The following is a 71192-nucleotide window of genomic DNA, read 5'->3' as shown; positions in this document are numbered from 1 at the left end:
AGTTCCATGTCATCCATTTTTCTATAACTTCACAAATCATAATAGAAAAGATCAGTGTCTCTTAATGTTTTTTTTGGTCTGAAGTGTCTCTTAATTTACTCTCTCTAAAAACCAGTTAAACATTTACTGCAATACCAAAAAAAGAAGAAGAAGGAGAAATCAGATGAGTGAATGGGACGTGCTTACAATGCCAGTGCAAGATATATTCAAAAACCTATACGAAACACAAAATATATTATTTAACTCAATCCTAAATAATTAGCTTAAGCTAGGTCACTGGTATACAGGGGCGGAACCGTCATTCGGTCTGACGGGGTCCGGACCCCCCCCCCCCCCCCCAAGCTTTTTCACAGATGGTAAATTAATATGTAAAATATTATAGAATTAGTTGAATAATCTATTATATAGTGAAGTGGACCATTTAGTACCAGCAACTCTTCCGGTAACCATTTAGTACTGGATGGCCTTTTCCATTCACTCCATTTCGAGTTCCATGTCATCCATTTTTCTATAACTTCACAAATCATAATAGAAAAGATCAGTGTCTCTTAATGTTTTTTTTGGTCTGAAGTGTCTCTTAATTTACTCTCTCTGAAAACCAGTTAAACATTTACTGCAATACCAAAAAAAGAAGAAGAAGGAGAAATCAGATGAGTGATCATGGGACGTGCTTACAATGCCAGTGCAAGATATATTCAAAAACCTATACGAAACGCAAAATGTATTATTTAACTCAATCCTAAATAATTAGCTTAAGCTAGGTCACTGGTATACAGGTGCTTACAATGTATTGTTCCGTCCCAAATCTCCACCCACGTGATAGTGTATATGTATGGAAAGAAAATATTAATATAATAAGTGTTATCTCTTTTTTAATCTAAACATTAATAAACAGTATTAAGTACTAATCTGATTTAATTGGTTTAAATAAGTAGTGTAATAAAAGAAACAAAAGTCAAAATAATTAATTTTTATTATCCCAAATAGGCTTTTTCTTTCAACCATTTAGGCAAATCTTTTCTATTTACTCCATTGCGATGGTGAGATGGTTCTCTTAACCCTTATTTTTTTGCAATTGAAGCAAACAAATCTATATAATTTCATTAGAATTTTATTTTTATAGATATAACTATCATAATTTTTCTTGATTATATTTTGGTCTTATTGATCAATGATCGATTAAATTTGTTGGTTAATTTTTGATTTTAGAGTGTGGAGCAGGTACTTTTTTTTTTTTTTTTTTTGACTTTCAAGTCTTGGACCCCCCCCCCCCCCAAGGCTTAGATCCTGGTTCCGCCACTGAGCAAAGTGAATGAAAAAATGAATTTTGTATCTGAGTCGATATTCATTTAATTCTACATTTAAACAAAAAAACATTACTGAAATGGAAGCTAAAACATTTTAAGCTAAATGTTGGTCAGAATTTCTTGGTAAGATTCAAATGTCACAGAAGGTCAGGAAACCAAGTGACTAATTCATGTCAACATTCATGGCTGAGGATGAAATCTATTGCCTAAACCTCAAACTGTCACTGATTAACACTATTGATACTATGTGAACTTAGAAAGAAGCAAGACTTTCATTTATTGTGGTTTTCGTCCGGTTGGTTGTGCAGGAAAACACCCAAAAAAACAAAAAGACAATTTATAATATTAAGGTGAACAACATAAAAGCCTGAGGTTCCTAAACTTGTACAAATGCAAGGTTTCAAATTTTGTTTCGATTTCGGTATTTCAAATTTAAAGATATTTCGGAGAAAGTTTCAATTTCAGTGGAAATTTAGGTTAAAAATAAAGAAATCATATCAATTGCATCTGTAAACTGATATTGTTGAATGAAACTTTCACATAGACTAAATTAATCTATAATAAACCTATTTACAATGTAGCCTCTCTAAAATTATACATTTATAATAGGATTAACTTATGTTTAGTCCCTGTACTATGCCTCCAACATCGTTTCAGTCCCTGACATTTTAATTTCATCCAAAAAGTCCCTGAGGTCACAATTTCCATCCAATAGGTCCTCACCGTTAAGATTCCGTCAAATTGCGCCGTTAAGTTGCTGATGTAAGCATGGTGGCTTGGAGTGCCACATCAGCAAGTTAACGGCCCGAATTGACGGAGTGTACCGATCAGACATAGTACAGGGACTTTTCAGATTAATTGAGAATGTTAGGGACTTTTCAGATTAATTGAGAATGTCAGGGACTGAAACGAAAAAAAGGTCATAGTACAGGGACTAAACATAAGTTAATCCTTTATAATAGAATTGTGATATTTAATACTAGTGATTAACCAATCTAGTGTTTTTATCTACATGTAATTATAATTGTATTATATATTGATAATATGAATGTGATTTACTTTATTTTTGATGGCTGGAACCCAGTGGGAGGCTTGGCCATCATGCATTTTCACTAATAATTAGAAAAATATAACCCTCCCGGGGGGGGGGGGACGTAAAACTAAAACTCCGTGAATGAAAATGAACAAGTACAATAAAAGTACTAAGAATAAGTGTTACTACGATGTTCGATCTATATGGTTGAACTACTTCCATTTATTATCATACAATACTACTCCAAGTACATGAATTTTGGAAAAGAACGAAGGGATCTTGTAGGATTCCCAAGAAATTCTTCGATTTCTTTGGGAAGCAGATGAATAAGCATCTGCTTCTCACGTTCCGTGAATAGCCTGGACATTGAGGAATATCCAGAAAGGCATTTAGGGAATCGGTCTAATTCTATCTCTATTCGTTCCAGGTTTGAAGAAAAGAAGGATCCCAAAGAATCGATCTTTGTTTTAGTTGTTGAATCTCTCTTTGATTGATCAATGTGTGATATTCTGAATCCTCATTACTAATGGAATCGAAACGATCTCTTGATTGATCAGAAGATCCTTTCAATTAGCTAGAATCCATTACTTGAACAAAACTAGATCTTGTGGAATCATATTGAGTATTTGACGATACATTCCGTACCTTGCTAAGCAAAAAGGTACTTTGTTGTATTCAAATTGATTGGAAAAAAAAAAATTCAAAATTTCATATTTTCTCTATGAAAATATGAGTAAAAAACTTCGTTGTCGGCGGCATACAAATTTTTACAGAAATTTAGAAGAAATTTCGGACAAAATTTCGGTGTGAATTTTTAAATATATTTTGTGAGTGTGGATATTTCAGAAATTAAGAATTTTGTGGAAATGTACGGAAACTTTTGAAAAATTTCGGAAAACTCCTGACGGAAATGATATTACATATGAATTTCGTTTCGGTACTTCCAAATTACGAAAATTTCGGTAACTTTGGAGAAATTTGAACCCTTCAGTTTCAAATTTTGATTTCAGTTTCAATTTCGGTATTTCAAATTTTTAAAAATTTCAATTAAAAATAAAGAAATCTTAATTGCATTTATAAAATGATATTTTTGAATAAAACTTTTACATAGACTATATGCAGGTGTTGTCTACTGTTTCTTTTGGAATTTTGGTGGCTGGATACATGGAAATTAGTATGGGTCTTGTTCGATCTATCGCTCTGGAAGAATTTTGGTGCTGCTTGCCTAGCGGTGGAGTGGCGGCTGTGCTTCTTCTCGTCGATATATGGTTGCTAGTGGTGGGGTGGTGGCTCAAGTCTAGGCCAACCTATGTTATTGTTTTCTTTGTTTGTGCCTTTGGGCTTCTGTTGTTTGGGTCTCTGTTGTTAGCTCTTATGGCATGGAGAGTACTTACGGGCCTCTTTGTAATTGCCTAAAAAAAAAAAATATTGGAATATTCTCACTTCTTATTGCATTCTCAAGTTCAATTTACTTTTCGAATCTAATCTAATCCAAAATGCAAGAGACCAGAGACCCTTTACTTTTCGAAATTCAAAATCTCTCTCTCTCTCTGAAACCCACTCCGTGCCCTTGAGAGTCGGTGGCACTGCTCACCCTTTATGGGTGCTTCCCTGAGCTATGTCTCAGTTTCCCTGAGCTATGTCTCAGATCTGGGGCTTTTGCCTCTTGTTTCTTCTCTTTTTTTCTCCTTCAGTCTCCCTCCCTTCTCCTTCCATCTTGCCCCAATTTTCTTTCTGAACTTTAGCCCCAAATTTGATCTAACCCATTCCTCACCACCCATCACTTTCTTTTACCCACCATCTCTCATCTCCAGATCTTGTTTCCTGGATTTCTTCTATTCCATTTCAAATCGGTACCATGGCTTGGTTCTTGCAGTGGTTTCTCTCAAATGCGATTTCTCGCGTCTCAATCGGAAGATAGGTAGAGCTTTGGCTCGGGTGCATGCACCACCTCCTTCTATGTTCTATTTTCGGGGTCTCTTGACTCCTCCTGATCTGGGTTTCGTTTGCCTAGATTTGTTCTCTAAGTTGTGGCTGCAAATCTCATGTTATGGTGCAAATTTGTACTGTGGGGAAGATGATATATCTGTGTTTAGATCCTCTTTTTTCTTCTGTTTTTCCATTTTCAGGGTTATTTTGATCGGGCTTTGGTGTAGGGGTCTCCTTACAAGCTGCAATTTTGGAGTTCCATGTATGAATTCAGCTACGACGGCCATGGTGGACGTTGGTAGTGCAGGATTTGTGGCGGCTGAAGAAGATCTGGGCTTTGTTACTTTATTTCCTTCTTTTTTTCTTCTGCTTTAGGTTTTCAGCTGTTCTTTCTTTTCTTTTTATTTCTCTAGTCTTGCTTGTTCTGGCAGTTGACTATGTGAATCATGCTTTGTAGACTTCGTCTGTATTGGGCTGTGTCCCTTGTACTGTTGTTTGGCCTTGGGCCTTGTTAATTGATGCTACCTTCGACAAAAAAAAAAAAAAGAGTTCAATTAATGAACTCTGATATATTTGAATAGACACATCTATTCCTAAGTACAGAGCATCTCTCTCTAAAAGTTAGAGAGAGAAAACAGATCTGAAACCAGTTCCCCTTCCCCCCTCTCCTACCTAGATCTTGATCTTTCCGAATCCAGATTGAAGGCTTAAGGGTTGGGGCGACCACCTTGTTCGGGCCCTGTCCCTATTTCCTTGTTTCACTTCTTGTTTTGTCTAATGTATCTCTTTCAATCCATCCTCTTCAATCTGATTTTTCCGAACCATGAGGCCAAATTCCTTGTGTTCTCTATCCATAACCATCTCTATATCCCCCTCACTTTTGTTCTTGCTTCCCTCTTTACCTGGTTTCTTGACGGCATCGTCTCCCTTGGAAAATGGCTGCAAATCTCCTCTTATTCCTTCTCAATTAGAAACTCCCCCCCCCCCCCATGGCACTAACGACGTGGAGATCATTCCTCGGTTCGACATCTTGTTGGGAGATCCCCATTTTGGCTTCATTGGGATACCCGATTTATGTTGGTGCAGGTATTGAGATGGACATTTAGATCTGCTAGGTAGAGACCTTTGGAGCTTCGATTCAAATTCGGAATGAATCATCCTCGTAAAGCTTGGCTGCTACTTCTCACTGTTGTTTATGGCGAGTCTCGATGACGTTTGGTTTTCGTGTTGGATTGGTGTGTGTGGGTTGGGCTTGTTTGTTGGCCTACTAGTGTGTTATTTCATGTATTCCAGTGTTATGTTTGATTTTGTAGCTCTTTCTAGAACTTATCCAGTATGCACCCTGTACCCTTCATGGGCTGTTGCGTCTTAATTAATTTTAATGCAACTTTTCTAGTTTTCTACTTGATCAAAAAAAGAAAAAGAAAAAAAAACTCTAACTAGAGACTACGTATTCTAACAAACAAACAATAAAATAAAAATTAATAGACATGAAACTGAGTAAAACCCAATTATAAAGTTACTATTATGTGACAATAAAATAAAAGGAGGTTGCACATCTTATCAAATCATGTCAAGTTTTTTGAGTAATGCCACGGGGGCGGAACAATATATTCATCACAAGTCAGAATAGGCCATTACATACCATTCCACTGTCATTTATAGACAGACAAGAAGCTAGTGGTAGTACCCACAAGTGGTACGTACATATAGTCCTACTCATTGTACATTCAAATAAGTATAGATAACGGATATCCTCCTTCGGTACTACTCTAGAGACGCTAAAGAGACATTAGGTGCATATTTGTGCTTAGGTTCCTAAATACAAGGAATTTATTGTAAAAGACAAGCTAAAAACATAGTAAAGGCCTAGGGCAACAACTCTAGCCCAAAATAGCAGTCCCAAGAAGCATCCAAAGGTATAGTCCAACTCCAGAGCCCACCACGCTGGTCTGGCCCCAGCCCACCATCCTCGACGACATGTCGTCAACATGTCGTACACCACCATCCAAGCGCTCCTGACGACATGTCGTACGCCACAAACCACAGCAGTTGCTTGACCCGCTCTGCCACGACCCATGCCATTTCGATCTACGCCTCCGCGACTTCTCACTGCTTCAGCCCAAACTACATCCGCCACAGGGTAAACTACCGCCTCTCAGGCCCCCGACTGATTCTACCATAGAGGCCGACGATAGACAATAACTCCCCCCCGAACACAGCTTACAACTTTCATCTTACTGTGCTCTCCAAAGAGCAACTCTTCTCAAAATCTAAAAAAAAAAAGGAAAGGTGCTGAGTTGGAATCCCATTCTAACTAAGGATTCTTGTGGTTCCGGAGGATCTAGCTACAGGAGAACCAGGAACGGAGAGCTTTCCCCCCTTTTACACCCGACTCTTTGGTCTTAAGAATGCTAGTTTTAAGAATGAGTGATTGCCCTTCTCCGACCCTGGCCGCCGCGCCACAGGCTGCCACAGCTCACGCCAAATCACGCCGCCATAGCTCACTCGCCCTCACGCTGTTCGAAATCCCGCTGGTGTGGATAAGCACACCACGTCGCCGGTTAAGATGCGGCCAGAAAAAGCCAAACCCAAGCCGTTCGGAAACTATCCGAAGCGCACCACCCATGAATGATCCTCGGGCGAAATTGGAACGAATGCCTGTCCGGCAGCAAACCCCAAGGACGGCGAGGCAGGAGGCCAGCACCGGTTGGGGCGCCGCCAGACAAGATCGAATATTGAAGGGAAAAACCGGACTTTGGGGGTTTTAGGGTTTCTCTCTCAAAAGAAAAAACATAACATGATTCATCAAGGTGCGCTTCAGCTACATTTTTTTTTTCCTGAAAAATATGAGAGGATGAAAATAGATAAATAGAGTTTGTCTATAGGGCCTAACAAGCTAGTGGTTGGTCTTGCTCTAATAGCTGGTCTGTGTTCATAGTTGCTCTAATAGTTGGTCGATCAGGTGGCTGATCGCATATTCGCATTCAATCACTTGCAGAACAAACTGAGTGATTAGTTCTCTTCATTGCCTTTTTAGTGGGGAGGAATATAGTGCGGGAATGGTGAAGGTAGCGAAATTCCATGTGATCTCATAAGTAGCAACACGTACGAGCTAGAGATTAATTACTATTCCCCGGCCTGGCTTAATTTTGGTCTAGCCTACGATTAGTTCTTGCCTCTGTTCCCGCTTGCGCTCTTGACCTAACAGGTACGTACACTTTCTCTAATAGTTGGTCGGAACTATCTGCCTATGTATGTATAGAGTATCAGATAGAGCTTAATCACTATTCCCTCCTAGATATGCAGCTACGTACTTAAGCTTTTGGTCTGGCGGTCTGGCCTATGATTCTATGTTTCAACTTTATACTTCCATTGAATAACCTCTCAAACACCTTCCTAGAAAGCTTGCCAGCTTGTTATTAGATTATGATGAGCACAAAGTGCACATCCTGTATTCCTGTTATTGAACTTCGTTTTTGCTGTCTATCTCAAAATCTACAACTTAAAAATAAAAAAGTTAACTTCATCTACAGCATATTTACCGTAGAACCACATATGGCAATAATGGTCGTCGACATGTTTTTGTATTACCGGCACAAACTCCGGAGAGAGGGAATGCGATCGAATGACATGCTCCAGCCGGTTGACCGGCTCTTTTTATTATTAGCTACAGCATGCAGTAGGTTAATTATTCAATTAGTTAATCAGCCTGTAATGATTTGAAGTTGGATTAACGCTACAGCCACCTTCCAAATCTGCTTTTGCTTTTTGATCTTTTCGGATGAGTTTATGCATTACGTACCAAGACTAATAGTAGTGGTTAATTAATGAATGCTCTCCTTGCTTGTAGAAGATATTTAAACGTTGATTTCTCTATTTATCTTCATCCATCGATCTAACGGTTTTAGTTAGGCACTAAAAGTAGTACTTGTATCATAACTCTTTCTTGCAGCTGGCAGATACTTGATCATGAGTAACATTGCTTATGTCCAAATCTTGCCTTTACTTCGACTAACCTCCACAATAGAATTCTTTACCTGTGCACTTTCTGCTTCTACTGAAAGTTGGAACCAAAAAATTAACTATGATTATTACAGCAAAAAAAAAAAAAAAAAAAAAAAAAGGTCTAAAAGAAACCCAACTTCTGCACAACTCTACGAAAGGAGGGAAAGAATAACCTCTGAACGACATCATGAAGTACACAAGGGATGCTTGAATAGCTAAAAGTAGTTATCCTACAAAGGAAAAAAATCTCAGTCATTTTTCTCGCTTTCTTCAACTTTCTGTAACCTTACATATAAAATAAGTTCTGATTTAGAAAGCCTAGCTAAAACCAGCTATAAGTTTAAATAAAATCACATTAGATCATCTTTAGCAATACTAGCTATTTTTGAGTCAAATTTTAGCCAAAGTAGCTAAAAAGTTATTTTAGCTAGCTACTTTGGAAATACGTTTATATCAGTGCTCTCTAGTTTAGCTAGTTTTGAATTTATATTATTTTTTAAATGAAGATTGAATGGTTTAAATGTATTTATAGGAAAATTCTACAAAATGTTAATGTATGACATGCATACAATTGCCTTAAAAGTGGTAATTTGAGTCCTCAAAATAGTAATATTAGTCCTCAAAGTGGTAACATGAGTCCTTAAAGTGGTAAATTTTCTCAGTTACCACATGAGTCCTCAAAATAGTAATATTAGTCCTCAAAGTGGTAACATAAGTCCTTAAAGTGGTAAATTTTCTTAGTTTACCATATGAGTCCTCAAAATAGTAATATTAGTCCTCAAAGTGGTAACATGAGTCCTTAAAGTGGTAAAAATAGTTGATGTATGAGAAATGTTAACATACCATAGCTTTACCCGTATTTATAAATTACATAAAATAACTAAAAATGAATGTTTTAAATTATAGAGAGCTCATCTCGCTCTCTATGTTTATGAGCGAGATATCTAAAAGTTACAATGGAGAGTCACTTAAGAGTCTGGTGCAGCTGCTATGATAGATAAAAAGCTAAACATGTTCTTCAAAATAACTAAGAAGCAAAAATAAAGAGTGCTAAAGATGCTCTTAGCCCCCTTACTTGTCCTCAGCTAGATTCGTCAAATTAGCTAGTAAATAAGTTGGGTCATCCATCACAAGACATTTCCTAGCTTTGCTTGGTCAGCTATTTCTGCCAGGTGAAAAAAGACTAACAATTAATGTGTTCAGAGTTATAACCACATCCTAATTGGGGTCGTCTAGGGTATCTTGATGTATGCCATACCCTTACTTTTTATATTTTATATTTTTAATAAATTAATATAGTGACCTATTGAACTGGTTAACAGGTTACCCACTTAAATGTTGACATGTGTTATTTTTAAAAATAAAATTTACTATATTAACTACACATTCTTTCTTGATATGTAATATTGTTCATAAACAAGTAATAAATAATGTCAAAATAATAAGTTACACCTAGTAGAACTAAAATTACGACTCATGACCACACTTATTGTGGTTATTGTAATTGAGTGGTCAAAGAATCATAGTTGGACAACTTTTATCAAATGGATAACATTGATTATCAAATGGAGAACCTTCTTACAATACTGAGTACTTACACATCTTTTGCTATAATATTAATTTAACCATATTCACAACACAAATGTTGTTAGAATTGTGAAATGGTTGATAATCTTGTAAATGATATAGTTTTTGAAGTAATTACTACAAAAGTTACCACTTTTACATCAATTGTTGTGGGTTTGTGGTAAAATGTGTAGTCTAGTAATCATTTCATTAATTATAAAAACATAAAGATTTATCACTCTGACAACAAATTGTTGTCACACTTGCTAAATTGTCCACAAACTAGTGCATTAGTTTAGCTGGAGTAATTACTACAAATAGAACAAAAATGACCCTTTTTACATCAATTGCCGTGGATTGTGGTAAAATGCATACTCATTAAAGTAATCATTTCATTAATGATAAAAACATAAAGATTTACCACTATGACAACAAATTTGTGGTCACACTTGTTAAATTGTCCATAAACTAGTAAATAGATTGTAGGTGGAGTAATTACTACAATTAGAACAGAAATTATGGTTTTTACATTAATTGTTGTAGTTTGTGGTAAATTGCGTCGACTGAAAGTAATTACAACTTCGACGATGGAAATTACACAATATATTACTTAAATTACACAAGGGAGAACTTCATTACACTAATGGCACGTTTACTTACTTGGAATGGAAAATAATCATGAATCGGAGACAAGTGGAATGGGAGAAGAAAGGAATCGGTATTGATTCCGGAGGAATGATTCCTAAACCCATCTCCCCCCTTCGTAATCGAATTCCTGAGTATTCAGGAATCGATTCCTGATAAATAGGTGGGACCTACACCAATTCCGATTCCTTCATGTGTTAGTAAACACATGAATTCTTTTACCTGGAATCATTCCGATTCATTTATGTGTTAGTAAACACAGGGGTGTTTTTACTCCGTAATCATTCCATTACATTCCATTCCATTCCAAGTAAGTAAACATGCCCTAAACATACATGCTTTTAGTCAAAATATAATGGTTTACCTATATGATAACATATTGTGGTAACATTTATAAATTAGTTCAAAAAACAGTAATAACAAGTTGTACGTGAAGTAGTTACTACATCTAAAACAAATATTATCTATTTTTACATTAATTGTTGTGGTTGTCGTAAAATACATGTAAAAAGAATTATATTTAATTAAGGAAGCTACTAATGCTATAATTAATTAGTAATAAAAACTATTTAATCAAAACTAATTCCGTGAACTTAGATTAGAAGTCTTTTGTTTTTAATAAGGAAAAAACGTAATTGTCAATAGTATAATTGTTAATTGATAATCAAACATTAATTGGTTAATGATAAATTAATTAGTAATAAATACTATTTAACTAATAGTAATTGACTAAAGGCTAAGCAGGTTACCAAATTTTAAATATTTGAGACCATTAGATATATTACTAATCCAATGGTCCAAAATATTTAACAAACTGAGTGTATGGCAAACACTCGGGTACCTAAGAAAATTCTCATCCTAATGTAATTATGGCAAACTTTGGGGTTCAGGCTCTACGTCCCCCCCTTATATTCTTCAATTTCTTTAATTAAGGCTTGAGGGCAGCCGCACATTTAAAAAAAAAAAAAAAAATTCCCATCCTAATTATCACCACATATAAGTCATTATAATTAAGAAGATTATTTTCAGAAGATGCTGACAACTAACATTTCTTTGCTTCCCCCTAAAGATATTCCTACAAAATAACCTTCCTTCCTTCTGTTACACATTTTCTTTCATCGCTTTTAGATTAAATGTTCTAAAGCACATTTTCCACCGCCCTCCCATGCAATACCTATATATATAGTCCCCTTCTTGATCTTCATATCATAAAGAAGCCAGAAAGTAACCATGACTATTTGTCACAGAACTGTCATCTTTATAGGGATTCTTACTTTGATATCGACTCAAATTACAAGTGGTTCGGTTGTTTCAACAGGAGACTTCAATAAGGATTTCTTTGTGACATGGTCTCCAAGTCATGTAAATACTTCAGCTGATGGCAAGACAAGGAGTTTGAAGCTCGACCAAGAATCCGGTATGTTCAAAATTTGAAAAAAAAAATTACGAGTTCTAACATCATTTGATTCATTTCTGATAATTTGTTTTCTATTAAAACGTCATAGGTTCTGGTTTTGCTTCGAATCAGATGTTCTTGTTTGGACAGATTGACATGCAAATTAAGCTAGTACCAGGTCGTTCAGCAGGCACAGTGTTAGCCTATTATGTAAGGAAAACTATTTTGATTTTGTTATGTTGTCATACTGTCAATTTGGAATGCAGACATTCAAATATGAATCTGGTTAATATTACTCTCTTATGGCAAGGAAAAAATTATACATATGATCAATTGTGATTATCAACGCAGCTGACATCTGATCAACCTAACCGTGATGAGATAGACTTCGAATTCCTTGGCAATGTGGAAGGCAAACCATATATTGTCCAAACAAACATTTTTGCTGATGGATTCGACAACCGTGAAGAGAGGATCAACCTCTGGTTTGATCCAACAAAAGACTTCCACACCTATTCCATATTATGGAACCTTCATCAAATTGTGTAAGTCAACTTCAAAAATTCACTATCTAATCTGGAAAATAAGAACCTTTCTGTTTCAAGAATTTATTACTTCAAAGTGTAGCTTAAAGTCCACGAGCCAAACTCTAAACCCTAACCTTGATTAAATCACGATAATTTGAGTCCTTTCCTAACATTTTTTATTAACATTATTGGTCCATTTTTTGCTGTTGCTATAGGTTTATGGTGGATTGGGTTCCCATCAGAGTATACAGAAACCATGCAGACAAGGGTGTGGGATATCCTAGGTGGCAGCCAATGAGCATCAAAACCAGCCTATGGAACGGCGACAGCTGGGCAACCGGAGGTGGCCGTGACAAAATTGACTGGTCAAAGGGCCCCTTCATAGCTTCATTCAGAAACCACAAGATTGATGCATGTATTTGGAAAGGAAATGCTAGGTTTTGCAGGGCAGAGAGCCCTACAAATTGGTGGCACCAGAAAAGATACAGCACCTTAACAAATACACAGAGAAGGTTGTTCAAATGGGTTAGGAAGTACCACATGATTTATGACTATTGCCAAGACAAACAGAGGTTCCAAGGAAATCTTCCAAAGGAGTGTTCTCTTCCCAAGTATTGATCATAGAAATAGATGATCCTATACACTACCTATATATTCCCTTCGTTTTTTGTTTTTGTTTCCCCCATTTACTTTATTTTTCTTCTCTGGGCTAATTATTCCTTATTGATTATATAGAGGCTATTGAACAGAGGCAACAATTTAAAAGCTCATTGTATTACTTCAAAGTATTCATATGATCCATACTTGGAAGTAAAGTAATCTTTTAGCTAGCCGCTGTCTTCAGATTTGCAATATACCAAAATGCTTCTTCGCTTTTTGGTTTTAATGGGAATGCTATTAGGCTTTGGCCTCCTTATTCTTTATAAGGAATCGAGTAAGGATGTTGGAAAGGGCAAATCTTTTGTATCTTTTGCAGATGGAGTTGAGAACTTCAACATTTGTTTGGTATGACATCGATTCACTTTTTATTCGAATCGGTGTCTAAGAAGAAGTTTGTATCATATCGTAAATATGTAAAATATATTGAATCCATTACCATTAGCCAACTAGCGAAAGTGATTGAGAAAGTAGTCTAAAACTAAAATAGGCCACAGGTCTAACCACTCCCAAGGGCCAAAGGCTTCACACTTCACATTGAAAAATGGTTTTTGTTATATAAAGCAGACGATAAGGATGCACTCATGCACGGTTTGTAATCAATGTATCATTGTGCAGAAAAACGATTATCTTTGAACTCCTTTACGTGGGGCTTGTTACACATTGGAATAAAGTTCAATTGGCTAGAATGGATATGTTAAGTGCTAACTATGAGGATCACAATTGACTTGATTGCGGTTAATTAGATGATGGGGCAGAATTAAAGTTAAAGTATCCTTACAAAGGAAGTTATGTCTCAAGAGGTACAACCTAATGATTACACAATCTCAATTTGAGCATTAATACTATATTACCGTGTTTCTACAACGATACCTAGAGATTTAGGTAGTTATGGATCTACATGAAAGGTTACGTTACATGGCTAGCCCAACCCAAAATCCTTTCAATATAGATGTTACATACTATGAGTGCTGACTTCTCATGTTGTTTTCTTCAGTTGGCAAAGTTACCGTGCTATTTCCTCCCTTAAAGGCAAATCTTTTTGCTTTTCCCCATTTTATTCTCCCTTTTCTTCTTTGGTTACAATATTTTCTATTAGTATTTCTTTTAAATTTCTCCAAAAATATAGTCTTAAATATTCTTAGAAGCATTATCGTCAAAAAAGAAAAAAATTTATATACAAGCTTTAAATTAGCCACCACAATTTTACTTCCTAGATCCGCCACTAGGTTTAACGTGTCACAAACTTTTGTATTCTTAAATCGGGGATACTTTTAGTATAGCTAATTGTACATTCAACCTAATTACAATTTAAAACAAATTTTATGCTCTTTCCATCTCTTCCCTCTTCTAATTTAGGATTAGAAGTGACATAGGATCAAGAAAAAATAAATAAATTTGAGAAATCATGCGTCCGAGTCCATCAAGAATAGGGACGGGTGGGGTTTAAAACAAAAAGATTAAGAAGAGAAAGCCTGCTCCGGTTCAGATCCAGCCCAATCTTTTATTATTTAATTAATTAATTTTTGAGTATAAAGATCTGGAGCGTCGTCTTGGCCGCTAAAACCCTGGAGAGGTGGGTCTGCATTCTCTAAAACCCTAAATCCTTGAAGAGGAAGATGGGAACTCCAAGCAAAGATCTTCTGCAATTGGAGCACAACAAGTCCTCAATTTCACCACTGGGTCTCTTTCTCTCTCTCTCTCTCTCTATATCTGTGCTTAATTGGAGCTCTCAATCTCACCAAGCTCACTCTGTTTGTATCTGCCTGCAGAATCCACACTACTTGTTTGTAAAAATGAATCCCAGCCTGCCCAAACAAAGAAGCCCATCATTGCTCCTCCTCCCAAAAGCCAGTGTGAGTTGATTTGCCTCGTTCCCGTTTCAATTTTGAAATTTCGGTTTTTTTTTTTTTTTTTTTTAATTGTTGCTTCAATCCAGTTTTCTGCTTTTCAATTTCTCTGTTCATGCTTTTGGCCATGTTTTCTTGATTTTCATTTTACTCCGGAAAATCTGTGTTACATCTGAAACCGCTGCATAGGAACAATTACATTGCGTGTGTATTAATGTCTTCCAGTTCCCCTAGTCGGTTAAGGCTTAAAATTGATGAGGAGCTGCTAGTTATGTCCATCAGAAAGGCCGAGGAGCAAAACAGGACAGTGCATCTCTCCTCTTTCCTTATAGACTTTGCAAGAAATTAGTGAGGGTTTTTTTTTTTTCCTGAAACTTCATGAAAACCAGAAGAACACACACAGAGGTTAAAAAAAAAAAAAAAAAAAAAATCTTCTAACCTTCAAATACTGAATAGATGTTGAGCATGGGGTCTCCTTTGGTGTTATCTTTTGTTAGTGAAACTTCCATCTTTCATAGTCCACTGAGTTTCTCTTACAAGCTGGTAAGAGTTTCAGACATGCCCTTGAACAGTTTAATCTGCAGCTTCACAAGTATTTTAGGCTTCACTTAAATGCTTGATGGTTATGGTTGGGGAGAGAAAAAGAAAAAAGAGAGAAGAGAGGGAGGGGGTTTTTATTTATCTTTGAACAGTCTCTCCTCTGTTTCTGTTAGCTGAAACTTGTAGGATGCAGTTTATCATGTTCTTTAGTTGTCTCTGCTATCTGTTGTGTATATTGTGTTAAAATTAGTTTGGAAAATGTTGCTCATTTGTTTGCTTAGCTGGCAGTGTTGGGAAAAATGAGGAACTTCTTGGGAGTCATGTCAGAAGCTAATGAAAAATTGCAGCTTGATGCGAAGGTTAGCATATTCAACTTGCAATCAATGCCAGATTCCTTATCTCTATACAAACATCTCTTTTGAATCACAGCCTGTTTTCTCATTTTCTGAATGTAGGATAATCCAGAAAAATATGACATCGAAGCGCTCACCGGAGATGAGTCTCAAGTCGTTAGTGTGGTCTCTCTCTCTCTCTCTCTCACACACACACACACACACACACACAGACTGTGGTTGTTGATTCTATTGGATATATAACTGATTCCTGGCGCACTCCAATTGGCAGGAATGTATGTTGGGTGTTGTTGATCTTCAAACTCCTGAGGCTGTGGCTGCAGCAGAAGCTGCAGTTTCTGGTTATCAGCCTGTGATACCTGTGGAGGATAGCAGTAGTGGAGAGGAATCAGATGATAGTAGCAGTGATGATGAAGAAGAAAGTAGCGATGAGGATAAGAAAACATCCTCTCCGGACAAAATTAATTCTTTAAGTGAAGGATTTAATAATAAGCGGCCCAAAAAGCGGCCTAAAATTATTGAGCTTTCATAACAATTTTGTGAAAACTAGTTCTCAAGTAGTAGAGAGTGTATGTACCATTGATTTATTATAGCAGTGCGTGATATATGAATGGTTATGGAAGTGTATCATTAGAACACATAATTATGGGAAGGTATAATTTCTGAGTAATTCTATGCTATGTTTGTAGAGGAAGTAATTCAAGTGCTATGTTTGTACTTTGTAGAGAGGTCTTTGAGATCACTCAAAGCAAAAGTTTGAAAGAGAAGGGAACAAATAATGCCCAAACAAGACAACGCAAAACATGCAAGGATATTTATATATACCTGGGAACTAGCTGATAGCCTCAATATAGTGCTGCTCATTCTAAAAATACTGATCTATCTTGTTTTATTTGATTATTACTTATGAATGTATACAAGGTAATGAGGTATGCCATGCTCTACAACTATTGCTGGATCTGTTTTTTTTGAAACTTATTGCCCGCAACAACTAATGTATAGAAATAGTTACAGGAAAGCACAAAAAGCTAGAACACAAACTTCAGGGCATCCAGCAGCTCTTATTTTATCAATGCATGGAATTGATGTTTACTTGTATATCGATCAGACATGACCTTCTGTTATTAAGAATAGTTAATGTCATGTATGTATAATCTTCCCTCTCAAATAGATGAGATACGGATTATATATGACACATACTACAATTGCATGTTGTGCCTAATATGGATGCTCCCCGATGTAGTTGCCTGGTGGATCATAGCTGCATGTAACAAACCACCACAAATTGCTACATTGAAGCCTAGCGCACCCCAACCTAACAGACTCTGCCCACACAACTTGAGTATAGTGCAGGCACTGCTTTCCGCCGGTGCAAGCATTGGAAGTGTAGTTGTAGTAAGGCTTTTCCGCCACCCACAAATTAACCGCAGCAGTGGCCGTGAATGAGCCGCTGCCTTTGGCTAAATTTTCGCCGTAAGGCCCTCCTGAGTGGACGAGATTGCAATCCCCGATCCTTGACTTGGTGTAGTTCAGAGCGTAGGCAGCAACAGTGCTGTCCCACATGATGTTTGCCACTCCGACTTGTGTGTGAGCCGCATTGTGCGCATTGAGGTAGTCTTGTTGTGAGTTCTGGGTATAGGAGGGAGGAACCATTGCCAACCCTATCACATAGAGAAGTAAAAGAACCAGAGCCATATTGTGATGATTGATTTCAATAAAAAAAATATGGAGTTATAAGGCATGAAGGTGTGAGATATGTGACATTGTGATCTCTTAGGGGGCTATTTAAAGGACCAAGTACAAACAGTGTAAGACATTATTTATGATCCAAGTATGGGAATAAAGGATCAGAAGAATGTTATAAAATGATAGGTTTTTTACCACTTTAAGCAACCGAGTCATCAGAACTTCCCCCTTAGATTAATTAGAATGATGAAATTGGCAAGTGGTGCATTGATCACGTTCTTTCTTTTGCTAAAACAAGTAAGTTCAATAGAAAATCAGAAAGAGCTAATTAATGTAATACTTCGAGGTTCATTTTCATTTGAAACTGAAAGAAAAGTAGATTGTGGTACTTTGCATGACGTGGTTAACACATATTAGAAGAACTAGTTTATAGTACTTCAAGTGGAAATTGATAATAATCTTAACTATAAAAAAGAAAATAATAAAGAAGGCAGAAACTCTCCTGAGCATAATTTTACTGTACGCCTTCTCTCTTCCAAGTTCCACCTGGTTGCTTGTCATTTGGAAATTGTGCAGATATAAAAAAGAGAGCTAGTGTTCACTCAACATATATTTTGTTGTTCTTCATTCACTCGATCATATACATTATGTGAATTGCATCTTATATTAGTTTCATTATAATATTTCACTATTTGTACCTTCATTCGATCTAATCCATTTTTTGAAGATAGACATCTATGATTGTTATTAAATATTGAACGAAACCAAAAATTGTTAGAAATGATGAAGGAAGACTTGGGGATAATTTTCAAGGCACACTATGTAAACTCTAGTGAGGCTATATCGAGTTTATGCAATTTGTCAAGTTTTCTGCTTTGTTTGTTAAAGACCAAGTATGCTATCCATCCTGAAACAAAAACCTGATTCTAGTCTAATCTAATTAGAAACAGTAGTCAATATAAGTTTTAGTCAACTCTGCAAGGATGATTTTATTGTTGGAACATATATAATCATCCATAAGACAACCCAACTTCAATCCTACATTTTTATCTTTAAAAGGGAGGGTTATTGACAGCGGGAAATTCTACGGTACCTGTATGTATGTGATATACTCATTTACAAATCTGACAACAATTTTGTTGTCATTGTGGTAAATAGAGTTATTTTTTGGGTAATTTTAGTTCTATTACAGGTAATTACTCCACCTACGATATTTTTACAAGTTTATGAACAAATTGTTGTCGATGTAGTAACTTGGTTCAATTATATGTAAATGTGTAAAACAAATGTGATAACTTTGTTGTTAATGTTGTAAATTTGGTTCAACTAAATTGTAATTTTGGTTCAATTAGATGTAATTGAGTGTATGATAAACATCCAAGTACTCTAAACAATCCCTTGATCAGCAATAAAAGGGAATTAAGTAGAAAATCGGCATACAAGACTAAAGCTAGCCATCGATGGAAGCAGTAGAAAAGAATTTGGAATTAACCGAAGCAGCTGATCGATATACTTCTTATTGATACTAGCATATTCCATTCTCCATGAGCTCGGATTGTTCCTCATGAAGTCGATTATTTCCTTTATGATAAGCTGCTATTTTTGTAGCCAATGTGTACAAAATTGTTGTCATTCCAATCATTTAACTAGTAAGGATATCTGCTGTAGTAGTTGCCGGGTGGATCATAGAGTTGCAGGTGACATACCACCACCCATTGTTGCTTCATTGGACCCCTGAGTATAGTGCAGACACTGTCCACCAACACAAGAATTGGAAGTGTAGTTGTAGTAGGCTTGTCCACAAGCCACAAGTTCACGGCGTCAGCCCTTGTGAATGAGTCGCTGCCGTATGCCAACTTCTCACCGTAAGACCCATGCCAAAAAATGCACGAGATTGCAGTCTCTGATTCTTGAATTGGCATAGCATTGAGCATAGGCCAAAATAGTGTCATCACATGTAAAGTTTGGTACACCAACTCGTAAACGAGCTATGTTGTATCGATTTGGTCTTGCGGTGAGTTTTGAGAATGGGAGGGAGAAGTATTGCAAGAAGGGGAGCTATATTAATGAAGATATTTGGATTATGATCGATCAATTTTGGTAAGTACGTGTTTGTAATAGTGATAGAAGAGCAGTTTGCCATTTTTGTTTTTGTTTTAGTCTGTCATACAGATTACCAAACATTGGCATCCGTGAATCTGATCTCCAAACCTACACTTTTGGTGGCTTCCATTGATCGTTGCATGATATCAATGTTCTGAGGGTAATTGTTTTGTCGGCTTTGTTTCTCCAGTAGTAGTGAAATAGTAAAATATAGTATATAGTGTACTATGGGAGCTAGCCTGGGTTATTTGTCGAACCGGAGGTAATTATATAAGATAAGGATTTTTTTTTTTTTTTTTTGACTCATTACTCAGAATTATGGCTCGCAATGACTAATGTACGTATAGAAATATATAGTTGCCGGAAAATATGAGATGAAACCTAAAGCACAAACTTCCCTCGGTGATTGACTCCAGGGCATCTAGTAGCTCTTATTTATCAATGCATGCATGTGAGGTTTATTTATTTACTTATGTTTTTGGACTTTTGGTAATGGACACAACTTTCATTAAACAAGGAAGAAGATTACTGCGAGAGGGCACTAAATGTCCTCACCAACTAGACCAGAGAGTAGTAAAAGTAATAGAAACAAACAACAACCAAGCCCCTAGACAGCAGCCTTCCCAGATCCAAATTAGCCGGAGATAAGCAACGGTAAGGTAAACGCTCCGAAGAGCAACCGTGATAGTGGTTGTAAACGACAGTGACAGATCGACGGGTTTGACGGAACAAAGGGACATGTTTATAGGAAAAGATGTTTTGGCTAAATTGTTTTAATTGTATTCAATCCTGTAACATATATACAAGGCACCTACTGCATTTCTTGTGGTTCTCCAACAAGTTAGGAGACCAGTAAGGAAAGACAGTTATCACAGTTACAATTGGAATCAAAGACTATACTAACAAATCAAAACTACTTAATACAAATATATTCTTGCATATCAAGACAATCCCAATTCAATGCTGCGAGATATACTTTCCAACACTCCCCCTCAAGTTGGAGAGTGTATATCAATAACTCCCAACTTGCACATGAGCTGTTTGAACTTTTCCTTTCCCAAAGCTTTTGTGAACACATCTGCTAATTGTTGTGAAGAAATCACAAATCGTGTAACAACTTCACCTTTAACAATTTTGTCCCGAATAAAATGACAATCCATTTCAATATGTCTAGTTCTCTCATGAAACACAGGATTCTTAGCAATGTGCAATGCAGCCTGATTATCACAATGTAAGACAGCAGGACTTGGAACAGGCATATGCAAATCGGTCAATAAATAGCGTAGCCAAGTAAGCTCACAACAAGTACCTGCCATTGCTCTATATTCAGCTTCTGCACTTGATAAAGACACAGTCTTTTGCCTCTTGGTCCTCCATGAAATTAAAGAATCTCCTAGGAACACACAATAACCAGTAGTAGAGCGGCGGGTAATAGGACAACCCGCCCAATCAGAGTCACAAAACGCCTTCAGGTTTAAAGAATTATTGGCATGGAGAAGCAAACCTTGGCCAGGAGATGACTTCAAGTAACGAACAACTCGAAGGGCAGCAGTCATATGTTGCAAGCGAGGTTCATGCATAAACCGGCTAAGAATATGTACTGAGTATGTGATGTCGGGTCTAGTAATGGTCAAATAAATCAGCCGACCAACTAGGCGCCGATATGAGGCAGGATCTTTGAGTAATTCCCCTTTGTCTGAAAGCTTTGATTCTTCCATGGGAAACTCAACCGGCTTAGCACCCAAGTAGCCGCTATCTTTGATAATTTCCAAGGCATATTTGCGTTGAGATATGTAAATGCCTTTCTTAGAACGAGCTACCTCAATGCCAAGGAAGAATTTCAGATCACCAAGGTCCTTGATGCGAAAACGAGTATGGAGGAACTGTTTCAGAGCATTAATAGACTCCATATTGTTTCCTGTTATCAGAATGTCATCCACATAGATTAACAATACAGTGAGAGATGTACCATGCTTGCGGACGAACAAGGAATAGTCAGCTTTGGACTGAGAGAAACCAGCAGCAAGAATGGCCTCTGTGAACTTAGAAAACCATTGACGAGAGGCCTGTTTGAGTCCATACAACGACTTGTGAAGGCGACACACTAGATTCTCCCCCTGTCGCCGAAGACCAGGAGGAGGAGACATGTAAATTTCCTCCAATAAATCACCATTCAAAAAAGCATTATTGACATCTAATTGATGTAAGGACCAATTTAGACTAGCAGCAACAGCAAGAAGGCAACGAACAGTGACCATTTTGGCAGTAGGAGAAAAAGTATCGTGATAGTCGATACCTGCGGTCTGAGTAAAACCCCGAGCAACAAGACGAGCCTTATAGCGCTCGACAGAACCGTCAGCCTTGCGCTTGACTCGATACACCCATTTACAGCTGATTGGGCGTTTTCCAGGAGGCAAAGGAACGAGACTCCATGTCCGATTATCAATGAGGGCCTGAAGCTCAGAATTCATAGCTTCCTGCCATTTGGGATCAACTGATGCAACCTCATAAGAAGTCGGCTCCTCATCCCGACTAACATTAGCAATATAACTGAGGTGAGCAGGGGAATACCGATCATATGAAATGTAATGACAGAGTGGATACCGCGTACCTGGTGTGAAACGGGACAAGGCTGAGGACAATTGATGCGGAGGCAGAATCACCTGCGAGCAAACGTAGTCCTTTAGGCGAACGTTGGCTTCTCGAGAGCGCTGAGAACGACGAAGCGGTTCAGCGGGAACAATGGGAAGAGGGTCAGGTTGAATGGCTTCGATTGGGTCGACATCAACTGGGGGCTGTTCGGGTAAATCAACGGAAGAAGTGGAATTAGGAGGAGGAGACGAATGGGTGGGGGCCAAAGAAGAGCCGGACGACTCAGGCGGAGGAGGAGAGGACGGCGTGATCGCCGGTGCTGGGACTGTAGGGCGGCGAACATAGGTTTTGATAGTGGAGGGTGGCGGCGGAATATGTGGTGGAAAGGGCAGTGGATTGGGTGGTGGAGAGGGCGGTGGAGTATGTGGTGGTGGAGATGGCGATGGCATGGTCTCTGAATCGGGGAAAGGAGAAGAACGCGTGTTTGGTGAAGAAGGAGGACTGAAGAAAAGGTCAGAGACTAAAGGGAGAGGAATGGGCTGGGCCGTTGGATTTGTTTCGGTTGGGCTTGTGTTTGGTAAATGGTGGAATTTGTCCTCAAGAAAAATGACATCTCTATTAGTGAAAATTTTTCGGGTCTCAATATCGTAGAGTTTGTAAGCCTTCTGTCCCATGGGATAACCTAGAAAAATGCATTTGGTAGCACGAGGAGAAAATTTTGAAGACGGGTTGGGAATGGTTGCGAAAGCAATACACCCAAATACTCGCATCCGAGAATAATCAGGAAGTTTATGATGAACAATTTCAAAAGGTGTTTTCCGGTGAAGCAGCAAGGTGGGAAGACGATTGATGATATATACGGCAGTGAGGACACATTCTCCCCAAAAATTAATGGGTAGATGTGACTGAAAACGAAGGGCACGAGCGGTTTCAAGGATATGTCGATGTTTCCGCTCAACGACGCCATTTTGCTGCGGTGTATAAACACAAGAATGTTGAAAAAGAACACCCTCTTCAAGAAAGAAATTTTGTAATGAAAGAAATTCAGCCCCATTATCTGAACGAAGTTGTTGAACTTTTGTGTTGAATTGAGTGTTTACATAATTAAAAAAACGACGGAGTAAAGGTTGTGTTTCACTTTTGTGTCGCATTAAGAAAATCCATGTAAATCGGGAAAAATCATCCACAATAGTCAAAAAGTAATGAGCACCAGAAAGAGAAGGAATTTTATGACGTCCCCAAATATCACAATGAATAAGAGAAAAACATTTCGAAGTTGAAATTGAACTGGAAGGAAAAGGTTGGCGAGTTTGTTTCGCCAATGGACAAACGTCACATTTATGATTAGAATCAAAATTAAAATGGAGAGAATTATTAGCTAAAAATTGGAGACGAGCAGAGGAAAGGTGACCCAAACGACGATGCCAAAGATCAGAGGATATGATGAGATTGCAAGCGAAGTGAGAGGAAGGAGAAGTTGAAGCCAACGCCACAAGGTAGTAGAGGTTACCACGTCGCTTACCCACACCAATTATCGTCCTCGTAGCCAAGTCCTGTAAAATACACCAAGATGGGAAAAATGTCACTGAACAAGATAAATCATCGATTGTTTTGCCAATAGACATAAGATCAACTCTAAAACTTGGCACACAGAGGACATCATTTAATTGAAAAGAATCATTAAATTGAATTGATCCAGTCATAGAAATGCCAGCCGTGTCTCCACTAGGTAATGAAACTGGTGCCAAAGAAGGATGCTTGATATTTGTCAATGATGTAGGAGAAGAAGTAATATGATGAGTTGCTCCGCTGTCGAGTATCCAACGATTTGGAGCAACAGGTAACAAACTTGTAGCATATTCAGTTGCAGAAGCAGCATTGGCTTGAGGAATTTGTGGTGTAAAGTAGTTGCCAGTACCAATTCTACTATTGGAAGTTTCAGAGAAAAAATCGTCACCAATTGCCATTGAAAAAAAAGTGCAAGGCTGCTACTTAATAGCAGAAAAAACTGCTTGTAATTGGCAGGAAAAAATTGGAAATTTGGAATTGAGAGACTGCTAGTGGCGGCAGAGAGAAGAAGAAGAGCCAGGAATTATTCCTGCTCTGATACCATATAGGAAAAGATGTTTTGGCTAAATTGTTTTAATTGTATTCAATCCTGTAACATATATACAAGGCACCTACTGCATTTCTTGTGGTTCTCCAACAAGTTAGGAGACCAGTAAGGAAAGACAGTTATCACAGTTACAATTGGAATCAAAGACTATACTAACAAATCAAAACTACTTAATACAAATATATTCTTGCATATCAAGACAATCCCAATTCAATGCTGCGAGATATACTTTCCAACAATGTTTGGATGATGATCAAGGATCAGCAACAGAGAAGGGGTTAAGAGATGGGAGAAGAAACCAAAAGAAGGAAAGCAGACAGAGGAAGAAGCATGGCCGGAGTGGAGACGGGAGGCTAGACGGAGCAGATAGACAATAGCTAATGTCATGTATGTATAATCTTTTCTCTCAAATAGATGAGATGTAGATTATACATAACATGCACATACTATAGTTGCATGTTGTCCCTAATATGGGCGCTGCCCGATGTAGTTGCCTGGTGGATAATAGCTGCATGTAACAAACCACCACGAATTCCTGCATTGAAGCCTAGCACACCCCACCCTAACAGACTTTGCCCACACCACTTGAGTATAGTGCCTGCACTGCTTTCCGCCGGTGCAAGCATTGGAGGTGTAGTTGTAGTAAGGCTTCTCCGCCACCCACATATTGGCCGCAGCCGCGGCCGTAAACGAGCCGCTGCCTTTGGCTAAATTCTCGCCGTAAGGCCCTCCTGAGTGGACGAGATTGCAATCCCCTAGCCTCGACTTGGTGTACTTCAGAGCGTAGGCGGCAACAGTGTTGTCCCACCTAATGTTTGCCACTCCCACTCGTGCTCGAGCCACATTATGTACATTGAGGTAGTCTTGTGGTGAGTCCCGGACATGGGAGGGATCAGGAACCATTACCAACCCTATCACATAGAGAAATAAACGAATCAAAGCCATATTGTGATGACGGATTTCAATCCAAAGGGTATGGAGTTATAGGGTATGAAGGTCTGAGATGTATATCATTATGACTTCTTAGGCGGCTATTTAAAGCCATAAGTCCAAACAGTGTAGCACATTATTTATGATCAAGAATGACATCTTAGGCGGCTATTTAAAGCAATAAGTACAAACAATGTAACCCCTTAATTTATGATCAAGTAGGGGAATAATATGGATAAGACGAATGTTATAAAATGATAGGTATTTTACCACTTTAAGAACTTAGCCATCACAAGTTCAGTACTTCCCCCTTGGATCAATTTTGTAGGGATTAGAACGATGGCAATTGTGCAAGTAGTGCATTTGATGATCACCTTCTTTCTTTTATATAATTAACAATTTCAATTATTTAACAATCTTAATTTGTCACGCACATACTATGTAGGTCTATATATATATATATATATGCTCGTGGGTACCATCAAATAAAAGAGATAAGCTAATTAAGACTAGATCCTATCGTCAAATAAAGTCAATGACTAAGATTAAGCTTTACTTCCCAAAGGTTAGCAGAGCTTCTAATGAACCAAATGATCGAGTCTAATTGTCAACAATCAGGTGAACACAATAATCTGATTATTGAAAATGTGAGCAAATTAATTTTAGATGAGAAAGCTTAATTTGCATTATATATAGTACCCTTAACGTACAGGATGAGAAAACTTCTCTATCTATAGCTAGAGAATTATCTTCATGCTAAATTTTGGACAATGAAGAAGTTTATTGCTTCTCTTATTCCTCTATTGAACAACAACAACAACAAAAAATTTGTCTTCATGCTAAATTGACGTTTGTACGACTTGATTCATTGTTTGAAACGTTTTATTATTAATATACTAGAAATCTTTGGCATGCTAGGCGTGTAAAGAAGACATATTATTTCAGAGAAATAAGTAATTATTAGAAAGAGAGGGTACGTGTAAAAGAAAAATGAAATAGTTTTTATTTTTTTTATTTAGAAATTTATTTGTTGCTACTTACCAACACCTTCTCTGCGGTCCATGTTGGGTGAAGTCTCTTTAGCAGCCCATGTTGGCTTTAATTAGCTTCAATCCCGTGTTAGACCAAATACTATAGTCAAAGACAAAAGCTCGTCCAGTCGCCCCCGAATATTCTTGGTACTTATATCAGGAATCGAAGAGTTACTTATATATGTTGGGACTATTAAGTTATACATCTGAGTACGTTATGATCTATTGGTTAAAACATACTAATGAAATTATATCTAGAGAAAAAAGTATAAAATGGGTAAAGACATTTCTTCTCTTAATAATAATATATATGAAATAATGAAAAGATTGTTAGTGAGCTGTGATCTGTTAGTTAGTTTACTATTGAGTTTATGAGATTACATTTCACTGACGTCAAATGTGTGAGGGGTGGGGACAAGAAATGCAGTATGGATGAAAATATTTTGCATTATGATCGATTTATGTGACTTGTGTCTAGTGCTGATCTTCGGTGGCTATTTATAGGAACAAGTGAACTAGATTTATCTATGATCACTGTTTTCAGGTATGTAGGTTGGAATGAAAAGAATATCAAGTGGTGTATTGATCTTACGACTTCCACGTTCTTTCTTCCTTCTAAGTGAAGTAATGAGCTTCACATGCAGAAAAATAGAGAAGAAAATGTTAATTCATTCCAGTTTCATTCGTATAAATTCAAGTACGTATGCATTCATGTCGATTTGTATATATTCAGGTATTGCTTTAATGAGAAATGTAGGCTCATAATTTCAGTAGAGGAGCACTTGATCCTATCTTTGTCCCCAAACAATTATAAAGAGATTAAGAGAAAAGTTACTCTCACTTCCTTCTTCCCCAGAAACAGCATCTCATTCTCTTGAATAAAAGGAAAAAGGAAGCATAGTGGTGTTCATTTGGTTATTAGTTACATATAACTATATAAGGAATGTGAATAGATTATAAAGGACAATCATATGAAAATGGTTTTTACTTTATCAGTAACTGTGGTAAAAAGGAAAAAAAAAAAAAAAAAACAACCTCCATTGGGTCCAAATCCAACGGTGATTGACTAGAGTATTTGTGGTCAACAATTATGTAAAAACTACTCATTTTAAACGATGCGTCTCTAGCTAGTGCTCTCTATTCTAGAGTCAAACAAACCAGCTAAGCAGAGCAAATTTATTACATCCGTTTGTAACAAACTCCAACTGGTGTTATAAATAACTGAATCTTGTTATATAGGTTTGATTTGTAGTGACTAGTGATATTTGGACTTCTCTACTAGTCACATGCATGGTGATCAATCGGCCGGTGAGGTTAGGTCACCAATATTATATATTTGCTTATGCAATTAAATAGTCTCCCGGTGCATACCCATAATTTAGTTTTTTTTTTGTTTGCGATGGAAGGATATTTCTTTTATTCAACAAGACAACAGTAAACAAACTAGACTACAGACAAAGGCCCAAAACAGGGCAAAAAAAACAAAAATCAAAGAAGCCCAGCAGGCTTGACAAGCCCCAGCCCAGTTGCAAATTCAGCAGGGAGTTGCGTCGGCGTCGCTGTTTCACCCCGAAATTGAACGTGACACAGAGACGTCACGAAATCTGCCGGAAAAAGCTTGGAAGCCAGCCAAATCAATCCTACGCAAGAACGCCTGAACAGAACCCATCCAAACAAACACAAGATCTCCACGAACCAAATTTAGTTGAAGGCCCAACGGCAAGAGCAGAGCTGTACAAACTAATCTTGTATTCCCAGCCCAAGATCAGTTTGTAGGGCTCCCGTGTTCCTATATACTGCTCTGTTGGTACCAGAAGTAGTGAATCTTTTGGGAGCAACTCCTGGTAATGGGATTTGAGTTTGATAAATATGTGTGGTGTAGAAAATAGATAAATCGAATTGGCCGTAACTTGTTAATTAATATAAAAATTAAACTTAGCATCTCCAACAGTAGAAATTATTTTTTAGTTAAATTTAGCTAAAATTGTGAAATATAGCTATTGATTTAGCAATGTTACTCCAGCAATAGTAGCTATTTGTAAATAATAACTATATTTTACCAAATCGTAAACTGACATGTGGACGAAAGAAGAGAGAGAAATATAACTTTTGCTTTAGCTATGTAGGATACTCTAGCTAAATATAGCTAACCATTTTAGTTATAGTTAAATTTAACTTACCTATAGCTAGTCTGTTGGAGTTGAATTTTGCATTAGAAATAATTATATATAGCTAAAAATTGAGTTTAGCTACTCTGTTGGAGATGCCCTAACTCTCCTAACTTCTTCTGTTGCTACAAGGGACACTACTACAATAATGACCAAAGGCCACGATTTGCTTAGCCACACATTGATTGATAGGTGGATATGTTGGGCAAACTTGTAATATGGGTGGTAGAATGCCACATTTATCACTTGTGTCGGTGTGTATCTAATTTTTTAACATTTTATTCATCATTGTGGTCCACTCTTGTACCCCACTCCGATTAGATAATGAATTTTTACTTATCAGTCACTCTCCTACGATATAATATATAAAATATAAAATAAAAACAAAAACACTCGCTCTCATCTCTCATCTCTCATCTCTCATCTCTCTCTCACTCTGTCTGCCTCTTCTCAATTGTCGCCCACATCGCTCTCTCTCCTCTCTTTTGTTCTTTCTGGGCAATTCTCAGGTTTGGCTCTCTTTTCTTCCCCTCTCATAGATCAATTTAATTTCTTCAGTAATAGCTAAGTTTTCCCTATCACTATTGAGTATTTTAATTTGAAGTGCTCAAGTTTCTTCATTTTGTTCCCATATCTGATTAGGGTTTGGGGTTTGATTTATTGTTTCCGATTTTGAATTTAGGAGGGCTTGATTAGGATTGGTTCCTTTTTTCTCTTCTCAATCTATTATTTTTGTTGTAGGATTGGTCCATCTTCCGATGATGGGTGGGTTTCGATCATTTCCGTCGTTCAAAGATTCATTCTTTCTTTTCACTGGTTGTTATCTCAGTACTTAATCTATTCTTTTAGCTTTGTTTTATCTCAATTTCATATTGTTCCCTTGTCTATATGCATTTGTTGATGTGTATATTGCTCAATTTCACAGCTTTTGCATGTCCTGTGTGATTTTGGACTCTGATTTTCATATGGTTTTTGGGTGTGCACATAAGTTTCAATTGATTTGTTATATGCTTTACAGAATTAGATGTTCTTATCTAGCATTTTTTTGGTAGTGTGGCTCTACTGGTTTTGTTGTAGATCTTATATGTCATATCTAGTTTTTTTTTCTTTTCTACTTTTGTAACAATATAAGTAATTTAACACCAATTTTGATATCCTTATAGCTCAAAAATTGGGCACTTAATTTTCTAATAAGAAACATGGCTGTTCTTATCTAGCTCTATTCTTTTGGCAGTGGAAAACTAGTTCACAAGGTCCAATGACTAGCTAGGCATAAATTGACGTAAGATTTTTTTGATAGATAAGCATTATTGTACCTCACTAATTCGATGATATTAATTCCAGCATACGTTTGATTTTTATTAATTTGTGCACTTAGTTTATGTGTTATAGAAATATTTCGTCTGACAGTTTGAACTTTGTACTTTCAGTATGCTAGGAATCCAATCAGATGATGAACCACAGTTTACTTAGGTAAATATTTGTCTTTTATATATGTTAACCAGGCTAATCATTTGTTTTTTGCACAATAAGATGGCCAAAGGGTAAGTTGGAGTTCTCTAAGGACTGGAAAGCCAAATCTGATTGCCACCTTGGAGAGAATTAAGCGCAATTATAATGAGTGGTTGGAAACTATCAACTGTAATGAAGCTCAAATTGATGATCGAACTGGGAATGAGCCACCCTCTCATGCCAGTCAGCATAATTGGCAACCCCCTCCCCACCCATTTGTGAAAATCAATGTCGATGGTGCCTGGGATGAAACCAACCATACAAGTGGGGTGGGAGTAATCATTAGAAATCATAGAGGTTTCTCTATTGCAGGTGCAAGTCTACATGGGAACCACAACTCTTCCATAGAAGTGGAAGCGGATGCAGTGGTAAAAGGTCTTCAGTTTGCAGCCCATTTGAAGCTTAAAAATATCATTATGGAAGGTGACTGTCTTGAGATCATCAGGGCCTTGGAGAATCAAGCCAACCATCACAGTTGGAAGATCTCTCCCATAGGGTTTACCTTCGTTCACTGGAATCAGATGGAGCTGGATCCCCAGAGAAGCTAACCGTGTTGCGGATGCAGCGGCTAAGCTTGCTAAAATGAGGTTGTGCTCACAGGATTGGGCTAATAGGCCCCCAACCTTCCTCCTGTCTATTTTGAGAAGTGATGGTCTTCCTGGCCCTCCCTAACTATCCATCAGTTTGCTACAGTTTGTTTCTGTTTTGTTAGTAGGTTCTAGTTGTAGGTTCCATCTTATATGTTTGTCTCCTTTCTTTCCCTGTAAGTCTTGCCTTTCTGGCCTTTGCAATGAATTTTTCTTCAGACAAGAAAAAAAAGGGGGTAAGTTGGAGTTCATAGATGTACAAGTACAACTTTGCTTAACTTAGCTGAGTCAGATGCATTTTGTTGCCGACTTGCCTTTTTATGATGACTCGTTTAGTGTTATTGTGTGCTTCAACTTAGACTAATTATACTCGAGTTACTGAAGTTGGAAACTTTATAATTAAAGTCTGTGCTTGTGAATTCCATTTGTTTCTACAATTACTTCATATCATGTGGCATATGATCCATTTCCTGCCTTACAGGTTTGACTAGGAGTTTAACAATGAAGTTGCAACTCAAGTAATCTAGCTATTTGCAAGATTTGTAAGTACATGACTTGGTATATTTTCATGTGTGATATTTTATACAATACTTTTCAAATGTTATATGCTTGTTTTTGCTTTGGACGACTTCATCTGATTAGCTTTCTTATATTGCCATTATAAGAGCTTTGTATCTCTTACTGTATTACTTATTAACAGAGAATTAAGGTATATTTTCATACTAAAAATGTGTAATATTCATATAGGGAATTAACCTAGTGGAAAAGTTTGAAGTTGAAGGTGGTGTTATATTCATGGCAGCTCCAGTCGATCTGTTGCAACTGGATTTCAGGTCAGCTCATATGTTTCACTGTAATTGCTATTTTATATTTTAGTAACAACTTTTTGTGTAGATATCATATTTATAACTTCCATTTATATACAGAATTTTCAAAAGTTGAAGTTGTCACCGGAGCTTAACCAGAAGTTGAAGTCGTCACCGGATCTTAACCAGAAGTTGAAGTCATTTAGTAGAAGTTGGTTTATAGAGGTAGAGAAGTTGAAGTTATTTAGTAGAAGTTGGTTTATAGAGGTAGAAATGCTCTAGTCATGATAACGAGGCCATCATATATTCCTTGGTGAAATATTTCTTTACTTGTTCCAGTGTGTAAGTCTTTGGATTGCTGGTTTGATGAACTTTGTTGGAGTTATTTTGCTATGTATTGCTGTTTGGTATGCATTCCTTTGTGGCAGTTGATGGAAATATCAAATATGTAGTTTGCAGCTATGAAAAAAAAATATATTGTTCAACAATTTTTTTTAATATATTTGTTTATGAAGACACGAACAGAAAGCACATGTGGCTTGTACGAATAAAATAAAAGAAGTCAGCCACTTGCATCAGTTGCGGGACCCATCATGTCACGTTTGAAGAGTTTGTGTGTGTTTTGGCAATAGATACGGCTCTACAGGGCACTGACCACAAAGAAAGTGGCTGCACAGTTGCTGTACTCTATAGACACGCATAACCGTGGCCTTTGACCCTCATACCCACCAATCATGAACGTGGCTGTTGCTAAGAATTGTAGTAGTGGGATTGTCCACCCTATTCTTAAACTTGATAGTAATATCATCTACAAAAGATGGTTACCAATCTATCCATTCCCAAGTAAAGCATTCTATCGACCAATTTTTGTACCAAAGTTCCAATTAATATTAACTAAAGTTATATCACTTTCCTTTCTTCAAAAAATTTTCGACCAATGATGAAGCGCTAAAATTTAACGCTTCTTTTAAACTTTGGTAATTGAGATCATTTGGTGTGTGCATTTCACTGAAACTGTTAAAATGAAGTATCAACAAGCAATTAATCAAACATTCAAAGACAACATTAGTTAAAAAACTTAAAATAACTCCAAATTCTGAATGCATTCAAGAAAAGTACATATGTATTATGATAACCAAAAGGAAAAATTCAACCAATATATACACATAGAACATTCAAGATCTTGTATTTAGTTATGACATAAAGTCAAAGATTATAAGCATATAATTTGAGAGAATGATTTTTTGATTTATGTTATTCTCACAAGAAGGACAATTATATAGTTATATACATTATACAGATACAATCCGTGTACCATAAGATAAGTAATAATCATAATTAAAGTCTAATTAGCATAGATTAGAGGCTTAGAGCATATACAAGAATATCCAAATATACAAGGTAAATAGCATGACTCATATACAGGAACATCCTAAATATACAAGGTAAATAGCATGACTCATGCATGCCAACACATAATGTCACGCCCCGAATTTTGAATAACAAATTCAAATCCGAAACATGAATTTAACAACTTAATCAAATAAACGTTCTGAATTTTTTTTTTCTCAGAACAAACACACCACTCGCCACTCAAATATAAAATCTCGAAGACCTCGAGTTTATTATTACAAATTCACTCTCACAAGTAAAATTGTAAAGCTCTAAATGAGCATAACAAACCTCACAATAGAAAATCAGAATAACACACTTGCAGCTACTCTACGCAGCTCGATCACCTTCCTGATTTTCCTGACCTGTAGTAGTACCCGCTACACAATTAGAATAATGTACCGGGATTGCAACAACACAAAACCCGGTAAGCTTTTGACAGCTCGTATGAGTAAACAAGAATGAACTGTTGATTTAATAAAATACATTTCCTTTAACTCAAGTATAGAAATGTAGAAACATCACAATTACAATGATCACCACAAAACCACTTCACTTTCTCACTCTCATATATATATAAATATATATATATATAAATATTATACACTTATGAGTCACTCCCCATTACCCTCATAAGGTCACTCAACATTTGGCAGACAGACTAGAGCTCTAACTGATCGTTTCCACCTACCCGGCGCGAGGGCGTGGTTCACGATTTAATGCTATTAGTTTCCACCTACCCGGTACAAGGGCGTGGTTCACTAATAGATGCCATGGTCACCCCCGTGACCTATTGATCTCCACAGATCAATATATCTCAACAAATCAACAATTTATTGTTTCTCAACAATAAATTTAATACCTCTCACAATATTGTTGCTTTTCAACAATAAACTCAACACAACCATAACAGTACATAATATCTCACAATTTCAACAATACATATTATTTCACATAAATAATATATATATAGATAGACATTCACACAGGAATGCCCATTAATACCAACTATAGTTCACACAATGACGACAAAAAATAAATTAATTAAAAGTACTCGGTTCGTAATATGAACCACGTGAGGTTTACTCACCTCGATAATCCCGCTGCGTCTTCAATTCCGCTCAAAATACGATCCACAATCGTCCACTAACTCAAACCGTCAATCACCTAGTCAGATACGATCTTAACTTAGCAATCATTCATAAACCACACATATACGGAAATCCAACGGTCGGATTCTAATTTAATGATGATCCAACGGCCAGATCGAATTTATATGATGATCCAACGGTCGGATCCTCACGGATCGCCCTTAGGATCATCCTCCAAAATTATCACGAAGATCCAACGGTCAGATCTTCTTGAATCACTCTAACAAACATCTCCTCAAAATTATACGAAAATCCGACGGTCAGATTCTCACGAATCGCCTTCCGAATCACTATTTCACAATTATACGAAGATCCAATGGTGGGATCTTCGCCCGTGACCACACAAAGTCATCGGGACAGTCATACGATCAACATATTCAAATTTGAAGTAAATCTGACGGTCGGATCTTAGCGGATCGTAAACCGAAGATAAAACGTAAAAACGTTAAATAGTAACGTCAAAACATAAATCCACTATTTATCAACGTTTTCTAAAATGACCTTGTAATATATCAAAACGCTCGTAAGGATGCGTAGATCATCACCTAGATAATAAAAACTCGAAATATGGTCGAATACGCCGCCACAAGCGGCGGTCAGTGGGTGGTCAACGCGGCGGTCAACGACGGTCAACCACCTCCGATGCAAAAGTTGTCAACTACAAACTTGTTCAAAATGACGAGTTGATCCACTTTCATAACTAGCATGAAGTCTGAAAACGAAAGGAAGTAGTCGGAAATTACCTAGAACAGTCGAGGTGACTGGAAAATTTCCAGAATCCGGCGAGAAACTGCAGAAAACGGCGAGCTCCAATTCGACGTAAAAACGTCAATTTAAGGCTTCGATTCCTTCTGAAGAGTTGTTAAGAAACTCAAGAAGAACACACTGGTTCAAGAATCACAGAAATATATGGTCTGTAGCTCGAGATATACCGATCGAAAGCTTCGGTGGTCGGAAAAATTCCAGAATTTTGCAGAATCCGGCAAGGCTCGATTTCGACGTCAAAACTTCAATTTAAGGCTTCGATTCCTTCTGAAGAGTTGTTAAGAAACTCAAGAAGAACTCACTGGTTCAAGAATCACTCAAAACGACGTCCTGTAGCTCAAGATATTTGGATCGATAGTTCCGGTCTCGTTCTTGGCGGGGTTGACTTGTAGTTGCTGCTACGGGATGCGCCGCCATGCAAGGCTGCTTCTGGGGGCTTCAGGAGGTTGAGGCGAGCTCGTGGATGGAGTTTTGCGAGGAGTGGTGACCGGTAGCTTGAGATATCAAGCTTGGAACCAAATCGGGGCTGGACGAACCCGGTCTCTTCGCCGCTGCTTCCGGCTGTGCCGTGACCCAAGACCGCAGCAGGTAGCTTCGCAAGGCTGAGACGAAGCCACTGAAGGTTGTCCGGCGTCGATTGATGGCAGGTGGAGGAAGGAAAAGAACGGAGAGCGTTTGCTCTGTTTTTGTGTTTTTCGGACGAGAGAGAGAGAGAATGATTTCGGACAAGAGAGAGAGAGAATGATTTCGGACAAGAGAGAGTTATGTTCTGTTTCTTCAATTATGCTCTGGTGTGGTCAATGACAGAAGCTGGGGCATAACGAATTATGGGTAATCATGAAAGCTAAAGCATTACAATCATGAAAAGTAAAGCACCGGTAATCATGTTTTGCTTTGATTAAAAATCACGGTTATTACAATCTACCCCCCTTAAAGGAATTTCGTCCCGAAATTCAAGTACCCAATTCCACAAAGAGCTGTGGATACTTCACTCTCATGTCAGACTCTAACTCCCATGATGCATCACCCTCGTCATGATGACTCCACAGCACCTTCACAAGATTAACCTCCTTCCTACGAAGCTTCTTCGTAGACCTATCTAAGATACGAACAGGTTCAACCACAAAGGTTACATCCGTGTTTACCTCAATCGTACCATGATCAATTACGTGGGACTCATCTCGGACGTACTTCCTGAGCATAGACACATGAAAGACATTGTGTACACCAGACATGCTAACAGGTAAGGCAAGACGATATGCTAATTCACCGACCCTTTCCAGAATCTCAAAAGGTCCCACGTATCTTGGTGCTAGCTTCCCCTTCTTTCCAAATCTCATCACACCTTTCATAGGTGAGACTTTCAAGAAAACGTGGCCACCTACTTCGAACTCAACTGGTCTTCTCTTCAAATCAGCATAACTCTTCTGCCTACTCTGTGCTGTTCGGATCCTGTCCCGAATAACAGTGACCTTCTCTGTAGTCTCCTGTACAATCTCAGGACCGAAGAGCCCTTTATCCCCTGCTTCAGCCCAACAGATAGGAGTCCTACATGGCCTACCATAAAGAGCCTCATATGGTGCCATACCGATACTGGAGTGATAGCTGTTGTTGTAGGCAAACTCTACCAATGGCAGATGATCCGCCCAACTTCCCTTGAAGTCCAGTACACAAGCTCTAAGCATGTCCTCCATCACCTGATTCACTCTCTCGGTTTGCCCATCTGTCTGTGGATGAAATGCAGTGCTCATAGCTAAAGATGTGCCAACTGTCTTATGGAACCTACGCCAGAATTCAGAAGTGAAACGAGCATCCCGATCCGAAACAATTGTTACGGGCACACCATGAAGCTTTACTATCTCATTCAGATACAACTTACACAATGCATCGATTGAGTAAGTCTTTGCCACGGGAAGAAAGTGTGCTGACTTTGTCAATCGGTCAACAATCACCCAAATCGAGTCATAACTTTGTCTGGACCTAGGCAATCCAGTCACAAAGTCCATGGAGATATCTTCCCATTTCCAAACAGGAATTGGTAAGGGTTTCAGCATCCCCGCGGGCCTCTGATGCTCAGCCTTCACTTGCTGACATGTAAGACACTTCGACACATGTTCTGCCACATCCCTCTTCATTCCATACCACCAAAACTGTCTTCGTAGATCCATATACATTTTGGTACCCCCTGGATGTACAGTGTATCTAGATCTATGTGCTTCCCGCATGATCTCCTCCTTGAGGTTATCAACACTTGGGACATACAATCTTCCACGAAATCTCAACCCTCCATCTGTCCTAATAGCCCACTCAGAAGGGCCCTCCACATTTGGATCAACATTCATCTCAGCAATCCTCGTCTGAGCAAACTCATCAAGTGTCTGACCCTGAATGATCCTGGAATTCAAGGTGGACTGTAAGGTGATACTTCCGAGAAACATTTCATGTCCAACTTCTGCGGGCATAAGATCAAACTCAGATGCAGCTTCCAACATGAGCCACTCCTGCACCATGAGTGATGCCATGATTATTCGGGGCTTCCTACTCAAAGCATCTGCCACTACGTTGGCCTTTCCAGGATGATACTCCAAAGTAAAATCATAGTCTTTGATGAGCTCCATCCATCTCCTCTGCCTCATGTTCAACTCCTTTTGGGAGAATAGATATTTCAGACTCTTATGATCAGAAAAGAGTTCGAACTTCTCACCATACAGATAGTGTCTCCAAATCTTCAAGGCAAACACCACTGCAGCTAGCTCTAGATCATGAGTGGGGTAATTCTGCTCATGAACCTTCAGTTGTCTAGAGCCATAAGCAACAACACAACCATTCTGCATCAACACACACCCCAAACCCTGATGAGATGCATCACTGTAGATAACTAAACCACCACCGCTAGTAGGAATAGTCAACACTGGTGCTGTAGTCAACCTGGTCTTCAGCTCGTTGAAAGCCTTCTCACACTCATCCATCCATAAAAACTGAGTGTCCTTCCTTGTCAATTTGGTCAAAGCCGAAGCAATACCAGAAAACCCCTCAATGAATCGCCTGTAATACCCTGCCAATCCAAGGAAGCTACGGATTTCAGTAACAGTGGTAGGGCGAATCCAACTCATCACCGCTTCAACCTTCGAAGGATCCACCGAAACTCCATCCTTCGAAACTACATAACCAAGGAACTTGACTTCCTTCTGCCAAAAGTCGCACTTCTCAAGCTTGGCAAACAATTTCTTCTCTCTCAGCGTCTGTAGTACAATCCGCAAATGCTCCTCATGCTCATCAGACGACCTTGAATAAATCAAGATGTCGTCCACGAACACTACAACAAATTGATCCAAGTAAGGACTGAACGTGCGGTTCATCAAGTCCATGAATGCTGCTGGTGCATTAGTCAGACCAAAAGGCATGACAAGGAACTCAAAATGTCCATACCTGGTCCTGAACGCCGTCTTTGGAATATCCTCATCCTTCACCCTTAACTGGTGATATCCAGATCTCAAATCAATCTTTGAGAACACAGTAGCCTCTCTAAGCTGATCGAACAAGTCATCAATCCTAGGTAAAGGGTACCTGTTCTTGATGGTCACCTTGTTCAGCTGCCGATAATCCACACATAATCGAAGTGAATTATCCTTCTTCTTCACAAACAACACTGGTGCACCCCAAGGAGATACACTAGCCTGTATGAACCCTTGAGTCAGTAATCCATCAATCTGAACCTTCAACTCCTGAAGTTCAGCTGGAGCCATCCGATAGGGTGCTTTTGATACAGGGGCAGTACCTGGTATCACGTCAATGGAGAAGTCCATTACCCTTTTTGGAGGCAACCCTGGTATCTCCTTAAAAACATCAGCATACTCTGAAACTACAAGAATTCCTGAAATCTTAGAAATACTACTCCCTGACTCAATATGAGCCAAAATCCCTGCCCTCATAGCGATGTCAGACTTTAGACAACGGTAATGAAACACTGGTTGCCCAGGAACATGGAAGGACACAATCATCCTAAAGCAATCAATTACTGCATGGTTCGGGCTCAACCAATCCATGCCCAAAATCACATCATATGTGTGATCTGGTATCACAATCAACGATGCAGAGAACTCTCTACCACCTATCTCAATAGGGCAATCATTACAAAACATATCAAGCTCAAGAGATACACCGAGGGGTGACGTAACACATAATGACCCAGTAAGAGGCATGGAAATCAAACCCAATACATCTACTACGGAACTAGATATAAAGGAATGGGAGGCTCCCGTATCAAACAGTACTCTAGCAAGATAGTTATAGATAGATAAGGTACCTTCCACCCCTGTGCCTCTCTGACCAATGGCGAAGACTCTAGCCTGACCTTGAGGCTGTTGTCTCAGCTGGTTTCTTTGGCCCCTATCTTGTTGCTGCGTGCAAACCCGGGAGACATGTCCTGCCTGGCCACAATTAAAGCACACCAAATTCTTTGGTTTCGGGCAGTTTCGCGAAATGTGCCCTAACTCCTGGCAGTTGAAACATTTCAGAGGTGCCACCTGTCTAATAGGCATCACCCTAGCAGGTGTAGCAACCATGGCCCTAGTTGGTGCCTGCTGCTGGTTAGTCCTTTGTCTCTTCCAGATGTTACCTCGTTTGCCTGCTGTATGGCTGTTCTCAGCTACTGCTTTTCCCTTCCTCTGAAAATCTCTCTCAACTGTCTGCTCTTCTAAGAGGATCTGGTTTTCCTGCTCGATGGTTAATGCCTTAGCCACAACGAGTCTTAGTTCCTTTAGTTCCAAAATGGCTACGTCACGCCGAATCGATGGGTTCAGCCCTAATTGAAACTTCATGGCCAAACTCTCAGGATCTAACTGTCTCACAAACTGATACAACCTGTTGAACTCCGCCTCATAATCCCTCACACTCAACTTCCCCTGAGTTAGTGAATGGAATTGTCTCTCCAACTGCTGTCTCACGGTAACTGGGAAGTATTTCTTCCTGAAGAGTTCCACGAAGCCATCCCAGGTTAGAGTGGTCACGTCTATCATCCTCTCAGTGCCACTCCACCACAATCGTGCATCCTCCTGAAGCATAAACGATGCTATCTTCCTCTTCTCCCGTTCATCACAAATCACCATCTGGAAGTAACCTTTCATATTTTCGATCCACTGGTCTGCCAACATATAGTCTGTGCCACCTTTAAATGGAACTGCTCCCAGACTATAAATTTCCTTTGTCAATTTCGACAGACGAGTAGCGTCCACCATATTAATCACTGGTGGAACAGGCAGTTCATACTCTGGTGTCTCCACCTCATCCTCATACATCTCGACTGGAGGGGCCCTGCCCTTACCTCTACCTCTGCCTCTACCTCTGCCTCTGCCTCTACCCCTACCTCGACCCCTACCTCCTCCTCCAACCAAGTCCATTACCTGTGCAGGATGGTAACCTATGATTAATACTTGAATAACTCTCAGAATAAGTATATGTTAATCACGTTAGCCAAAATCATCATTCACTTCAGAGAATTCAATTTCATCCTGACTACCTAATCCGAGTTAATTCAAAGGTTCACTTTCCTTAAAATAAACTAACTCAAGAAGCTATACGAAGTTTCTATACTTCAGTTATCGAGTCTATACCACTCTCGCGACACTAACCCTTCCTACATACCCAATGATTATACCAGTACCGAAGAGTATATGATGGGGATCCGCTGCAGACGGGCCATCACTCGGGGAGTACTGATTATCACCAAATATGTACCTTACGCTCTGATACCAAACTGTCACGCCCCGAATTTTGAATAACAAATTCAAATCCGAAACATGAATTTAACAACTTAATCAAATAAACGTTCTGAATTTTTTTTTTCTCAGAACAAACACACCACTCGCCACTCAAATATAAAATCTCGAAGACCTCGAGTTTATTATTACAAATTCACTCTCACAAGTAAAATTGTAAAGCTCTAAATGAGCATAACAAACCTCACAATAGAAAATCAGAATAACACACTTGCAGCTACTCTACGCAGCTCGATCACCTTCCTGATTTTCCTGACCTGTAGTAGTACCCGCTACACAATTAGAATAATGTACCGGGATTGCAACAACACAAAACCCGGTAAGCTTTTGACAGCTCGTATGAGTAAACAAGAATGAACTGTTGATTTAATAAAATACATTTCCTTTAACTCAAGTATAGAAATGTAGAAACATCACAATTACAATGATCACCACAAAACCACTTCACTTTCTCACTCTCATATATATATAAATATATATATATATAAATATTATACACTTATGAGTCACTCCCCATTACCCTCATAAGGTCACTCAACATTTGGCAGACAGACTAGAGCTCTAACTGATCGTTTCCACCTACCCGGCGCGAGGGCGTGGTTCACGATTTAATGCTATTAGTTTCCACCTACCCGGTACAAGGGCGTGGTTCACTAATAGATGCCATGGTCACCCCCGTGACCTATTGATCTCCACAGATCAATATATCTCAACAAATCAACAATTTATTGTTTCTCAACAATAAATTTAATACCTCTCACAATATTGTTGCTTTTCAACAATAAACTCAACACAACCATAACAGTACATAATATCTCACAATTTCAACAATACATATTATTTCACATAAATAATATATATATAGATAGACATTCACACAGGAATGCCCATTAATACCAACTATAGTTCACACAATGACGACAAAAAATAAATTAATTAAAAGTACTCGGTTCGTAATATGAACCACGTGAGGTTTACTCACCTCGATAATCCCGCTGCGTCTTCAATTCCGCTCAAAATACGATCCACAATCGTCCACTAACTCAAACCGTCAATCACCTAGTCAGATACGATCTTAACTTAGCAATCATTCATAAACCACACATATACGGAAATCCAACGGTCGGATTCTAATTTAATGATGATCCAACGGCCAGATCGAATTTATATGATGATCCAACGGTCGGATCCTCACGGATCGCCCTTAGGATCATCCTCCAAAATTATCACGAAGATCCAACGGTCAGATCTTCTTGAATCACTCTAACAAACATCTCCTCAAAATTATACGAAAATCCGACGGTCAGATTCTCACGAATCGCCTTCCGAATCACTATTTCACAATTATACGAAGATCCAATGGTGGGATCTTCGCCCGTGACCACACAAAGTCATCGGGACAGTCATACGATCAACATATTCAAATTTGAAGTAAATCTGACGGTCGGATCTTAGCGGATCGTAAACCGAAGATAAAACGTAAAAACGTTAAATAGTAACGTCAAAACATAAATCCACTATTTATCAACGTTTTCTAAAATGACCTTGTAATATATCAAAACGCTCGTAAGGATGCGTAGATCATCACCTAGATAATAAAAACTCGAAATATGGTCGAATACGCCGCCACAAGCGGCGGTCAGTGGGTGGTCAACGCGGCGGTCAACGACGGTCAACCACCTCCGATGCAAAAGTTGTCAACTACAAACTTGTTCAAAATGACGAGTTGATCCACTTTCATAACTAGCATGAAGTCTGAAAACGAAAGGAAGTAGTCGGAAATTACCTAGAACAGTCGAGGTGACTGGAAAATTTCCAGAATCCGGCGAGAAACTGCAGAAAACGGCGAGCTCCAATTCGACGTAAAAACGTCAATTTAAGGCTTCGATTCCTTCTGAAGAGTTGTTAAGAAACTCAAGAAGAACACACTGGTTCAAGAATCACAGAAATATATGGTCTGTAGCTCGAGATATACCGATCGAAAGCTTCGGTGGTCGGAAAAATTCCAGAATTTTGCAGAATCCGGCAAGGCTCGATTTCGACGTCAAAACTTCAATTTAAGGCTTCGATTCCTTCTGAAGAGTTGTTAAGAAACTCAAGAAGAACTCACTGGTTCAAGAATCACTCAAAACGACGTCCTGTAGCTCAAGATATTTGGATCGATAGTTCCGGTCTCGTTCTTGGCGGGGTTGACTTGTAGTTGCTGCTACGGGATGCGCCGCCATGCAAGGCTGCTTCTGGGGGCTTCAGGAGGTTGAGGCGAGCTCGTGGATGGAGTTTTGCGAGGAGTGGTGACCGGTAGCTTGAGATATCAAGCTTGGAACCAAATCGGGGCTGGACGAACCCGGTCTCTTCGCCGCTGCTTCCGGCTGTGCCGTGACCCAAGACCGCAGCAGGTAGCTTCGCAAGGCTGAGACGAAGCCACTGAAGGTTGTCCGGCGTCGATTGATGGCAGGTGGAGGAAGGAAAAGAACGGAGAGCGTTTGCTCTGTTTTTGTGTTTTTCGGACGAGAGAGAGAGAGAATGATTTCGGACAAGAGAGAGAGAGAATGATTTCGGACAAGAGAGAGTTATGTTCTGTTTCTTCAATTATGCTCTGGTGTGGTCAATGACAGAAGCTGGGGCATAACGAATTATGGGTAATCATGAAAGCTAAAGCATTACAATCATGAAAAGTAAAGCACCGGTAATCATGTTTTGCTTTGATTAAAAATCACGGTTATTACACATAATATCCATCTGAAAGAGTTGTGCGAGACTCATAAACTTTGTTGATCTCATCAAGCTCTTGGAGACGTGAGATTGTCCTCAAATACGAAACTGCCATCAGATAAAACAAATGACTTTTGACTTAAATTGACATCTTATCATTTCTCCAATATCTCGTAGTTTTCTCCAATACATCGTCATTTTCTCTCAAAATTGAAAAACTCAATCATATAAGTTTTTTCACTCCAATCAGTAATTACTTATAGATAATAAATTAGACGAGAGAACATAGGATCTGAGAATGTAAGTCTGAGAGGAATAACAATCACAAATAGAACTAAGAGTTCTGAGACTCGTTTGAATTTTAAAATCATGCAATTGATCACTTTAATAGGTATAATATGTTCATACTATATGTGTTCTAACAAAGTGCATGTAACGCGCGTTGCCTTCATGGATTCATTGCATATTAATTGCTCTTAATCCTCTTATGCATATCTCTTCGAGGCATTCGACCAAAGAGAACGATCATAGACTTTTAGTCAAATGCACATTGTTGTTTTTACAAAAAAAAAACTAATTAAAACATGCTAGCTAGCCTCGTTAGCAGTATGCATTAACTCATAATGCACATATAATTAGTTTACAAATTATAATCGGTTATTCGATGTTTGCAACAATTGAAAAATTGTATCTTTTCACTTTGTTTATAACATGGTATATTTAGTTCTTAATTCATTTTGTTCATAATAGGGCACACACATATTGCTAACAAAAACTGAAATATTATTAGTAAGGCCTATCCCCACGTGGCGGGGGATTATAAGGCCTATCCCCACTTGGCGGGGGATTATAGTTGCACCCGATCCAAGTACCCCCATTGTTGCACCTTGCTTTGGCACACCCCAGATGAGTCGAGGTGTTCCAAATGACCTGCAAATAATGCCCACATTCGCCACCGACGCAAGAATTCGAGTTGTAATCGTAATTCGGCTTCTCCCCCACCCACATGCTCACAGCATCTAAGCCAAACATCTCACCCCAACTCATGGCAAGGTTTTCACCGTATTTATAACCGGAGTGGACAAGTTGGCAGTCATGAATGTGTTTTTGGGCATAGTCTTGAGCAAAACGCGCTAGTTCATCATCCCAGACCATGGGCCCGTTACCTACCGCCGCTCGAGCAAAGTTGTGGCCGTTCAGGTAGTCTTTGATCGAGTCTTGCGCAAAAATGGAATGGAGCAGGGATAAGGCTACGAGAGAAATCAGGACTGATGAAATCTTACACAATTCCATACTGATGGTTTGTAGAATTTTTGAGGCACTGACTGATGGGTCCATGAGATAATTGGTGTATTTATAGTGAAAAATGTGGACATCTAGCGTAATCTGCATGCCCTAAGTTGCCAATTAAACTCCGGCTTTTTCATTCTCTTGATAATTGGTGTATCAAGAGAATCGAAACCCAGATTCTGGTCATTAATATGAATCAATTGGGTTAAGATATATTGAAGCCAAAAATAAACAAAGAGATTCAGAGAAACTAAAAGCTAGATATGATATTATGATGGATCCTATGCATAATTAAGAGAAACGATACCTAAATTCTGGTCATTAATTTTGAATCAATTGAGTAAAGATATAGAATCAAGATCCTCTCCTTGGCTAGCCCCTATCCTTGGGTATCCTTGACTTTTATTCTTGTCCATTAATTAGATATCCAAAGGCCACCACTTAACCACCTCAGCATTTATTCATTAAATATTCAAAATTACAATTCCCAATACAAACAGCTCCGTTTTCTCATCTATTCCTCTGTTAACAGATCGAGTCAAAAAAGATGGAGGGACTCCTTGACGCCTCGTTTTCCTATTCCAATCGTTCTACAATATCTTCCCGTGCTCTGTTCTCTCTTATCTCTTCTCTGCTTCATTATCTCTTTCATCGACTCTGTTTGTCTGGAGATTTCAATCGCACCATCAACTATCATATTAGCTATGGCGTTAAGAGATGTAAGCTTTCTACCGATCTTGTTCTGAACTCGGTCTCTCTTTTCCTTTTCGTTTTTTTTCCATCTCGCTTTGCTTCCTTCTCTTTCAGTTTTTCGGATCCTCTCTTTGATCTTTTCATTATTATGTTCCGTGAACGATGTTACATATTAGCTAACAGAAATTTGAATGGGAAGTCCAGCTTCCTTGTATACTCTCTTTGTTTTTCAAATTTTTTCAATGTTAGTTTATAGGTGTAGAATTTGATTTCATAAGTTCATAGTATCCATAGAAGACAAATTGCATGGCTTCATAATTTCATTTGTGTTCCATACTACAGATAACAAATATTGTTGGAGAAGCTAGCTTGGATGACATAAGTTGCAAACCAAAATTTGGTATGGAATTTGACTCTGCAGAAGCTGCTTATATATTTTACAACGAGTGGAAGATGGGATTCGGTGTTAGAAAGATATGCTAATTCACATTAAAGCTAGTACGGTTCAGGTTGGACAGATTCAGTTCGTCCATTGGTTTAAGCGAGTTAGATACCTTAACGATCATCAATTTGGCTGAAAATTTACAGAGATGATCTATACATTAGTACCTAAAAACTGAACGGTCGAGATGTGGATATGTGACCGAAAAGTGACCCTAAAGTCTAAATGCGCACTTTATTTTCAAAGTGGAGCTCTGCTCTGAGTAGGATCTGTGTGTTTGTGTGTGTGTGTGTATAATGTACTAATGCAGCTAATTTTGAGTCATATGTGTTTTGTAGGTTTTTTAAGTCTTAGACTTGAACTTATGCGCTGACGAATTTGACAGCTTCATGAATTTTAATTTTTAGTTTATTTTGCAAGCCTGGGAACAACCACAAGAAGTCAGGATATGTGCACCATTTTTGTCGAACCATGCATGCAGGCTTCTAGTACTTTTGGATATATATTAGGTTGTTTTGTGGATGTGATCACTGATGATGTGAGATTTCTTTTGTTGCATGTTTGAAGCATATATTAATTTTATCTTTTGGTGTTATCCTACCTTGGCAATAATGAGGCACTTGTTCAGTATTGTAATAATTCTAATTCCTCCAGATCCTTTGTTCAAAATAGCCATAGATCAAGCAGTAATCCTCAAATAATTCCTCATCATTTTTTCTCTTTAGATGTATCGTTTTTTTCTTTAAAATAAGGTATCCAAGAGTGGGAGGCAATAAAGGACAAGAGTACACACATTCGTTCAATAAAGGCAGGTCTGGACTCAAACATATGCACAAAGAAAATAATTGAACAGCAACATTGTGTATAAATAAAAAGTTCAATAAGACCACTTTGTAGAGAAAACAGACAATTTACAATGTATAAAACAACATGCCTCAATATGAACCTGTTGCCAAACTCTGAACTCAAACATATGCACAAAGAAGAATTTAGTAGCAAAAGATTGGTCATTCAGTACTGCAGTGGATATCTGAATCTACCACACTTATCAGGGAACAAGTAGATTTGTTTTAGACTGAGTTCATAAATCTTATGATTCTTCAGGTCTGGAAACCTTTTCCTCATAGCAATTGTTTCTACTGAAGAATACGGAACGAGACTAAGTGTGGATCATGAGAGGGAGAAAGAGAGAGGGACACAAGCATGTATAGTGGTTCACCTTGCCCTTGAGGCAAGGCTACGTCCACTTAGATATTTTACTATGTAGTGAGGCCAAGTAGCCTTTGATAGTGATACAAGTGAGGGGATCATGGATCCATCCCTTCTAAGAAGGGGAGGACTTCCCTTTATAGCTAAGGGAAGTCCCCATCTATTCTATATTTCCGATGTGGGATACAATGTACATATATTGCTTCTCTTGAAGCCTCCTGGAGAGCATGGGAGGGTGGCCTCCTGACTAGATACCGGCCGACCTCCACCATGGCAACGTAGCTCGGGTGTCGGCCTACCGGATGCATGCCATAGGCGGGGCTAGCCATGCCGCGGGGCCCACCTATGAGGTCGTTGATTATGCTTGGCGGTATGTAATATAAGTGATATCAACAGCAATAAATTAGAAGCTCTCTACAGTAACAAAAAAGCGTAACATCTGCCACTGCACTTTGGTAATTACTAGTGCAGACAATGCTTGAAACCATGTTATATATTATAACAAAAGAGGAACTGAAACAGGGATAACAAAAAGACAGATGAATCTAAATCCTAAAATAAGAAACAATATGCTCGATCAGCATCCTTAGTCGTCTAGCAATTTTGCGGATTAAGTTCTCAAGGTTTTGCTTTCATGCTTCAATACTTTTGCAACAACCTTCTCTCTTTTCGATATAGCTGTTACTATAGCTTTCTTCTTTCGAGCATTCTTGGTTCTCTTCATTTGTCTACCCTTTATCTTTCTGTCACAGGAAAGTTTCACAATTAGGTGGAAGAAAACATAAAACAGATTGATTCAGAAAACAACTGCAAACGAAACAAGAAACGCAAGTAAGAATGGTTAATCACAATGGCATATAGCTAGGTAGCAGTAGTTTGAAAATGAAAATAAAAATGTACAATGACTCACCTGTGTCGCTATGACTGTACAAGTTCCACTTTTGTTCAAGTACAAACTCTTAAAAAAACTGTATCCATAGAAGTAGATGAACTGTGAAATAAAGAACTGCAGGTTCTTTGTCCCAAGGCCCCGGTATAATGAAAGCACCTGACGGGTATAAATTGCTTCCTAGAAAACATCAGAAATTTTCCTGCAAATTTGAGAAATTAAAACTTAGAAGAAGAAAAAAAGAAGAAGGAAAACATGCCCTATGGATCACTAGGAAAGGCAGTTGTCACAACTCACAACAAGATTCTTCAAGCCACGATAATCTGAACTGGATATAAATTTGATTCAAACTTTTTCAGTGACAAAATTGATTCAAACAACGAGTTTAATCACACTAGCAAGTGTATTCTTATTAACATGCTTATCGCATAACAGATCTGTAATATCGTTCATAATAGAGATAATGAAGAGATCAAAGACAAAACGTAAAATAGAAAGAGAAAGGAGCAAAAAAAATAAAATAGAAAACTTACATCTCTTAACGCCATAGTTGAAATGATAGTTGATGGTCGGATTGAAATATCCAGACAAACAGAGTCGAAGAGATAATGAAGTAGAGAGGAGATAAGAGAGAGCAGAACGCTGAAGGATGATAGGAATAGAAAAATGAGGCGTTAAGGAGTCTCACCATCTTTTTTTTTTTTTTTGACTTGATCTGTTAACGGAGGAATGGCTGAGAAAACGGAGCTGTTTGTTTTGGGAATTGTCATTTTGAATATTTTAATGGATAAATGTTGAGGTGGTTAAATTGTGGCCTTTGGATATATAATTAATGGACAAGATTAAAAGTCAAGAATACCTAAGGATAGGAGCCAGCCAAGGAGAGGATCCAAATCCAAAGATATATTGTAGCCAAAAATAAACAAAGAGATCCTGAGAAACTAAAAGCTAGATTGGGCAATGATAGGGGACCTCAATGAGACTTAAGATTTGTGGCATCAAATCCTATGTGTCATGCCATGTAAGTAAATACAAATTTTATATTCAAATGCACATAATATATCTTGCCACGTCATAATCTTGCAACATCAACTTCACCATTTTATATTTCCTTTTAGATTTTTAGGAAGTGAATCAATGACATTAATGAATTTAATTAGGTGACAAAAAAAATATTGCGTGTTAATAGCAACCATTAATTATGTATTAATTTAAGGAAAATGTCTACAATTTTTTCACCAATATTTTTCTTCATTTGATTAATTTTTTTCCTAAAATTGGTCTTTTCAAATAGCACTAATATATTGAATTAGGTGACAGGAAATAGGCATTAAATTTTGTTTTCAAATATTAATTAATTTGGTCAAAAAAATTAATAAATTAAATTTAAAAAAGATGTAATGTCCAAATTAATTTTGTTATATATATATATATATATATATATATATATATATATATATATATATATATACAGATCCTATCCAGAGCGGAGCTCCGCTTTGAAATTAACGTGTGAAGTTCGAGTTTTGGGCCACTTTTCGGTCGCATATCCACATCTCAACCGTTCCGTTTTTAAGTACTAGTGTATAGATCATCTCTTCAAATTTTTAGCCAAATTGATAATCGTTAAGGTATCTAACTCGCTTAAACCAATGGACGGACTGAATCTGTCAACCTGAACCATACTAGCTTTAAGGCAGTTATCAATGCCTTAACGATCATCATTTTTGCTGAAAATTTGCAGAGACGATCTATACACTAGTACCTAAAAACTGAACGGTCGAGATGTGGATATGCGACCGAAAAGTGACCCAAAACTCGAACTTCACACATTAATTTCAAAGCGGAGCTCCGCTCTGGATAAGATCTGTATATATATATATATATATATATATATATATATATATATCGAGATGTGGATATGCGACCGAAAAGTGACCCAAAACTCGAACTTCACACATTAATTTCAAAGCGGAGCTCCGCTCTGGATAAGATCTGTATATATATATTTTGGGTTAAACTAAACTAAACTAAACTAACAAATAAAAAAAAAAGAATAACAAAATCTGAACTAAGCCAAAGAAAACGTCAAACAACAAAAAGAAAAGAAAGAAAGATGGAGGGACAGAGAGGAGGATTGCAGAGGCGTTGCAATCCTGAAACACACTAAACTGGGGGTTTTTGGTTTTTCTACGAAAATAAACAGAAAACAAAGAAAAGAAAAATGATTTTGAGTTTAAGGTTTGAAAGATATGATGAAGATGTTAGGAACTCGGAAATCCACCACCAAAATATGCTTGAGACAAATTTATCATCCTAGTTTCAATTACTAAGTCGTGAAAAAGGTTTCAATCAAGAACAAACCATGAATGCATGCATAAATTCTTATTACTTCCCTAGATTACTTAAGCAAGATGAACGCACCATTACTAAGCCTTTAGAATAAACAATCAAGGTATAGAACGCTATCCTATCAACAATTCATTCTAAGCATTAATCACATGTGGAAGTTTGATCGAAACAAGTATGCAAAACTAGTGTGGAACGCCTACCTAGCATGCAATCCTTTTTATTTGGTTTCACCTATTGTCCTATAGGTTTTACTACCATTGAAACAAGCATTATTAACCGTTTAGGAGATTAAAATACCTATTTCTAGCCCCACTCACATGATCATAATATTTTATGTGCGCATTCATAAAACATAAACATGCAAGAGTTATCTGTAAACCAAAACCAAATTAACAATTTCACCACAAAGCAATCACGAAACTAGGAATCAAAATATTGTCAAAAACATATCTTAGGGGCTTCAAACCTCGCCCCTAACAAAAGTAGATTAGCCACACATCGTCTTAAAATTCACAACTAAAAACATATGAGTTTGATTTACAAGAAAATAAAAACCGTAAAGGGCAGAAGATGAGAGCCACGAATTCACTTTTAGGCAGCCTTGAACGCAAGAACTCCCTTCAAGATGGTACACGGCAAGGCTTGATGAAGAATGGATGATGGTGTGCACGGTTTTTGCTCTTGGAGGACTTGGGAATTTCAAGACTTTGTGTGCTAGGGTTTAGGGCAGAAGATGGCGCTGTAGATGATTGTTTTCAACGTTTGCAGAAGCCCTATGTGTATGAGAAACACCGCCCAAGTTTCCTTTTCCAATTCTGCTTTGAAAGCCTCCCCTAGTTGCTTGAGGATTACTCTAATTGGTGCACAATTAAATGATTTTCAAGCCTTAATAATCTTCTAAAAATCTTGAGGAATCATTATTGGACTCTCCTTCATATTTGCAGCAGCAATAACCTTCCAAAAATGCCCAAGAAATCCGTCCAAAGAAGATATCTGCCAAACTGTCCTGTTTTGACTAGGATTCAATTTCTGACTCTGAAGCTTCCTTCTTGGACAAGAAACGACTTCGTCTTGACAAGTTTCTGGATGGTTCTTGACTCCCACGTGTTCTATGACATCATATCTTCTATATTGATCAACAACCTTCTGGAAAAACTCCAATTAAATCGCCGGTAAAGATCTCCCAAAAAGCTTCGTGAAAAGCTGACAGTTTCTGCCTTATCGGGAACCTTACTTTGAATTTGATTTCCTGCTGCCTCGTTGATGCTTCTAACCAGTTCTTTGGCTCTATTTAAAGTATAACATCATGTATTCAAATATTTCTGGCCCTTTCTGCAAAGTTGCAGCTGGGATGATGCAAGAATTGCTCCTCAAAACCGTTCCCAGAAAGCTGATTCTGAAACTGCAGTTTTCTGCTTTGCAGCAACTGTTTTGCACAACGATTTCCGTGGACTTCCCTTGTAATTTCTGGCTAAAAGGTTGATCAAAATTAGTCCTCTGCATCAGTACTTCATGTTCCATGGCTTTGTTTCTCCCTTTGAGCTCCTATTTCTCTTGAATCACTCCACGAACTACCTAAAAAGAAAACAAAGTTAAAACTGACTTTTTAAAGGAAATAGCTAAGAAAAGTGTAGAGGATTGCACATTATATTTGTCACATTTATGCTCCTATCAGTTTTTTTTTTTTTTTTTTTTTTTTTTTTTTTTTTTTTAGTCTTTAAAAATTTCGGATTCTATATATATTTCATTGTATTTCGTTTTTCTTCTTTGATTGTTAACGTTGCTTTTGTTTTCTCCTTAGGTACTTTAATTCGTGTATGCATACAAGGAGAAATCCAAAAGGCGAGCTTGTTCCTTTGGACCCTGAGTTACAAAAAACAATTCGAATCAACAAGAAGCTTAAGGAAGCAAGCTCGTCTTCACCAAAAGAAGAAGAAGAGGTGTACGACATCTCATCACTCTTCCAAGAGCAACCTTCAACGCCAGCACCTCAACCAATGGCTCTCACCATTAGGCAACTTTCGACATCTGTGATTCCACCAGGTGGCGTCCCCACTTGTATAACCTACCCTGCTGCAGCTGAGGGAGCAACAGCTGACTTTGAGTTGAAGTCTGGGCTACTTCATCGTCTTCCTACATTCCATGGACTCTCTATGGAAGATCCCAATCAACACTTAATGGAGTTTCAGTTCATTTGCACAAGCATGAAGCCACAAGGAGCTGATGAGCAAATTTTGAAGTTGAAAGCCTTCCCATTCTCGTTGGCTGACAAGGCAAAACAATGGCTTTATGAGTTGCCAAGTGGACGCATCACATCTTGGGCAGGCATGATGAAAGCGTTTTTGGAAAAATACTTCCCTACATCTCGTATCATCATGCTTAGGAAGAAGATAAGTGGCATTCAACAAGGGCAAGATGAGTCCTACGCAGAGTACTATGAAAGGTTCAAGACTCTTATCACTCAATGCCCTCAACATGGCATGAAGGAGGAGACCTTGCTCACTTGCTTCTATGATGGTCTCACCAACTTGGAAAGAGATATGCTCGATGCAGCTTCTGGAGGATCATTTGTTGATAAGGAACCTGCAGCTGGAATGATCTTAATTGAGAATAGGGCCTTGAATCAACAACAGTATGGAAGTTCCAAGTCCACCCATACACGTGAAAAGGCCCATGAGGTAAGTACTTTGGTTCAATTGGAAGATAAAATTAACAAGCTTACCTCTATTGTTTCTCAGGGAATGAAAGGACAAGTCATGGTATGTGGAGTGTGCTCAATGCAAGGGCATGCAGCTGATCAATGCCCTCAACTCATGGACAATGAAGGAGTCAACGCCATTGGCTTCCAACAAGGGCAGAATCGTCCTCGTAATGATCCTTTCTCGAACACATATAATGAAGGATGGAGAAATCACCCAAATTTCCGTTGGAGAGACAATGACAACGTCCAAGGAGTTGCCCCAAACGCAAATTACAATCGTGCTCCACCTGGTTTCTACCAAAAACCTCAGGCTCCTCTAAACTCTAGTCCTTTAAATTCTTCATCATCTTCTAATAACTATGATGAGATTATCAAAACTTTAACTGCTTCTACTCAGACTTTGTTGCAGAACCAGAATCAAATGCAAAATCAAACCAACAATTTGATGCAAGGTCAAAATCTCATGCAAAAGAGGATGGAAACAATGGAGAAACAGCTTGGCCAAGTGGTTGATTTCATGACAAAAGGCCCTGAAGGTGGTAAGCTTCCAAGTAATACTATTCCAAATCCAAAGGGAAGTTTTGAATCTGCCCATGCCATTACCACCAGAAGTGGAAAGGTCATCAATGACGTCCCCAAGGCACAAAAGAACACCACCGTGCACATTGATGAAGAAGAGGAGTCGCCAACTTCAAAAAGGAAAGAAAAAAATGGCCCAGCGACGTCCAGGATTGAAACTGACGCTGCAATCCCAGACCCAGCGACGTCCAGGATTGAAACTAACGCTGCAATCCCAGACCCTGCTACGTCCAGGATTGAAAGTTCATTGCAATCCCCAACGAACCCAGAAACAAAAGGTAAAACGTCCAACTCTTCCATTCCGGTTAATACTAATACTTTTCCTTCTTCCATGCCTTTTCCAAGCAGATTTGAAAAATCCAAGAAAGATGAAAGTGAGAAAGCTATCTTGGAAGTCTTTAAGAAAGTACAAATAAACATCCCTCTCCTTGATGCGTTGAAGCAAGTACCAAAATATGCAAAATTTTTGAAAGAGCTTTGCACTACAAGGAGACACATTCGTGAGAAGGAAGTAGTGAAAGTTGGCGCCAATGTTTCTGCCCTTATTGATCGAAAACTTCCTCCTAAATGCAAGGATCCCGGAAGCTTCACTGTTCCATGTGTGATTGGTAACATTAGATTTGACAATGCTATGCTAGACTTAGGTGCATCCATAAATGTTATGCCATATTCTGTTTATACATCTCTAGGCCTAGGTAAGCTTAAAAAGGATAATGTTATCATTCAATTAGCAAACCGATCTAATGCATATCCAAAAGGTCTTTTGGAAGATGTTCTTGTGCAGGTTGACAAGCTAATTTTTCCCGCGGATTTTTATGTTTTGGAGATGGAAGAGTCCCCTTTGACTCCAACGCCAGTTTTGTTGGGACGTCCTTTTATGAGAACCGCAAGGACTAAGATTGATGTCTACGCAGGCTCATTGACCATGGAATTTGATGGCGAAGTGATTGGCTTCAATATTTTTGAAGCCATGAGGTATCCTTTACATGAAATTAATTCTTGCTTTTCTATTGATGTTTTTGATACACTTGCGCAGGAATTCTTAAGAGCAATGAATGAGGACATGTTGGAAACCACCATTGAGCAAGGGATCGGATTCACATGCAATGGCACCCCAATTTCTACAAAGAAGCTCAAAGAAACGTTGGATGATGACATGATCAAAACCGTAGCCTCCCTTGAGACACTACCACGTCATGAAGGGTATACTCCTCCTATGTCAATTCAATTATCTACTAATAAACTTCTTCCTTCTGTGGTTCAGGCTCCATCACTTGAACTTAAACCTTTACCGGATCACTTGAAGTATGTTTATTTGGGAGATAATGTAACTTTGCCTGTGATCATCTCCTCCAAACTCACGGTTACACAAGAGGAACAACTCGTGGAAGTTCTCAAGGCACACAAGACTGCAATTGGATGGACTTTGGCTGACATCAAAGGAATAAGCCCTACTACTTGTGTGCATCGAATCCTTCTTGAGGAGGGGTCAAAACCAGCAAGGGAAGCTCAAAGACGTCTCAACCCTCCTATGATGGAAGTGGTGAAGAAGGAGGTTATCAAACTCCTTGACTGTGGCGTTATCTACCCTATTTCGGACTCCAAATGGGTTTCACCGGTTCAAGTAGTTCCTAAGAAGTCTGGAATAACGGTAGTGAAGAATGAGGAGAATGAGCTTGTGCCCCAAAGAACCGTCACTGGCCATAGAGTCTGCATCGATTATAGAAAGCTCAATGCCACCACAAGAAAAGATCACTTTCCTTTGCCCTTCATCGATCAAATGCTTGAGAGGTTAGCTGGTCATTCTTTTTATTGTTTTCTTGATGGTTATTCTGGTTATAATCAAATATGCATAGCTCAAGAGGATCAAGAGAAAACCACTTTCACTTGTCCTTTTGGCACCTTTGCTTACCGTCGAATGCCATTTGGACTTTGCAATGCCCCAGGTACGTTTCAAAGATGCATGCTTAGCATTTTTTCTGATTATATTGAGAAAATAATTGAAGTTTTCATGGATGATTTTAGTGTTTTTGGAGATAGTTTCGAAAATTGCTTAGGGAACCTAGAATTAATCTTGAAACGTTGCATTGAAACAAACCTTGTTCTAAATTGGGAAAAATGTCACTTCATGGTTACTCAAGGTATTGTTCTAGGGCATATTGTTTCTTCTAGGGGAATAGAAGTAGATAAAGCTAAGGTTGATCTTGTTCGCTACTTACCCTCTCCCACTTCTGTGAGAGAGGTTCGTTCTTTTCTTGGACATGCAGGATTTTACAGACGCTTTATCAAGGACTTCTCTCAAATTGCAAGGCCCCTATGTCAACTATTGCAGAAAGATGTGGCGTTTGAATGGTCTAAGGAATGCCAGGTGGCGTTTGAAAAATTGAAGGAACTTCTGACCTCTGCTCCTATCATGCTTCCTCCGGATTGGTCCTTGCCCTTTGAGCTCATGTGTGATGCTTCAGATTATGCAGTAGGCGCAGTTCTTGGTCAAAGAAAAGACAAAAAGCCATATGCCATCTACTACGCCTCTCGAACTTTGAATGATGCTCAATTGAATTATTCAACTACTGAAAAAGAATTATTAGCTGTTGTTTTTGCTCTTGAAAAATTTAGATCTTATTTACTTCAAACTAAGGTTGTTATTTACACTGATCATGCAGCTTTGAAGTATTTATTCTCAAAGAAGGAGGCAAAACCAAGGCTAATTCGATGGATTCTACTTCTCCAAGAATTTGATGTCGAAATAAAAGACAAAAAGGGAAGTGAGAACGTGGTTGCAGACCATTTGAGCCGCATAGTACATGATGAGGACACCATTCCTATGGTTGAGACGTTCCCAGATGAGCAACTTTTCGGACTTGAGGTAAGTGTTCCTTGGTATGCAGATATTGTGAATTATTTAGTTACAAAGAAATTGCCTAGCACTTTATCGCATGCTAGGAAAGATAAACTTAAAAGAGATGCAAATCAGTTTGTTTGGGATGAGTCCCTTTAGGTTGGTGTACGGAAAAGCCTGCCATTTACCTGTGGAACTTGAGCATAAAGCTTTTTGGGCCGTGAAGGAGTTCAATATGAGCATTGACGAGGCCGGACTTCATAGAAAGCTACAGCTGAATGAGTTGGAAGAGATGAGGAACGATGCATATGAAAGTGCAAGGATTTACAAAGAGAAAACAAAGGCTTTTCACGATAAGATGATTCGTGGAAAAACCTTTGTTGTGGGTCAGAAAGTTCTTTTATTTCATTCTCGTCTTAAACTCTTTCCTGGTAAGCTTAAATCTCGTTGGGTTGGTCCTTTCATTGTTACTAATGTGTTTCCTCATGGTACAATTCAGATTAAGAGTGAGAAGAGTGGGAACGAATTCAAGGTGAATGGCCACCGCTTGAAGCCTTACTATGAGGCCTTTATGGAGCATAGTGTAGAGGAGGAGAATCTCCATGATACACCACCTCCCATGGACTAAAAGAATAACTCCGTCTGGCTGCAGGACGTTAAACTCAAGCGCTTCTTGGGAGGCAACCCAAAGGATGTTTTCTTCGCTTCCTTTGTTTTATATTTAGTCCCTTTTGATATGTTTTGTGTTTGTGCAGGGTCATAAGGTTGTAAAAAAAAAGATGAAACAGTGTCACTTTTTGTGCACAACAGAGTCCAGACGTGCAGATCAGTCTACTTTGACTGGCCGCCGTTTTCAGCTCTCCTGGAGTTAGGAGGATTGCCATATATGGATCCACAGCTCTATGAGTCTGGTATCTAACGGTGTCAACAGATCCAGATTCGGAGTTCATATGCGTTCCCAGTTCCAGTTTGAATGCAGCAAGGTCAGCTCAGGAAAACAGAAAACTGTGCAGTTGTGTCACAGAAAAGGAAAAACTGGGAATATTTCCGTGGTCCAAATGAGGAGTTCTTTACATGTAATCAAAGCTCTATCTGTGTACTACGTTCAGGCTCAAAAATCGCTTCCATTGGACCAGGGATGCTCCCTGTATACAGATTTGAATGGGTAAAGGTCACTCTGTCAGATTTTCTGTTCGTTTTCCTGCTCTTTCTCTAACTTCACAGGGCTATAACTTTCAAACCACTTGGAGTTAGAAGGTGTTCCACATATGCACAGAAAGCTAGAAACGTCAACTTTCACTTACAAGTGGTCTCTCAGTCATCTGACGCTGCATCAAAAAGTTATGGGATCTGGAACATGGGCTGCCGAGAAAAAAACTTGTGGTTTCCAAAGATGCAACACGATGATTTCTTCTCTTTTTGCTCTCACTTACTTCTTCCTTGGAGTCAATTTAGCCTGGAGCTTACGTTAGGAAGTCAAGGCCTTATGGTCTTGAGGTTGGGGTCTTTGTTGTCATCTCCAAAGGTCGTGAGCATGGGAGGTCTACAAGGGGGAGATTTTCTCTACACTTTTTCATTTTTCTTCCTTTGCATCTTGTGATTTCCTTTCTTGACACTTCGATTATGCATTGTTTGATTTAATTTTCCATACATTGAGGGCAATGTATGATTCAAGTGTGGGGGAAGGGAATTTGTCAAATTTGAGTCTTATAAAAAAAAAAAAAAATAGCGTTAGTTATTTTCTTTCTTTTGTAGTCTTTAGTTCTTGTTTTCAGTTTTTGTTTTGTTGTTCGAGTCTTAGGTTGCCTCTCAACTGTCTAGGATGAACTTAATCTCTGAAATTATGGATAAAAGAGGATCACAATATTGAGATGATGTTAAAATAATTCTTTGGTTAATTACGATATATGTAAAGCATATGATTGTGTAGTAGATGTGGTTTTTGTTGACCTTGGTACAGAATTATGAGCATGTTGATGATGAGTTTTGATTCATAATATCCCTTGTGAGAATTTGAGCCTATTTGCCATTCTTTGTGAGTGTTTATTGAAAAATATATTCTTATTTTCTTGGCGATGGTTAGTGATCTCATTATCTTTCTCTTTGATTGACTGCTTGCCACAGATTAAGTTTAACGGACTCTAGAGATTACTAGAACTTGCTCTTGTGCTGGTCGAGACTTTTATCAATACATGTCCCTGATTCTGGAAAGGATAAAGGCACCTAGGAACTTCCACCAAAGCAAAAAAAAAAAAAATAGCCTGTGTCCCCATTTGTGTACACAAGATGTACAGCCCCCTAGTTTAACCCCTTTGAGCCTACATTTAAACCTTTTTCTTTCATCACCATCAAAATCCTAACCTTTAAACCTTAGTATAGTTATATCCCTACCCTTGTTCTAAGGATTTAGTGGAGCTAATTCATGAGACAAACAAGATTTTGAAGGCACTACAGAAGAGAAGATGGAAGGAAGCAAGTGTGGGGGAATCAAGTCATACATCTTGAGTTGAAAAAGTGTAAAAGCCTTGCCATAAGAAAAAAAAAATATTGTTATATGCCGTAAAAAAAAAAAAACAGAAAAGAAAAAAAAAGAGATTGGACGGCAAAGAAAGAAAAAGAAAAAAAAAAAAAAAGTGAAAATATGGCTAAGGCATGAGATGGATTGATGTATGTACTTGGATCTCTAGTCGTGACTACAAGAAGAGGTTAGAATGAATTAAGGGCCCAACACAATGACATCCGGCCCTCAATAAAGACACACATGAAGTTCAACGTTGCAAGATGCCTTGGTGACTAAAAGATGACGTCTCAATGCTTCAATGAAAGCTCCACTAGGTTTTTAGAACACTTTGTGATTTTTCCTTACCCTTTCGTTTCTTTAAACCCCTAAACCTTGGCCCCATTACAACCTTGAAGTAAGACCTCTTTGATCCTTAAGATGGGCAGCCTTTGATCTGTGGAGATTGGTTACAAGAGTTGAGCATATGGTTGGTCCGTTCGGCAAGTAGTTGGTATCCTTCATGAGATCGTAAAAAAAAAAAAAAAATGCATATATTTCGACATAGCCTTTTCTTTCTTTATATATGTGAGCTTTTTGTTTGTCGAAAATATTATCATCTCTCACATATATTTGAGTGAAAAAACTTTTAAGCATTAGCCTTGATCGGAGAGAAGAAAGAGTGGTGAATCCTGTGAGGTTGAATCATACTTGTTTGATACATGCTGAGCTCCACCCATCACCATTGTCACCCCCGTGTCTTACATGCTTATATGTGGAATATATGTTTTAATTAACTCTCGAATTACTCATGATTGATTCTTGGTTGCGTGCTAATCTTGATGCTATGAAAGTAAGAGGTTTCTGAGACAACAATGTTGAAGGCATAGTTTGTTTTGAGTCTTTTGAGTCCTTGTTTTATTTTCTTTGTTTTGATTTTGCTAAGGGACTAGCAAAAGATAAGTGTGGGGGAATTTGATAGGAGCATAAATGTGACAAATATAATGTGCAATCCTCTACACTTTTCTTAGCTATTTCCTTTAAAAAGTCAGTTTTAACTTTGTTTTCTTTTTAGGTAGTTCGTGGAGTGATTCAAGAGAAATAGGAGCTCAAAGGGAGAAACAAAGCCATGGAACATGAAGTACTGATGCAGAGGACTAATTTTGATCAACCTTTTAGCCAGAAATTACAAGGGAAGTCCACGGAAATCGTTGTGCAAAACAGTTGCTGCAAAGCAGAAAACTGCAGTTTCAGAATCAGCTTTCTGGGAACGGTTTTGAGGAGCAATTCTTGCATCATCCCAGCTGCAACTTTGCAGAAAGGGCCAGAAATATTTGAATACATGATGTTATACTTTAAATAGAGCCAAAGAACTGGTTAGAAGCATCAACGAGGCAGCAGGAAATCAAATTCAAAGTAAGGTTCCCGATAAGGCAGAAACTGTCAGCTTTTCACGAAGCTTTTTGGGAGATCTTTACCGGCGATTTAATTGGAGTTTTTCCAGAAGGTTGTTGATCAATATAGAAGATATGATGTCATAGAACACGTGGGAGTCAAGAACCATCCAGAAACTTGTCAAGACGAAGTCGTTTCTTGTCCAAGAAGGAAGCTTCAGAGTCAGAAATTGAATCCTAGTCAAAACAGGACAGTTTGGCAGATATCTTCTTTGGACGGATTTCTTGGGCATTTTTGGAAGGTTATTGCTGCTGCAAATATGAAGGAGAGTCCAATAATGATTCCTCAAGATTTTTAGAAGATTATTAAGGCTTGAAAATCATTTAATTGTGCACCAATTAGAGTAATCCTCAAGCAACTAGGGGAGGCTTTCAAAGCAGAATTGGAAAAGGAAACTTGGGCGGTGTTTCTCATACACATAGGGCTTCTGCAAACGTTGAAAACAATCATCTACAGCGCCATCTTCTGCCCTAAACCCTAGCACACAAAGTCTTGAAATTCCCAAGTCCTCCAAGAGCAAAAACCGTGCACACCATCATCCATTCTTCATCAAGCCTTGCCGTGTACCATCTTGAAGGGAGTTCTTGCGTTCAAGGCTGCCTAAAAGTGAATTCGTGGCTCTCATCTTCTGCCCTTTACGGTTTTTATTTTCTTGTAAATCAAACTCATATGTTTTTAGTTGTGAATTTTAAGACGATGTGTGGCTAATCTACTTTTGTTAGGGGCGAGGTTTGAAGCCCCTAAGATATGTTTTTGACAATATTTTGATTCCTAGTTTCGTGATTGCTTTGTGGTGAAATTGTTAATTTGGTTTTGGTTTACAGATAACTCTTGCATGTTTATGTTTTATGAATGCGCACATAAAATATTATGATCATGTGAGTGGGGCTAGAAATAGGTATTTTAATCTCCTAAACGGTTAATAATGCTTGTTTCAATGGTAGTAAAACCTATAGGACAATAGGTGAAACCAAATAAAAAGGATTGCATGCTAGGTAGGCGTTCCACACTAGTTTTGCATACTTGTTTCGATCAAACTTCCACATGTGATTAATGCTTAGAATGAATTGTTGATAGGATAGCGTTCTATACCTTGATTGTTTATTCTAAAGGCTTAGTAATGGTGCGTTCATCTTGCTTAAGTAATCTAGGGAAGTAATAAGAATTTATGCATGCATTCATGGTTTGTTCTTGATTGAAACCTTTTTCACGACTTAGTAATTGAAACTAGGATGATAAATTTGTCTCAAGCATATTTTGGTGGTGGATTTCCGAGTTCCTAACATCTTCATCATATCTTTCAAACCTTAAACTCAAAATCATTTTTCTTTTCTTTGTTTTCTGTTTATTTTCGTAGAAAAACCAAAAACCCCCAGTTTAGTGTGTTTCAGGATTGCAACGCCTCTGCAATCCTCCTCTCTGTCCCTCCATCTTTCTTTCTTTTCTTTTTGTTGTTTGACGTTTTCTTTGGCTTAGTTCAGATTTTGTTATTCTTTTTTTTTTATTTGTTAGTTTAGTTTAGTTTAGTTTTCTTTTGTGTGATTAATATAGTTACCCTCAATCTCTGGCATCGAACGATCCTTGCTTATCCTTTACTACTGACGACTACATTTTTGCAGGGTTAAATTGAGCGTCTATTTTGGGCGTATACAGATCTTATTTGTATATATATATATATACAGATCTTATCCAGAGCGGAGCTCCGCTTTGAAATTAATGTGTGAAGTTCGAGTTTTGGGTCACTTTTCGGTCGCATATCCACATCTCGACCGTTCAGTTTTTAGGTACTAGTGTATAGATCGTCTCTGCAAATTTTCAGCCAAATTGATGATCATTAAGGTATCTAACTCGCTTAAACCAATGGACGGACTGAATCTGTCAACCTGAACCGTACTAGCTTTAAGGGAGTTATCATTGCCTTAACGATCATCATTTTGGCTGAAAATTTGTAGAGATGATCTATACACTAGTACCTAAAAACTGAACGGTCGAGATGTGGATGTGCGACCGAAAAGTAACCCAAAACTCAAACTTCACACGTTAATTTCAAAGCGGAGCTCCGCTCTGGATATATATATATATATAGACACACACTAGCCTTTCTCCACACATGCTCTACATGTGCAAGTATTTTTGTCTTTTTTAGAAAATAAAAAAGAAAACAGTTATTGCAAACAAAAGATAATGGGAGAGAAAAGTGGGTTATGGGGTTTTTTTTTAATAAAAATATATTTTTATAAATGTCATAATTGTTCTTGTGATTAATTAATTCTCAAAGTTTTTAAATATTTTAGGGTTATTTCTGTCAAATTTTTTTATGGGCTAATTACTGTTTAGTACCCTGTGCTTTTGGTCCAACATCAATTCAGTCCCCCGACTTCCAATTTAATCAAAAACACCCCCACACTATTATTTCTCCATCCAATAGGTCCATTCGCCAAAAATCAGTCAATTTCAGCTGTTTTGGTGCTGACATGGCGATCCAACTCAGCCCAGGTGGGGCCCACATCAAGGCGAATTGACCAAACTGACCCTGGCTCTAATCTAACACATAGACGATCTCCCCAAATCCCATTACGGCTCCTGCCTCCCTCATTACGCGATCTGAAACCCTAAAGAAAACCCCAAATCGCATCCCTTTGGAGAAACCCAAAATTTGGAGAACACCCAAGCAATAGATGGTTGGTGAAGAAGGAGAAGGCTATATATTGAAAGCGAAGCCCTAAAATCTAGAAGGAGACGGTCGATTGATAGCTGGAGAAGGTTTCGACATGGCCGATGGTGCGCTTGATGTTTGGATACCCAGAAAAACGGAGGATGGAGATGACATCCCTCATTACGGTGAGTGTGGGTTTAGTGTTTTGCATTACGGTGGTGAGGGATTAAATAATTTCTGGTTTAAGTTTTGAAATTTAGTGTTTCAATGTTTCGAAATTGGGGAAAAATGGTTTCTGGGTTTTGTTTGAATTCTTCCAACTTGGGAATAAGGTTTACGGTTTTAGAGTTTGGAATTTTTTAAAGGATTTGAAACTTTCAGAAATGGAAAAAAGGGGTTTGAGGTTAGGGTATGAGATATTTGAAATTTGAAACCTGGGTTTACAATTTCTGTTTCTGATATGGGTTTTAGAAGTTTAATCCCAGCATGCTTTACTGATATGGGAAAAAAGGGTTTGAGGTTAGGGTTTCAATCTGATCTGATATGGGTTTTAGAAGTTTTGAAATCTTCTAACTTACAAGTTGCAGAAACGTGCTTTAATCCCGACACAACAAAGTACAATATAAAACAACAAAGTTACCCTTTCCAGAAACATGGCTTTTCTATTCTGACTCCTGTTTTTGTCGCATATAGATTTAGCTTCTACTTTTTGTTTCATACTTATTGAATCACAATAATTGTGAACAATAGCCTGCAATTGTATACCACTAATACTTTTTAAAGTACGAATTGTTGTCTGTTTGTGAAGGATTGACCCTTAAAGTAGGAGATTAAAGTAAGGTGGTGCATGTGAAAGTTGTTGGGGATAATGAATGAGGGTTTTAATATTGTTGTAGTTATGGTTTTGATATAGTTGTTGTTGGATGTGGTCCTTCTTTGTCTTGTTTGCCCACTTAGCAGTGTTTTTATAAGTGTCCTATTGTTGGGTAATAACTGACAGGCTATTGTGTTTTTTTTTTTTCCATGCAGATGGCCCCGATTACTTCACAATGAAGATATATCATGGGGGTAACATACTTGGAAACAAGTACGTTGGTGGGAAGATATCCTTCTATGATTATGCTGACAAGGATAGGATGTCGTTGACCGAGTTAGATAACATGGTCCAAGGGTTGAACCCAGATTATGCAGGTACTAGGATTGATTATTGGTGGAGTATAGGAACAAAAGATGATGCTTTGACAAAAATTGATTCGGATGCGGATGTGTGCACTATGCTATGTTGTGTACCCGAAGTGAGATTGGTTGTTGTGTACTTGGATCATATTCATGAAGGTGATGAGAGCTCGGGTGAAGATGAAATCTATATATATCCAGCTGGTTTTGATATGTTTAGTCAGTCCGGATCTACTGGAGTTGTGATTGAAGAGCTCCCTGATGAGCCGAGAAAGAAGGCTACATGTGTGATTGAGGAGATTATTGAGGAACCAAAGCTGGCTATAGTCATCAGAGAACCTGAAGTCTCCATCCCAACTCAAGGCAGCAAAGTGGCTGAAACAGATCCAAAAGATAAGGGTAAAGGAAAGATGTACCCCGAGGTAGGTCCTGTAGCAAACAGTGTTGATGGTGTAAGTGGTCTAGATGAAGAGATGCTTGAAGATATAGATATTCTAGATTATATGCAATCATTTGGGTTCCATCCTGAACAAGAAGATGAAGTGGATAGCAGTGAGAGTGATGAGGGTGATGAATACATACCCGCTGCTGAAGATGATGAATATTATCAGTATGGTGTTGATGACGACGATTGGTTCGAGGAAGCTGATATAGGGTTTGAGGTTAATGACAATGGTGAATGGGTTGGACCAAGTAAAGAAGCTGTTCTGCCTTTGGAGATGGAAAGTGGAAAAGAGTTTGAAGATCATGAAGATATGTTTGGATCAGCCGAGTCCGATGAAGAGAGATTGCGGCCTGCTTTGGATTCTGATGGTGAAGAGGAAGTACTATTCCCTGAGTTTAATCCAGAAACAGATATGAAGGACCCGGTCTTCAAGAAAGGGATGATATTTGGCAGCGCTGCGATTTTGAGAGAGGCTATAAGGGAGAGGGCTATTAGAGATGGTTGGGAGGTATATTTTATCAAAAATGACCGGAAAAGGGTGAGGGCTATATGCAAGTCCCAAGACTGTCCATTCGAGCTCTATGCATCTAGGATGCAACATGAGGAATCTCTTATGATCAAGACTTATGAGCCGGAACACAAGTGCATGAGAGTCTTTGATAACAGCATGCTCAGTGCTAAGTATTTAACTAAGCGTTTCATGGAAAGGATCAAGCTGAACAGTGGCTGGAAGCCAGGTATCCATTCCAATCTCTTGGGAAATTTGTTTGGTTACTGTTTGTTGTGTAGTTTTCTAATTTTTTTGACAAGTTTGGTTGTTGCAAGTTCGAAATTATAGTGCCTTCCAATTCCTTGTTTCCATTTTTTTTTTGGTTTTTACAAATTTTGGTTGGTTGCAGCAAGTTGCAGGTGTTATATGATTTTGGCCATTCATAGGTTCTTATGTGAAAAGCTTGTTTCAACTGTACAGTTTTAGAGTGATTAAAACCTTCATGTTTGTATCAACTGTACAGTTTTAGAGTAATTAACCACCTAATGCTTCAGTTTTAGAGTGATTAAGCCTTCATGTTTGTATTTTTGCTTGTTTTAGAGTAATTAACCAGCTACTGCTTCAGTTTTAAATGGTCCAGTTTTGTTTTGTTCAGTTTTGGAAATGGTTTCTTGCTTGTTTTGCTTGCTTCAATGGTTACCGATCCTTGTTTTGGTTTTTTTTTTTTTTCGGTTACAGAATCCTTGGCTCAAACTATGTCTTCAGAAGTTAGAGTAAGGGTCTCCAATCAGATGGCTTATCGAGTAAAGAAAGCAGCCCTTTTGGTGTTGGAGGGAACCATCATGGAGCAATATGCCAGACTTCGAGATTATGCGAATGAGCTGAAAAGGGTGGACCCTTCTACAACCGTTGACATAAAATGTGATTTCAGCAAGGGAGAGAGCCTTCCAATCTTCAAGAGGATGTATATCTGTCTTGGAGCTCTAAAAAATGGATTTAAAGCGGGATGTAGGTCTGTGATTGGGCTAGACGGTTGCCATTTGAGGTCTGCATATGGGGGTCAGCTCTTGACAGCTGTTGGCATTGATGCCAACAACACTTCATGGGTGATTGCCTACGCAATGGTGGAGATGGAAAGCAAAGACTCGTGGAGATGGTTCCTAGAGCTTCTGTGCAAAGACCTGAGTATACTTGAGGATGGAGCAGGTTGGACTTTCATCAGCGATAAGCAAAAGGGTTTAATCCCTGCCTTTGAAGAAGTAGTTCCATTGGCCAAGATTAGATTTTGTGCGCGCCATATGTGGACAAATTTTACGAAGCTGTTTCCGGGAAAGGTACTAAAGGATCAAATGTGGAAATGTGCAAAGTCAACTACACTTCCTTACTTTGCAAAGGAAATGGAGGAGATGAAGGCTTTGGATAATGAAGCGCACAAATGGATGGCACGTAAGTTTTCGAGTTTACAAAGTTGCTGATTTTTTTGTTTTTGTTTTTTTTTTTGCTAAGTTGACCCATATCAAGACTAATGGCTGCTGCTGCTTGTTTTGTAGATAAGGATAGGCCTCCACAGCATTGGTGTAGAGCACACTTCGAGACTTGGTCGAAGTGTGACATTATGATCAACAACTTATGTGAAAGCTTCAACTCGTTCATTTTTGATGCTAGAGCAAAACCACCAGTGAGTATGTTCGAGGAAATGAGAGTGAAGCTAATGAAGAGAAACCAAATCAGAAAGGATAAGATGCAAGCAATGGTGGGAAATCTGTGCCCCAAGCCTAGAAAAGTACTAGAAAAGAACAAAATGAAGGCTGCTTCAGATTGCATTTCTATCGGGAATGGTGGTGACCAAGTGGAGGTGGAGACTTTTGAAGGAACAAAGAATGTGGTCAACCTTACGGCAAGGACCTGCACATGCCGAATGTGGGACTTAAGTGGTGTTCCATGCAAGCACGCGGTCTCAGCAATATACCACAACAGGGCAGATCCGGAAAACTTTGTTGCAGATTGCTACTTAAAAAAGACGTACCTTAACATTTACAGCAATTTGATCAAGCCGGTTAACGGAATGGAGATGTGGACTAGGAGTGAAGAACCACCAATTCTGCCTCCACAGTATTCTAGACAGCCCGGAAGGCCACGAACAAAGAGGATTAGAGATTTATCGGAGAAGTTGGCTGCACAGGGAACAAAGCTTGGAAGAGTTCAGCGGTCGTTGAAGTGTAGCAATTGTCAAAGAATTGGCCACAACGTGAAGACATGTCACCGACATCTTCCACCAAAAGATAAGCAAGCTGCAAATGTGAACAAGAAAAGGAAACTCAACAATGGAGAAGGAAGTTCATCTCAAAGAGCCCAGGTAATTTTTGATTTTTTTTTTTCTGCATATGTTTAGTGTACTTTGTTCAAATTATTTTGTTTATGGGGCAGCTTGTTTATGTTTCTGTGCAGCTTGTTTATGTTTCTGTTTTAAGGTTGATCCCATAATTTTTTTGCAGCCTAAACCTGGAAGAAAGCCACCATTGAGTAAGAATGACTTGAGGAAAAACCATCTAAAAGTGGTAGAATATCAAAGGGTATGAAACATGGATTTTGGCCCCGATTAACTTTGTATGGATTTGTTGATGAATAGGTCTGTGATTCGGCTAGCGATGCTTTGCTTTTGATATGTATGTGTTGAAAATTATATTCTTGTTTCTGATTTTTTTGTGAGTGTAGAAGAAGATGGCTGCATTGAAGGCATCTAGAAAAGCTGCGGCTGCTGCCCCTGCTAACTCTACCAAAGCTGCTGCTGACTCTACCAAAGCTGCTGCTGCCGCCACAAAATCCAAGTCCACCAAAGCTGCTGCTGCTGCTGCTACCACATCTACCTCAACAACCACGAGGCCTCCGACATCAAGTAAAGCATCAAAAGGCCAAACTCCAACACCTTCTAGATCATCTCAAAGGATTAGGCAGAATTCCAAGCAAGGGGGAAAGTAGGAGGAAGTTTGGGGAATGATAAGCAAGCCCTAACATTTTTTGTGCAACCTTGGTGTATGCTACCTAGGTTGCTAGCTCTAATTTTTTGGGAGGATGATTAGAGCTATTTGAAATGCAAACATTAATTTGAGATGTTTTAAACATTTGGGCTGCTTATTTTGTTGGATTTAGAGAAAGTTTGATGTTGTTATAAGATCAAATGTAGAATTGGTGCTTCAAGTCAATAGCATGTTGGTTAAAAATGTAGATTTGTTCCTTTGAAGTACATGTTGTTACTTTGAACATTTACAGGTCAAATGTTATTACTTTGATAAGCCATTCTGCAAATACATTATTTTGGGCGGGAGGATACAACTTTACAAGTATTTAGGTCTTCTTTGGCGGGAAAATGGGCTGCTTAATAGAACTTGGAGCTGTGATAGAGCCAGGGTCAGTTTGGTCAATTCGCCTTGATGTGGGCCCCACCTGGGCTGAGTTGGATCGCCATGTCAGCACCAAAACAGCTGAAATTGACTGATTTTTGGCGAATGGACCTATTGGATGGAGAAATAATAGTGTGGGGGTGTTTTTGATTAAATTGGAAGTCGGGGGACTGAATTGATGTTGGACCAAAAGCACAGGGTACTAAACAGTAATTAGCCCTTTTTTGATTTTGGCTAACAAACTATCTTCTCTTAATAATAGTGTCTATATATATATATATATATATATATATATATATATATATATATATATATATATATATATATATATTCATATACATGTGTATTTTTCACACTATATTTTCATAATTTGCAAGAACCCAACAAACTTGAAATTCATATACATGCGCTATGAAAATATATTCATCAAATATATGTACAAATCTATTGATAGAATTACAAGAAATTTTTTCTATTCTTGATTGAAGAGAAAAATTGTTGTTTAAATCTAAACATTTTTTTTTTTTTGAAATAAAGGTTCATTGCATTAGATGACTAGCCAATAAGCCAGAGTCTAACATACACTTAAAGACAGAAAAACGGCAGGGAACGACCAAGCTCCTATCTAAGTAATGTAAACTCATTACAAGTCAATTTGAACCTGCTTTGTAAAGCAAACCCATAAACAAAGAACACCTCCGTGTGTCACGCCCCTGATTTTTAACATAAATAAAAATCGATATATAATCCCATAATTATACATGCGTGATCGTTCAGCCATAAATACAAAATACCTGGAAACTTTTTTCTTTTTAAACCAAGTACATACTGATGCCCTGAACCCTCAAAGTTAATATACACTCACTCCACAGAGTTATATATTACACAAGGTTACGAATTAAATTGTCAACAACAAAAGAAAACGTAAATGCTCCTCAGAGCTTACTACAACGGAAGTCTTTATAACGGTAAAGTCACAAAATTGACTTCCTACCGTAATGCTACCAGCACGCCACCTCAGGTTCAGCTACGATTACCCTGACCTGCAGGATTAACCCCTACACCGTTTGAATGGTGTACCGGGTTGCCACACAACAAACCCGGTAAGCTTTTGCAAGCCTGTATGAGTATCTCCAAACCACACATGCACAACTCGCTCAACGAGGAAACCCATCAACTCGTAAAAAGGAACACACACCCTGTTTTCCCAAAACAACCCATTCTTTTCCCAAAAGAAACAACTCGAGTCACCCCGTGACTGAAATCATATCAATTGAAAACTCTGACAATTCAATATGATAAACAAGTCCTCCCCGGATATTTAAAAGAAAGAATCCCCGAAACTCCCTTTTAAAACACATTCCCAAATCAACACAAGTCACCCCGTGACAAAATCATAATAATTGAAACTCTGATAATTAAATTATGATACACAAGTCCTCCCAGGACATTTAAAAGAAAGAATCCCCGAAACTCCCTTTTAAAATACATTCTCAAATCAACACAAGTCACCCCGTGACAAAATCATAATAATTGAAACTCTGACAAATAAATTATGATACACAAGTCCTCCCAAGACATTTAAAAGAAAGAATCCCCGAAACTCCCTTTTAAAATACGTACTCATGAGCATCAGATAGTTCCCCGCTACCCCCCATGATGTACCATGGCAACAGACTAGAGATCTAACAGATCGTATCCACTCACCCGGCCAAAGGTGTGGAGTCCCGATATATTTGCCTGAGGTCACTCCCAGCAACCTCGAATCCTCAGACCTCCCGGGTCATCAGATCAAAACATTTCAAAACGGTTACTCAGGACCCAAAAGTTACTCAACTCTCAAAAGGAGATGTCACCCCGTGATCTCCGATCATCAGACCTCCCCGGTCGTCAAATCAAAACATTTCAAAACGGTCACTCAGGACCCAAAATGTTAAATCAAATCAAAAGGATAAATCTCCACTTGTGACTCTCAGATCTTCCAACCCCCGTGTAATACCCCGAAAAATCCAAATTAATTTCCGTGGATTTTTAGAAATGATTTCACGATAGTGGGAGCGAGTACGAGGCTTGGAGAAGTTATGGAATTAGTTCGAACGATTAATTTTCGAAAACGAACGTTATTTAGGAGGTCTCAAAAAAGTGACTTTTTATACATTGGGAATTTGGGAAAACTTCATTCATGAAAGTTGTAGAGCGCGTCGATACGAATTCGTGGACATATGGAATGCGAAAATCGGAGTTCGTATGAGAAAGTTATAAGCGATTGAAAATCGGGAAAATTCTATAAATACAAAAAAAAAGTTCCGGAAATTGCATTGGAGGACAGAAATTTCAGAAACCTATATTTTCTCCCCAATTCTCTCCCGAGCCCAGATTTGTTCCTCTCTCTTCTACCGGCCATATCTCCCTCCACAGACCTCCGATCGACTTGATTCCAAACGTATTTTCATTCGCCTTGAAGTCAGTTAAAACTTCCTAGAAGACATCAAAGTAAGAAAAGAACCATGGAAGGTGCTAGGAGGCCGAGAAGCTGCACAGCTCGAGCTGGAATTCGCCCGATGCTGCTCTTCCTTCACCGGCCGATATCTCTCTCATCCAACCTCGAATCGAGTTGATTCCAAAAGGGATTTTGCTGGGCCTGAGCTATATTACAACTTTGTAGAAGACATCGAGGGGAAATAACCAACGTGGTAGCCGCTACAAGTCGAAGAACACGGTGCAGTCGAGCTGGAAATCACCTCCTTTCCCCACCGTCGTTCTCCCTCCTCCGGCCACCTTTTGCCGTGATTATTGAGAGGATTCTGCACTTCTGAGGATGTAGATCATTTCCCCTAAGGTGGATTGCATCGATTTCATCTGTGGAGATCGAATTGGAACGAATTCAAAACTAGGGTTCTTCGGGTTTCAAACCTTATAAGGTAAAATTCTACTTTTTG

At 38.5% G+C, this 71192-nt stretch overlaps 6 protein-coding genes, 3 long non-coding RNA genes and 1 other non-coding gene across 13 annotated transcripts; 4 read left to right on the top strand and 6 right to left on the bottom strand.

Annotated features, from left to right (window-relative positions):
* The first annotated feature begins 11677 nt into the window (after window positions 1-11677).
* Window positions 11678-13494, top strand: LOC133739809 (probable xyloglucan endotransglucosylase/hydrolase protein 10). Its single transcript, XM_062167615.1, has 4 exons — window positions 11678-11905; window positions 11994-12094; window positions 12236-12429; window positions 12627-13494. Exons 1-4 carry the CDS (start codon window positions 11719-11721, stop codon window positions 13027-13029), a joined length of 885 nt encoding a protein of 294 aa, XP_062023599.1. The 5' UTR covers window positions 11678-11718; the 3' UTR covers window positions 13030-13494.
* A 1102-nt stretch (window positions 13495-14596) lies between these two features.
* Window positions 14597-16481, top strand: LOC133739613 (uncharacterized). The gene is made up of 5 exons (XM_062167394.1): window positions 14597-14751; window positions 14841-14924; window positions 15747-15817; window positions 15914-15976; window positions 16083-16481. Exons 1-5 carry the CDS (start codon window positions 14688-14690, stop codon window positions 16341-16343), a joined length of 543 nt encoding a protein of 180 aa, XP_062023378.1. The 5' UTR covers window positions 14597-14687; the 3' UTR covers window positions 16344-16481.
* Window positions 16482-17029: 548 nt separating this feature from the next.
* LOC133741107 (pathogenesis-related leaf protein 6-like) lies at window positions 17030-17521 on the bottom strand. The gene has a single exon (XM_062169047.1). It carries the CDS (start codon window positions 17504-17506, stop codon window positions 17030-17032), a length of 477 nt encoding a protein of 158 aa, XP_062025031.1. The 5' UTR covers window positions 17507-17521.
* Window positions 17522-24368: 6847 nt separating this feature from the next.
* Window positions 24369-25330, bottom strand: LOC133740553 (pathogenesis-related leaf protein 6-like). The gene has a single exon (XM_062168510.1). It carries the CDS (start codon window positions 25251-25253, stop codon window positions 24774-24776), a length of 480 nt encoding a protein of 159 aa, XP_062024494.1. The 5' UTR covers window positions 25254-25330; the 3' UTR covers window positions 24369-24773.
* Window positions 25331-28814: 3484 nt separating this feature from the next.
* On the top strand, window positions 28815-31830 carry LOC133740392 (uncharacterized). 4 transcript variants are annotated; one of them, XR_009861198.1, is made up of 5 exons: window positions 28857-28946; window positions 29179-29719; window positions 29868-31078; window positions 31284-31369; window positions 31463-31830. It is a non-coding gene; the product is annotated as an uncharacterized LOC133740392 (long non-coding RNA). The 4 variants fall into 4 exon arrangements; XR_009861197.1 differs by having other exon boundaries at window positions 29179-30772; window positions 31018-31078; XR_009861196.1 differs by having other exon boundaries at window positions 28871-28946; window positions 29179-29253; window positions 29363-31078.
* Window positions 31831-35627: 3797 nt separating this feature from the next.
* On the bottom strand, window positions 35628-40049 carry LOC133737048 (uncharacterized; the record flags this gene model as incomplete). The annotated part of the gene is made up of 3 exons (XM_062164680.1): window positions 38439-40049; window positions 37933-38243; window positions 35628-37695 (listed from the first exon to the last, which is right to left on the bottom strand). Coding segments are annotated over exons 1-3 (3990 nt in total), but the record flags the coding sequence as incomplete, so codon positions are not given.
* A 3491-nt stretch (window positions 40050-43540) lies between these two features.
* Window positions 43541-44538, bottom strand: LOC133741147 (pathogenesis-related protein 1-like). The gene has a single exon (XM_062169093.1). The coding sequence runs from the start codon at window positions 44529-44531 to the stop codon at window positions 43926-43928; it is 606 nt and encodes a 201-aa protein (XP_062025077.1). The 5' UTR covers window positions 44532-44538; the 3' UTR covers window positions 43541-43925.
* A 270-nt stretch (window positions 44539-44808) lies between these two features.
* On the top strand, window positions 44809-45888 carry LOC133741524 (uncharacterized). The gene is made up of 2 exons (XR_009861983.1): window positions 44809-45148; window positions 45465-45888. It is a non-coding gene; the product is annotated as an uncharacterized LOC133741524 (long non-coding RNA).
* A 1360-nt stretch (window positions 45889-47248) lies between these two features.
* Window positions 47249-48304, bottom strand: LOC133736715 (uncharacterized). Its single transcript, XR_009859672.1, has 3 exons — window positions 48196-48304; window positions 47684-47864; window positions 47249-47516 (listed from the first exon to the last, which is right to left on the bottom strand). It is a non-coding gene; the product is annotated as an uncharacterized LOC133736715 (long non-coding RNA).
* Window positions 48305-52389: 4085 nt separating this feature from the next.
* On the bottom strand, window positions 52390-52496 carry LOC133741641 (small nucleolar RNA R71). Its single transcript, XR_009862074.1, has one exon. It is a non-coding gene; the product is annotated as a small nucleolar RNA R71 (small nucleolar RNA).
* Window positions 52497-71192: the final 18696 nt, after the last annotated feature.

The sequence above is a fragment of the Rosa rugosa genome, chromosome 3 (genome assembly GCF_958449725.1).
Source record: "Rosa rugosa chromosome 3, drRosRugo1.1, whole genome shotgun sequence".
NCBI classification, from domain to species: Eukaryota; Viridiplantae; Streptophyta; class Magnoliopsida; order Rosales; family Rosaceae; genus Rosa; species Rosa rugosa.
This window is presented reverse-complemented; position numbering and strand designations above follow the sequence as displayed.

Excerpts from the sequence above, each read along its gene's own strand:
- LOC133741107 (XM_062169047.1), bottom strand. The coding sequence starts at position 17,506 with ATGGCTCTGGTTCTTTTACTTCTCTATGTGATAGGGTTGGCAATGGTT.
- LOC133739809 (XM_062167615.1), top strand. The coding sequence starts at position 11,719 with ATGACTATTTGTCACAGAACTGTCATCTTTATAGGGATTCTTACTTTG. Across the intron at positions 12,095-12,235 it reads GCACAGTGTTAGCCTATTAT|CTGACATCTGATCAACCTAA; the intron begins GTAAGGAAAACT and ends TTATCAACGCAG. Across the intron at positions 12,430-12,626 it reads TGGAACCTTCATCAAATTGT|GTTTATGGTGGATTGGGTTC; the intron begins GTAAGTCAACTT and ends CTGTTGCTATAG.
- LOC133740553 (XM_062168510.1), bottom strand. The coding sequence starts at position 25,253 with ATGGCTTTGATTCGTTTATTTCTCTATGTGATAGGGTTGGTAATGGTT.
- LOC133741147 (XM_062169093.1), bottom strand. The coding sequence starts at position 44,531 with ATGCAGATTACGCTAGATGTCCACATTTTTCACTATAAATACACCAAT.
- LOC133739613 (XM_062167394.1), top strand. The coding sequence starts at position 14,688 with ATGGGAACTCCAAGCAAAGATCTTCTGCAATTGGAGCACAACAAGTCC. Across the intron at positions 14,752-14,840 it reads GTCCTCAATTTCACCACTGG|AATCCACACTACTTGTTTGT; the intron begins GTCTCTTTCTCT and ends ATCTGCCTGCAG. Across the intron at positions 15,818-15,913 it reads AATTGCAGCTTGATGCGAAG|GATAATCCAGAAAAATATGA; the intron begins GTTAGCATATTC and ends TTCTGAATGTAG.